The 72,089-nt window shown below is 38.2% G+C and overlaps 4 protein-coding genes across 6 annotated transcripts in view; 3 read left to right on the top strand and 1 right to left on the bottom strand.

Annotated features, from left to right (window-relative positions):
• Positions 1-5,412, bottom strand: part of pgam5 (PGAM family member 5, serine/threonine protein phosphatase, mitochondrial) — a 5,701-nt gene extending 289 nt beyond the window's left edge. The window contains exons 1-6 of one of the 2 annotated variants that reach the window (XM_079607036.1): positions 4,861-5,412; positions 3,387-3,559; positions 3,158-3,283; positions 2,427-2,515; positions 1,940-2,073; positions 1-504 (exon numbers count right to left, since the gene is read on the bottom strand). The exon at positions 1-504 is cut by the window's left edge and continues 289 nt beyond it. In XM_079607036.1, coding sequence (XP_079463162.1) covers positions 354-504; positions 1,940-2,073; positions 2,427-2,515; positions 3,158-3,283; positions 3,387-3,559; positions 4,861-5,057 — 870 coding nt within the window. In that variant the 5' untranslated portion in view covers positions 5,058-5,412 and the 3' untranslated portion in view covers positions 1-353. The remainder of the gene's footprint in view (positions 505-1,939; positions 2,074-2,426; positions 2,516-3,157; positions 3,284-3,386; positions 3,560-4,860) is intronic. The other variant, XM_079607037.1, reaches the window with a different exon arrangement.
• Positions 5,413-7,341: 1,929 nt separating this feature from the next.
• Positions 7,342-13,811, top strand: poli (polymerase (DNA directed) iota). 2 transcript variants are annotated; one of them, XM_079606001.1, is made up of 10 exons: positions 7,342-7,577; positions 7,788-7,910; positions 8,176-8,340; positions 9,424-9,567; positions 9,780-10,013; positions 10,089-10,267; positions 11,077-11,168; positions 11,266-11,399; positions 11,502-11,704; positions 12,570-13,811. In XM_079606001.1, exons 1-10 carry the CDS (start codon positions 7,508-7,510, stop codon positions 13,377-13,379), a joined length of 2,154 nt encoding a protein of 717 aa, XP_079462127.1. In that variant the 5' UTR covers positions 7,342-7,507; the 3' UTR covers positions 13,380-13,811. The 2 variants fall into 2 exon arrangements, with proteins under 2 accessions (XP_079462127.1, XP_079462128.1); XM_079606002.1 differs by having other exon boundaries at positions 7,463-7,577; positions 7,791-7,910.
• A 619-nt stretch (positions 13,812-14,430) lies between these two features.
• bri3bp (bri3 binding protein) lies at positions 14,431-17,541 on the top strand. The gene is given in 5 exon segments (XM_079607851.1): positions 14,431-14,764; positions 16,073-16,175; positions 16,488-16,633; positions 16,635-16,956; positions 17,401-17,541. Coding segments are annotated over 4 exon segments (705 nt in total). The 5' UTR covers positions 14,431-14,584; the 3' UTR covers positions 16,911-16,956; positions 17,401-17,541.
• Positions 17,542-22,466: 4,925 nt separating this feature from the next.
• On the top strand, positions 22,467-65,194 carry aacs (acetoacetyl-CoA synthetase). Its single transcript, XM_079607074.1, has 18 exons — positions 22,467-22,804; positions 23,985-24,088; positions 26,149-26,269; positions 36,052-36,165; positions 40,194-40,291; positions 43,548-43,662; positions 43,784-43,865; positions 44,786-44,936; positions 47,204-47,284; positions 48,503-48,627; positions 54,562-54,626; positions 56,172-56,294; positions 59,396-59,509; positions 60,350-60,475; positions 61,004-61,073; positions 61,212-61,270; positions 62,158-62,360; positions 62,466-65,194. Exons 1-18 carry the CDS (start codon positions 22,672-22,674, stop codon positions 62,601-62,603), a joined length of 2,022 nt encoding a protein of 673 aa, XP_079463200.1. The 5' UTR covers positions 22,467-22,671; the 3' UTR covers positions 62,604-65,194.
• Positions 65,195-72,089: the final 6,895 nt, after the last annotated feature.

Below are 72,089 nucleotides of genomic sequence, written 5' to 3'. Positions count from 1 at the left end.
AATAATCCTTAACATGTCTGTTTTAAAAAATACAAAATGAGTACACTCAAGACACTTAAAGAGAACAGATCACCACAGCAACAGATTGTAGAGTTGCAAAGGACATTTTTCACAGCAATGTTCTACTAAACCGCAGCCATGTATGATAATTATTAAACTCCCTATATGAGCTTGTGAATTTGAAATCATCGCATTCCGTATTCTGGAATTTTTGGAATCGAAACTGGCATATTCATATTTCAGACGGCGTTCAGCAGAACATTTATGGAAATGTTTTGACCCTTTGAAACTCTAACATCTGTCCACCTCAGTTCTCGGCTGTAATGAGGCCATGCTGGTCTAGCTTGAGAACGTCAAGTCCGGCTGAGTTTATCTGGAGGCATGAAGCCGGAGTCTCCCAGCGATCGGAGACCCACTCGGCCACTGGGACGAATCGTCAGCCAGGTGATGCTGCCGTTGTTCAGCCCCATCCTCAGCCAGCCCTCGGGAGGAAACTGCAGAGCCCTGGAACAAACACATGCTTTTAACAGACACTTTATTTGAAAGAGTGTAAACCATGACCACAGCATGTAACTGACAACACAAGTCATATGAACGATCAGATTATATGTGAAAATTATTTCAATGGTGATTCAATTATATACAGAAAGTGATCAAAGAATGCTCTCTTTATAATTTCTGGAGCTGTCAATCACAGCGTGAGTTTATTAGTGATTGCCAAAACTCCCGTTACATTACTCCCGTAATGCCGCTATAATCTTATTTACATTGTGTTTGCATTGTTAGTTATGATGAAAGGATTCATGAGAGTGCAGATATTGAGTTGAAATCGTTATTTCATATGCAAAGGTCAATTATAGCAGTGGGCGTTTGCATTGAAGTCTCACAGCAGACACAAAGAGTTCAAATCAGGGTAGAAAATGACTTTTATTTACTAAATTATGACCATTTATGATTTAAAAATCGTACTAACATGCAGTTGCTAGGGTCTGAGCGGTTTCTTACTGTCCCAAGTCTCTGAGATATTATGGTCTCTAGATATGGCTTAAGTTCATTCAATGTAAGTCTATGGGCTTTTTTCATATGCTAAACTTTAACACTGTTCACAACATTTAAAAACATTCTCTAACACTGTTAAAGTTTAAGTGTTAGAGGGATGAACAACAGCAATCGCGATGTTTGACTAAGCAAGAATCAATGATAAAAGGTTGCAAACTTTTTTTTATGAATTCCCACATATTCAATATGAAAACACATTTCTGGCACATAAGACAGAAAAAAATAATGCTTTGGTAAATCATGATTATGACATAAAAAGAAGAATTTATGATGTACTAGTCATAATTATGAGATAAAATGTAAAAATACACACACATATACACATGTATATGCGTCTACACAGCCATATACGGTATGTATGTATGCATATATATATATATAATATATATATATATATATACAGACAGACACGCACACACACACATTTATTTATTTATATATATAATAACATATATACAAACATATTATATAAACAAAAACTTTTGTTAGATGTAATTAGTCATGATTAATCAATTTGACAGCACTATAATTATCACATAAAAAGTATGTTATATTAAAAATTCACAATTATGAATTATTTTTAACTCTTCATTTTTTCTTTGTCTTGATCTCAAATTGATCTCATATATTCAACTTTTTGTCTCATAATGACAAGTATCTCATGAATCTGATGTTTATGATTTACCAAAGCATACATTTTTTTTCTTATGTAGCAGAAATGGGCTTCCACAAAACTTTGCAACCACACGCACAGCAATACAAAGTGACCAGAGCATACTTACGATTGCACTTTTTTAATGGACAGACTATTTATGGTTTTCATAAAAGCTGACAAAGAGAAGGATAAAGAGACTGGACTGAGTAGCAAGCGAACACAAACCTGCACACAAAATAGCGGATGACATTAGCATGACAGACGATGATCTCGTAGCTGTCCTCCTTCTGCTTGGCGTCGGCTCGGTGGATGTACCGGCGGAACGCTGCCTCGATCCGCGCGCCGTCCTCGTGGTACTGCTGAAACCAGCACAAGAGTTTCACAACCATCCACGTGAGGACAGGAAGGACTCCACGGCGCACCCACGACAAAACCAAACTCAACATTCCTCATCAAACAACAACATCAGGCTTGACATCAGACCAGCAGAAAAATACTAAAGAAACAAAATGTGCGTTTGATGTTTGGTGAAGGGATTTGAGGTGCTTTCATTGTGGGTTTTGTACGTCAGCAGTAACATTAGCGGTGTGTTCTGTTATGAGCCGACTCATCAACAGAAACTCAACACAAAGACATAGACTTAAAACTTAGACTTCAAATGAGTGATAATGCCTTCAGATGGGCTGAGTAAGACTTTGTGTTTTGCACTGACCGCTGCCTCTGGTTTCCAGTGAGTGACCGGTGGGACGGGCTCTATGGGCGCACCCTCTCGCAGTAAATCACAGCTTTCAAGCTCCACACCTAAAACACAAGTGAAACAAATAACCATTCGGGATCACTACAATAGCAGCACTTTACAACATGAAATATCAATAGCAACAGTTAGCACACATTACATGAATGGTTCAAGCTAAAATGTACAGACCGAAATTGGTAGGTCAGTTCTAGGGAATGGCGATGTTAAACTGGTATAATTTTGGATTATCGTCTCTATCGCGGTTATGTTCATGTGACATTGCAGTGTTGCATTGTCATGAAAGTTTATTATTTTAATGCACTTTTTAAGCCTTACCCATTTAAATTTTAAACCATTTAGGCACAATAAGACATAATTAATTCGCTAATCGCACGCTTTTCTGACAGACGTCACATTTACACCTAAGGAGACTGAAGAGATCAGTGTGTCACAGCACATTACTATTGTAAATTTTCATATTTTTTTTTAGCCTAAACAGACAAATACATACAAAGTTATGTTGAAATGCCAGTCTTGGCGAGTATTCATATAATATAGAAAATATATGAATTTCATCTGAAACCATGGCATTGTAACAACCTTATTTATCGTTAAAAGGTTAATTGTCTGCATAAGTATGAATACATCCCGGCCATTTTGCCTTGCATGATTCATCCCATCATAATTTGATCAGAATATGACTGTACCTGGCAGGTATTTGCTGATGATGTTGGCTGTCTCTGTTGCTCTGGTCATGGAGGAGTGGATGAGCACGTCGTACTTCAATCCGAGCGCTGCTAATCTCTGTCCTGTAAACTCAGCCTGTTCACGTCCTGCAGCCAAAGACAGGAAGCAACAATGTTTTGGCTTAATGTAACATCTAATGGATTAGGCTCAGCATCTCTATCATTTTAATAAATGCTGAGGGATCCGTACCTAAAGGCGTCAAGACCCTCTCTTTATCTCCGTCCCCCTTGAGGTTGTACTGAGAGTGTCGGATGAGGCAGATGTAGCGTGTGGCCTTGGGTTTGTTGTTCTCTCCATCTGGATTTCCGCTGTCACCAGCACTCTCCTTTCTCTTCCCGTTGACCATAGAGGACGGCTCACGTCTGAAAGCGGCACAACACAAATTAGGCCCACTGAACTCAACTTAGTAAGCAATGACATTGGTGGTTACTGCAGTAAATACAAACACTACACTACAGCAATGTAATTAGACACTCATTAGACTGTGCACTTGGTTTAAAGACATTTAAACACTCAATATTTCAAACTGAGCCATTTTTTTATTAGTGAGTGAGTTCTGAGAAATACGATTTAATCCGTTTTTTTCCTCATGAACATTTTCATAGAATGTGTGCACTGTGCACATGATATCTATTATGATTATGAAGCTTTAGGGTCAATTTGACCTGCATATTTCACAAAGGCACAGACCCAAAATAAAAGCATCTTCTTTTTTTATTACAGTTTCTCAACTATCCTCTAAAGACTAATTCACACAGCACCGACATACATCGACCAATGCCAACAGACATGTTCGTTTTGTAGGATCAATCAGTGTGTGTGTTGTCATTGGTCAGACCTTGTTTTCTCCGATTGAACATGTTCCATTGGCTTTTGTCGGGTTGTGGAATCATGTCTGAGAAGTGACGTCCTGTAATCTGGTGATTGTCTGTTTTGATGCAGTGTATATTAGCCTTAAGTGTATTTTAATTTACATTTATGCATTTGGCAGAAGCTTTTATTTGAAGTAACATACACTGTATTGAAGGTGTAATTTTTAAATGAATAATTTACATTTAATTTAATTAATAAATCAGTTAAAAATAACTACAGTACTGTTTGTAATATTCACAGTTTAACTCAAAGTGTGAGTAGTGTTTGAGGGTGCCCTCCCCACCATTAAAACTCATCCCCAGATTTTGAACATAATACAGGGGGTATATCTGAGATTGAAAACATCAGTTGGCAGACACTTTCTAACAAATTAAATAATAAGAAAACACATTAGGCAAGTAGAACCTATTAGTGACAATTAACCAGGGGTGCGTTTCCCAAAGCCAACTATGGTCTCAGAGCATAGAGTTCAATGGAACTTGCAACCATAGTTGGCTAACAATAACGCACAAGCAACTTCCTGAGCCGACGGTGACACCATTTCAATCAGTGCCAAATGCAGTTAAAGACCTGGAATCAAAGCCAAAGGATTTAAGATCAAACTTTAAACTGTAATCCATTAATTATCACCATTGATCAAGGTATTTTACCAAAGGCTGCCCCATAACGCTAAGTTAATGGTTTTATGAACATGCACCATGGTTGTGCCATGGTGTTCCTCCAGAATCCTGGAAATAGAATGCAAATACAATAGTAATCAATCGGAAATAAATAACCCTTTATTTCTTACTTGTCCCAATTATAATCCCATCCGTTCGCAGTGGGCCATGCTGAAGGCTGCGCTGCGTGCACGGCAGCCAGAGTCTTTCTGAATCGGCATCGCTCTCCGAAGTACCCGTGGTTATCTGCCGCGACCGCCGCGCACACCAGCACCGCGGATCCACCGGCGAACCCGCACGCGAGACTCACCACTTTCCGAAACGACATGGCTCGAAAGACAGGACAGGATTCAATGCAGAGCAACTAGAGGCTGGCGCTGCTCTTCTGCGGGATGACGCACCAGTCAGTCGCTATGATTCACTCCGCTGAGGAAGTGTCACTGTTTTCTCCTTTCTCACAACGTAAAGCAAAATAATTGACAGTCACTTAGACCCTGCCATCACATATATGTTTGTTCCCCCCTAAACCATGAGTAAGAGTGCATTTGGACTCCACAAATAAATTGTTTAGTGATATAAACAAAACTTCCAAAAGCAGTCACGACTTTATTTTTGGAAACAGTGACTAAACGTCACATCCGTTTTCAAAATAAAAGCCTCCAAAATACAAAGTAATAGTCAGTAACAGTTTACGTTATGTCAGTTTTTATAGTTCCATAAATTTGAGATTATTTGAAAAACAAAAGTTTTAAATACCAATGGTATTTTATTCAATTCATTCTACGTTTTAAAATATATTGCACTGATTACATGTTTATTTAATGATTTTCTTTCTGTATCACTTTATATAATTCCTTTTAAGAAAAAAAAGCTCTCTAATAAAAGGCAATGCCTACATTAACACTGTCTAATAAAAAATAATGATTATTTATATTTTGTGTGATATTATATATATTTTTATAATGCGTATGTATAGAATTATTATTAGTATATTATTATTATTATGGTTATTTATTGGATAATTATCATAACAGTTGAAACAGTTCCAAATATGTTTACATATTAATTTATATAATTAATGGTGCTTGCCTATAGGCAAAGCAACATTAGTGTTCTCCTCCATACTTATAATAATTATTATTCTTCCACACAAAAGTTTGGCGCGAAACTCGCCCCGCACCGTTTGTCACAGACCCCTGAGTGAGGTGTCAAAACGACCGGCTCATTGAGGAGAGGTGTGCTATATCTTTTCTAAGCGATCGGGTGTACGATGTTCGCACAGCGGACGAAAAAGCGGCCAAAAAAGTCCCATTGACTTAACATTGCGGAATTTTCAGAAATTCAAATCCCAACTGTCATTTTTCACACACACAGACACAAAGGGCCTGACACCCCTGCATGTCTCCCCCTCTCTCTCCCTCAGAGGATTTATATTATCCAGCAGCCAATAAGTAATGGCCTAAAATCTTCATAGCCACACCATAGCAACCAGTTACAGCACCCTAGCAACCATAGGCTATAGGCACGAGGCCGTAGGCCTCGTGCACTCATTATAATGCACTCGTTTAATAGAGATTTTAAATACTCTGCGGCCGAGTGCCTAACCTTAGCCCTAACCCCATAGTAACCATCTGTGAAAACTACCAACCACCTAGTAACACCATGGCAACCAGTTACAGCACCCTAGCAACCATAGGCTATAGGCACGAGGCCGCAGGCCTCGTGCACTCATTATAATGCACTCGTTTAATAACACAACCACTCAAAATACCTTAGAACTCCCTAGCAACACCCCTAGCAACCACCAAAAATACCTTAGAACTCCCTAGCAACACCATAGCAACCACCCAAAACACCCTAGGAACCACCCATAACACCCTAGCAACCACCCAAAATACCTTAGAACTCCCTAGCAACACCATAGCAACCACCCAAAATACCTCATAACACCCTAGTAACACCATAGCAACCACCCAAAATACCTCATAACTCCCTAGCAACTGCCTAGCAACCACCCAGAACACCCTAGCAACCACCTAGCAACCACCCAGAACACCCTAGCAACTGCCTAGCAACCACCCAGAAGACCCTAGCAACCACCCAGAACACCCTAGCAACATCCTAGCAACCGCCTAGCAACCACCCAGAACACCCTAGCAACTGCCTAGCAACCACCCAGAAGACCCTAGCAACCGCCTAGCAACCACCCAGAACACCCTAGCAACACCCTAGCAACCACCCGAACAACATGAATAAGCCATATCTCAGCAGCAGAACATCGTACAGACATGGTTGTTTGCTCGTATGCAATTATGTACCACACTCTAGCAACCGGGTGGTGTTTTTTGCCACTGCAAGCACCATTCACATTTTCTTCTGGAAATGTACGTTCTAGTTAATATATAATATTCAAATATTCAATTAATACTACGTTTTCAAAACACATTGAATTAATTACATATTTATATTATGATTTATTTGATTTCTGTTTTGCACTCAATAGATAGCAATACACAGGCTACATTAATACCACTGGTTTACTGTCCAATTAAACGAAATTATTATTTATATTTTGTATAATGTAATATTATTGTGTAACGTTATTTTGCTCCAGACCTATAGGTGGCAGTAAAATGGCAGCAAATGTTGCCCATGAGCAGTTGGTTTATGTTTTGATATCGGTGGCGACATGTTTTGCTGTTGTTGATTAAAAGTGTTGTTTTACTTTGTTTGTGCGTATCATATACCCGCATATCTGTCTCTTTCGTTATAGTGAAGATGGACATGGATGAGGAGGAAGACAATAATGACTGGGATCGCAGCTTAGAGTCAGACATGCTGGAGACAGGTGGGTTCATAGCTGGACAACTATTGAACTTCAGTATATAAGTATGTTATTTAAGTATTGCATGAATATGGACATTATTTACGCAGGCATACATGTTTGCTTAGTCTAAATGCACAGCATTCTGTTATGACTCATGACAGCTTTAGTTTGCTATAAAGACTTTAATTTGAATAGACTGCGTCTAACTGTCCTTATGTGATTTAATTTCAGAAGGAAGTATCAATAACAGTGTTACTTCCATATCTCAAAAAGTGATTCTGCATTTTGACCTGGACTGCTTCTATGCACAAGTTGAGATGATCCGAAATCCAGCCCTCCGAAACAAACCTCTTGGTAAAACACCAGAGTAACAGTTATACATTATTTCACTAAATATACAACAAATATGTCTTGGTGCAGTTAACGTTACTGAGATAATACAGACAAAAACACATGGTTCTGTAAAACAAATGCATTCATAAATATACAAATGTGCACAGTCAAGTAATAAAGAAATAAGTAACCTGACTACAAATTCATAAAAATGCTCAAACATCATTCCTATCCTTCTGACATATGTAATCCAGACGTGCCTCTGTCTACATCTTTGGTCTCTTAGGCATACAGCAGAAATACATTATTGTGACATGTAACTATGTGGCGAGAGAACAAGGCGTAGGCAAGCTGATGTCAGTGACTGATGCAGTGGAGAAATGCCCACAGCTGGTGCTAGTGAAAGGAGAAGATCTCACCAATTACAGAGAGATATCCTACAAAGTCACTGGTCAGATCATACTTTTTTTTCCTTTTACATATTTTATTATGCGTTTGTAAAGTGTATATATTTGTATATTAAATATATGTATATATAATTATAATAACAGTGAATATGCTAATTAGATAGTTTTTTATATTTGCATATTTTATATACTACAATTCAAAAGTTTGGGGTCAGTAAGAAATAAATACTTTTATTCAGTAAGGACGCACTAAATTGTTCAAAAATTACAGCAAAGACATAGCCTGGGAAAACCCAGACCACTTCCGGCAAATTTAGATTTGCTCTGCAAGTGGGTCTGGCAAAGAGCCCATTGAAACCCATTTCCAATCCGTCGAAATCGCGGCACCAATCAGAAACGTTGGGGCGGGCTTTACACGATGACGACAGAGCAGAGACGGTGAAGCAGATTTTGTACATTACAAAGATGGATGCCGCCGTGGAACATCACAACATCACTCATTCGAATCAGCTATCGCGTCTGTTTCAAGCGATTTAAAATGGTCATTTTCGTTAACACAAACAGAGAATTGCTGAGAGTCTCGAGATGTTTCTCCGTCGCTCTGCATACGTCATGTCATTCATCGCTCTGATTGGTTTTAGATCTATCCGACGTCCGTTGGTGACGCCCCTGTGGAAATGAATTGTCTATGGAGCTTTGCCAGACCCTAACTCAGTTACAACTGAGAGTGGTCTGGGTTTTCCCAGGCTAACAAAGACATTTATAATGTTACAAAATATTTCTATTTTATTTATAATACGAAAGGTTTCTTACCACCAAATCAGCATATTAAAGTTATTTCTGAAGGATCATGTGACACTGAAGACTGGAGTATGCTAAAATTCTGCTTTTCCATCAAATTTACAAATTATATTTTAAAATATGTATTAAAAATCAGCTCTTTAAAATCGTAATAATATTTCACAATATTACTGTTTTTACTGTAGTTTTGATTAAATACTGTAAATGCTACCTTGGTGAGCAAAAGAGATTTCTGTCAAAAGCACAAAAAATAATAATTTTGAACTGACGTGTATATTTGCATAATGCTAAGTTAAATATCTTTTCAATGACTTTATCTGCCCAAGACTTGCTGATGTCATACTGCCCCCTAGTGGAGAGGCTGGGCTTTGATGAAAACTACATGGACGTTACAGAAATGGTGGAGAGAAGACTGAAGGAGACCCGTATTTCAGATCTTTCTTTCAGTGGACACATATATAAACATGAATGTGAGTCGGAGCGCCACTTCAAGCAAGTGCTGACACTTTTAAAACCAGTTGTTGTAGGGCATTGGTTACAAATCTAGACTAGAAATTCAAAGTTTGCTGTTTCAGACCCCATAAGTGGCAGTTAATGGATTTGAAGAATTGTTGTTTTTCATGTTCAATGGGAGAATTGCTAGAGATTTCCGGTCATTATAAATCATCATGCTCATCTTCAGGTGTGGCAGTTGATGAGGAGAACGCCCGACTGGCTGTAGGCTCTGTGATAGCAGCTGAGATGAGACAAGCCATCTTCAGCATTCTGGGACTAACAGGCTGTGCTGGCATCGCTAGCAACAAACTCTTGGCCAAGCTGGTGTCCGGCACCTTTAAACCCAACCAGCAAACCACCCTCCTGCCGTACAGCACCGCTGAGCTCATGAGCAGCCTTACAGGACTTATCAGAGTGCCTGGTAAGATGACACATAAGCTCACCCATCTCATGCCATACACTGTTTATATTCTGTAAACATTGGCTGTGTTTACAGGGATTGGTTACAAGACACGTGAGAAGCTAAAGGCTCTTGGTCTGGTCAGTGTGAGAGATCTACAGTTATTTCCTCTGCCTGACCTGGTGAAGGAGTTCGGTGAAGTGACCGCTAAAAGAATTCAAAACCTCGCCTGTGGCATTGATGAGTCTCCGGTCACGTCTGCGGGTCCTCCTCAGGTATTCTCCATTATTATTAGAGACCCTTCAGGCGTAGTCTTGATCTTCTGAGGGTGTTATAGGTGCTTTGTTTATAAATCACATTACATTTTACATGTAGTAATTTAGGCAGAAACTTTTATCCTCAATTTATTATACAAGAGCCAACAATAATTGCAATAACATAATGCCAGTGTCAAGAGTAAGCTAGAAGCTTCTTTATAACTCTAGCTTACTCAACAAATATTGTACATTTATTTTGAAGAAACATCATTGTTTTTGAAAAAAGTCTCTAATGCTCCATTTATTTGATTAAAAATACAGTAGAAACAATCTTATAGTGAAATATTACGATTCAAAATAACTGTTTTCTATTTTAATATATTTTAAAATGTTAATTTATTCCTTTGATGTCAAAGCTGCATTTTCAGCATCATTACTCCAGGCTTCAGTGTCACATGATCCTTCAGAAATCATTCTAATATGATAGTTTACTGATCAATAACTTTTTTTATATTATTATACATTTTGAAAACAGTTGTGCTGCTTAATTTTTTTGTGAAACCGTGATACATTTCGTTCAGGATTCTTTAATAATTCAAAATAACAGCATATTTTTGAAATATTTTTTTTGGTAACATTATGAATGTAAATGTCCTTACTGTGTCTTTTGATTAATTTAATGCATCTTACCTATGAACAATAGTGTATACAGTATATCCGAATATTTGTGAAGCAAAACAATTTTCACATGCTCTGATTCCCAAACAATGCAAGAATGATGCAGCACGAAAGATAAAATCATCTGTAAAATAAATGATATATTTCAGTCTCTCAGTGACGAGGACTCGTTCAAGAAAATTTCAACACTAGAGGAAGTTGTGAAAAAAACTGAGGAACTACTCACCAGCCTGATTGAGAGGTAAAAACTATATTTTACAATATCAGAGTAAAGTAATACACAATCGACTTTTGTTTGGCATGCCTGTAGTTTGTTTCTCTGTTTAAATGATCTGTAGGATGCACAAAGACGGCAGGCAGCCACACACATTCAGACTGACGATTCGCCGATACACGGTCACTAATCGCTGGTTCAGTCGAGAGAGCCGACAGTGTCCGATACCCAACCACACCGGGCTCAAGATCACATGTGGTACAGTTCTGCTCTTTTGCATGCTTTAACTTTACTGTATGTACACAAATGATTGAGATATGAATGTGCTGTGCTATTCACATTAACCTTTCTTTATCTTAGGAAGCAGTGAGGCTGTGCCCCAGTTACTGTCATTGTCAGTGAAGCTCTTTCATAAAATGGTGGACACACGTGAAGCGTTCCATCTGACCCTGCTGAATGTGTGTTTTAGTAACCTGCAGGCTAAAAGCTCCAGCAAGAGCTCCATCGCCTCTTTCTTCACACACAAATCTCCTACAACAACACAAATGACATCTCAACGGCAGGTCAGTACATGTGATTTTCCTCATTTTAGAGTTATTAGTTCTGATAAAACATAATAAATATCTGCATTTTTAACTATAAAATACAACAAAAACTCAGCCTGTCTTCATTTTTCAACCAAACTTATGCTAAGGCTTTCTTTTTTTCCAAAACCATCTCTGAACTTTTAGAGATCTTAATAACTTTGATAAAAGTAATAATAATTAATAATTTTAATAATTCTGTTCACCTTTTATTTTATATGTATATATAATATAAGATTTCATATAAGATTGTTTTAATGTTTTTGAAAGTTTTTATGCTCACCAAGGCTGCATTTATTTGATTTAAAAAATACTGTAAAAAAAACATAATATTGTGAAATAATATAACAATTTAAAATAACTTTTTAATATTTAAAAATATTATTTATTTCTGTGGTGCAAAGCTGAATGTTCAGCAGCCATTCCAGTCCTCAGTCACATGATCCTTCGAAAATCATTCTAATATTCTGATTTGGTGCTTATTATTATCAATATTAAAGTTATTGTACTGCTAAATCATTTTATTTTTTGTGAAAGAACAGCATTTATTTGAAATTAAATAGTTTTCTTACATTTTAAATCTTTACTGTCACTTTATATTCATTTAACAGCTTACCTAAAACTTATGAACAGTAGTGTATTTATATATATATATATATATATATACACATCTATATATATATATAGATATAATTTTTTTTTTTTAAAGCACACACACGCGCACACACACACTAGGTCTTGCTAACTGACAGTTATGTATTAAACTTTTGATATGCTGATTTATGTCAACAATAACTTGAAACCAGCAAAAGTTAACAGAATCTGTCTTTTGAATTGTCACTAGGTGGAACCTGATCTCTGTGAGTCTGTAGCAAATTCCCAGTTTACTCAGGCAGATGTTTTACATAAAGAAGATAAAACATGGAACAGCATTAAACCAATAGAACACACGTTGATATCTCCAGCCCAAGAATCACAAACTCAGCCAACTTTAATCAACCTCAAATCTCCCATGCAGCCTGTTTTTGAGCACTCACGTGTTACAAACGTGAACATTAGAGAGTCTTGTATGAGCAACGAGGAGACATTGTGTTCCAATCTGCCTCCAGGTGTCGACCCCGAAGTATTCAAACTCCTTCCTGAGCAAATTCAGAGGGAGCTGATTACCAGTTTTCAAAATAAAGACTCTGCAGAGCTCATTTACGGATCTGGTGACACATCTTTTGAAGACGACCCTGCAGATCATTCCACGTTGACTTTTAACCAACCAAGAACACCTGAACGCTGTGAGTCAGCACTGGATTACCGCAGAAATTCTGCTTCTCATAACCATGAACTCGACAAGACCTTGTCATCTCCTCAGTCCACCATGGGTACGATACATTCTGGGCTCATCAAAGACACGGAAAGTCATGATATCCCACCCACCACTCAGGCACCTCAATCAGATATCCCTGCAAATGTGGACCCTTATGTATTCTCACAACTTCCTGCTGATGTGCAAAGGGAGTTACTGACAGAGTGGAAACAGCAGAAACCGGTCCTCAAAATCCCATCCAAACACTCGCATAAAACCTCCAATACCAAAGACAAGAAGAACGCTGCTAAAGGCAGCCAGTGTAACAACATACTGAAATACTTTAAACCCAACTGAGGACAGAAACACTAAAGTGTCTGTTTATAAAATCAGATATTTTTTTATGAATGTTTAAAATAACTATGTAAACCATATCTTTGTAATCAATAGTACAGAAATATGTAATTTCTGTCATGATTTACTCGTCCTCACGTCAAACATGTATGACACTCCCAGGGGAAGCTGGTAAACAAGGTCATCCTTGTTTGGAACAATTAGGGTGAGTAAATCATTACATACATTTTTTCTGTGAAATATTACTTTAAGGATGTCAGAAATATGTTTCATTTTGTTAATAAACCATATATGTCTTTAAATAACCATTTTGATGAAGTCATTGTATAACCAAGAGCTGAACACCTTGTTTACTTAGAGTATACTTATAATAATGGTGTAATATTTGTAATATTATTTATTTATAAGTTGTAATATTAAAATACTGTACTGTTCAAAAGTTTGGGGTTGGTAATGTAGGTAAATTCGTTTTTTAAAGAAGATGCTCACAAAAGCTGCATTTATTTGATTACAAATACAAAAACAATATTTTTAAGTATTATTACAATTTAAAATAGTTAAAATAGCCTGGTTTCACAGAAAGTGCTTAGATCAAGTTTAATCAGGACATTTAAGTAGCTTTTATAAATGTGCCTTAGAAAAAAACATTACCGGTGTGTGCATCTTTTGAGACAAAACAATGGCACTGACATGTCGGTGCAAGCTGCTTTCAGTTAAAACAGCTCAAACATGCATTTTAGTCTGGGACTATGCCTAAGGATTGTCTGTAAAACCGGGGTTAAATTTGGACCATTGAAAAATGAAAACGAGAACATAAGGTTTTTTTAGAACCTTATGTTACTTATCTAATGTAAACATTATTTTGAAAAACCATATCCTTTTTTGCATTCATGGTTTTTATGAAGCTTTTCATTTTATTCTGTATATTTTATTCTGGGTAGAAGCCTTACCCCAAAAAACAGTGGTTTACATTTTAAACCATCATTGCAAAAAATAAATAAAAAATTGCATTAATGTGTACTTAAAAAAAAAAAAAAAAAAATATGCCGTTGCTTCCGGTTGCAGTTCTTCACTATTCAGCTTGCGCCGCATCTTCTTCCGGCACACCACACCACTATATATTCAATCTACTATAAGCTCTATCCGACCGCTGCATTTTCCAGCATTTTATCCATTGCACATCACCGGTTGTCAGGTCGTCTTTGAGAATGAAAGGAGCCAAATTAGCCGTGGTTTTGGGCATGTTTTTGGCCCTCGTCCTGCTGACTGAGACGGCGCGGAGCAGGAAAGACTCTAGTAGCCAGAACAGCTTCAGGAGGGCGGCAAGCGGCTTCTACCAAACCCTCAGCAATATCTGCGGAGAGGAGAACATTAGGGCGCTGTACAAGGTATATAAGATCACGCGATATTGTCATGCTAGTGCATAGTTGTTGTTGTTTTTTTTTTGCATGTGCAGGTGCATTAGATTATTACCGAGATCACCTAACGTACTGTCAGTGGCCGTGTCTCAAAACCTTGTGACCTGCCTAACGTTACCTAGAGCGAGAGCATTCTGTATAAGTGCATCGCTCACTAGCTTGTAACGCTTCATAATAATAATAACTGAATGAATACGTTTAGCGGTGTCCAATTTGATCTAGTACTTAATAATTATAATTTATTATATTTGCCTTTTAAAATTAGTATTAAGTAAGATGTCTGATATTAACGTACATTTCATTCCATTTAATTTACATTTTAATTCTATATTGATTGAAAATTAAATATATGATCGTTTATGCAATTTTAATTAGTGTTATGTTTGTAGTATATCATAGGCAAATGTGGCATGAAGGACTGTCCTATTAATAGATTTATAGTCCAACTTGTAAAGTTTTGTTCATATTTGCAGATACAGGGTTTAGTAGTTGTGCATTACTAAATGGCCAATAAATTAGAAATGCAATGATAGATAATGGGTAGTTAACTAAAAGTTTCAACTTTTATTTATTCTTTCAAAAAAATCGAGAGAAAATAAGAAAACAAAGCCTATATGTAGGACCATTAGAATTTGCAATTTTGCATTGTCACATTATCTTCATGACAATTAAACACATTTCATCCCTTATTTTATTTACTAAAATGGAAAAGACGTCATTCTTAGCAAATTAATATAATACATAGGCTATGTAATGTATTTTTATAAATTAATATAAAACATGTGAAGTAGTTATGCATCATGGTAGTATTTGTTGCTGTTAATTTTAGTTGTTATTAACGTTTTATTAGAGTAATATTTTAAATGTAATAAGCAATCATGTGATCATTAATTAGGATTTTTTTTGTGTGTGATTATATTGTGATGTGATATTATTCTTATCTTCTTTTCTCTGGATTGTAATGGAGTGCTGTACTTTTATGTAACAATCTTATATGCCCAGGGACTAGAGATAACTTTAAATGAATCATTACTGATAATAATAATTACAAAAAAACTAAAATGTCACACATTATGGTAATGAGACAAAGAAAGTGGGGTTAAATTTAATTTGAATAAAACAAAAATGTATGATGGATAGATTTTTTTTTTCCAATCGTGTGATTTTCTTCTGTGACCCGTACTTGTGTTAATGATATTAAATGAATATCATAATTAATAGATCATTGCATCTTTTGCATTCTTTATTTATTTAAATAAATCTCTCTTTTTTTTGCAGTTCTTCTCAAAAACTACAGAGAGGTTTGTTCATGGAGTCGATTCATTTTTGGACACTTTGTGGAAACTCTGGGTGGATCTGCTTGATGTTATGGGCATTGACTGTAAGTCTGGATCACACTTATGTCATATTATGAATATGTCTGCAACGTCATATCGTTACTGTTTGTGTATAATGCAAAAATCATGTCCTTAATTTCTCTCTCTTTGCTTCTATTTCCATCTGTCTGTTTTCTTCTCTCTCTCTCTCTCTCTCTCTCTCTCTCTCTCTCTCTCTCTCTCTCTCTCTCTCTCTCTCTCTCTCTCTCTCTCTCTCTCTCTCTCTCTCTCTCTCTCTCTCTCTCTCTCTCTCTCTCTCTCTCTCTCTCTCTCTCTCTCTCTCTCTCTCTCTCTCTCTCTCTCTCTCTCTCTCTCAGCCTCTAACCTGACGCACTACTTCAGCCTATCGTCCGTGTCCAGTTCTCCTGCTCGCGCGCTCCTCCTGGTGGCGGCCTTGCTGGTGGCTTACTGGTTCCTGTCCTTGTTCCTGAGTGGCTTCTTTTACATCCTTCACGCGGTGTATCGGCCGTTTCTTCTGGCTGGCCCGCGTTGCACTTTTCGCCCTCTCGTGCCTGTACATTCTGCAGAAATTTGAGGGCGACCCAGAGAAGGCGGTGCTGCCGCTGTGCTTCATCATGGCCGTGTACTTCATGACGGGACCGGTGGGTGCGTACTGGCGGAAAGGGGGCGGATCTGGAACTCTGGAGGAGAAGATCGACCAGCTCGATACCCAGATCCGCCTCCTCAACATCCGCTTGAGCAGAGTGATTGAAAACCTGGAGCGCTCCAGTGACCAATGAAGTTTTCCGCCCCTGGCTAAGGGTTAGAGCTGGGGTTTGTGGGATGGTATGAGAAGAAAAAAGTTTTTTTTTTTGTCCCCTTTTTCTCAGGATGTCCCAACGTAGTAAGGCAAGAATTGTATGGAAATGTGATAAATTCTCCAGTTGATAAACCGAAATTAGTCCAATTACGTTCGCCCTGTTGTCGTAGAATGTATTATTAGTGTCCATTTCTACTGTAGCCGTCCATTTTTTTAGTAAATATCAGGACTTTTTTTGTATACTGTGTGTCTGTGTGTGTGTTCAAGCCTTGAGTTGAGTGTGTTATTCCATTGCGCAGTGTTACGCCTTTTACATAAGCTTTGTTTGGGCACTTTCTCTAAGTGTGTGTGTGTTATTTATAAATCAGGAAGGCAATGCAATTTAGAGTTGATTTAGAAACACTCAAAGTGTGAAGAATAGTCAGTATGTATCACTGCATTTTTTCATCTCTCCTTTGTCTCTTCTTGAGGTCACCAGAGGTTACTCTGAGTTCAGGACCGATCGGCACTATCAGGGATCGAGATGTATGTGGAAATCGCTTTCAGAAAGCAGCTAGTCATCAGATTCATGAGAATATCTGACCAGTGTTCCTGGCAGCAAAATAACGGTGCTGCAATCTACACCAGTATCTCTGTCCAACTTCAGCTAAGAGAGAGAGATGTTCTCCTGTGCTTAAGATGAGTACAGGGAGAAACCTGGTCATACACTTTGTTCTCAGCATGAGATCATTTTATCACTTGTATGTACCGTTTTAATACACTTCTAGAAAGGGATTGATTGAATAGTGTGTTAATCCCACTACATATTAGTGCTGCTTAGTAAATAATTTTTGAGAAAGTGGCCTCTATGGTTTCATCCACAGTGGCATTGAAAATGAAATGCCTGGCAACTAATTGAACCCTGTCCCATCTTCTCTGTTGCCTCTCATTCACGCTCATTCCTTCCTGCTCTTGCAGTAAATCTTTGTAGCTAAAACTAATTTGCATGTTTTTTTTTTATATAATTTGAACATTTAATCACTGTTTCATAGATAAAAATTACTGTAATTTTACTTTTTTTTATACGGTTTTACATTTTAAGAGAAATTGTATTAATGGTCAGTGTTTATTAATGGTCATTCCATAATATGCCATGAATTGATTTATTTATTTATTGTTAATACACGATTGCTATATTAGAAGTAAATGCACTCCGGTTCAAAAGTTTGGAGGGTTTGTAAGATTAATACTTTTATTCAGCACTCAATAGAATAAAATCGTTCTTTTGAACTTTGTTCATCAGAAAATGCTGAAAACATGTATCGCAGTTTCCACAAAAATGTTAAGCAGCACGACTGTTTTCAACGTTAATAATAATATCAAATATTTCTTGAGCACCAACTTAGCTTATTAGACTGATTTCTAAATGATCATGTGACACTGAAGACTGGAGAAAAGTTGGCTTTGCCATCACAGGACTAAATTACATTTAAAAATGTTAAAATTGAAAACTGTTTATTTGAACTATTTTAATGAAATATTTCACAACATTATTGTTTTTACTCTATTTTTAGTCAAATAAATCTTAACAACCCCAAACTTTTGAACAGTACTGTAGTGTGTTTTTAAAAGTTGGGAACATTTTATGTTCTTGTTTTGCATCATCGTAAAAGTGTTTATTTTCAAATCAATGTTATCATTATTTTCTATCTTTTTTTATATTATTATATTTGTCTCCAGTCTGTTATTTTAAAGTCGTCATGAACTCAAAGCGAGAGTTTTGTGGCTTTTAGTACCTGCCATCTCAACTCTTTTTAAACATTGACAAAATTCACTTTTAACAGAAACAGAAAGTCTTTCTCTTCAAGGAAAATAGGCCAAAAATACAGATTTAAGACCTGCCAATGACTACTGTAGTGAAACTCAAGCCTACTGTAAATCAATGCATGCACCATCATCGGGCCCTTTTTACTGTAATGTGAAGGATGTTACCCGGTTTATAAATCATACAAAATAAGCACCAGCTTTTAAGGAATCTGCAAATAGCAAACATGCGTGTAATTGCTATGCACCAGCATTATTGTAAAAGTACTGGGGACAACTAAGAATAATTACACAATATACATGTTTCAGCAAACACTCCTGTATTTTAAAATCGTCTTGTGTACCTTGCATATCTGTGAATGAGAAGCTACAGTAATATACTATGGAAAATACGTTTTATTGTTCGCTATGATTTCAGTGTGAAATGTGATAGATATTTTTCTTCCCAAACTGTTTCATAATTCAGTTGAAAGTTCCAGCACCATGTCATGTCCTAAATTTATTTGTGGAATGTAATGTTTTTAATTTGTTACATCAAACATAAGGGAGATGTACTGACTCAATAACTGCAAAGACCCAGTTCTCTCTCACATTGTCTCTCCAGTTGAATGCGCCAGTGCCAATTATTGTGTGTTGAGGATATTGCGTCATTAACAGATTTGTATTAGAAAGCACTGAATCTTTGTGAAGTCTAGACAAAACTGGTATCTTTGCATATATGCCTAGATTTCTATATCAGGTTTGCTTTCGTACTGTATGATTTTTTTTATCAGGGTTGTTCACCTGCGATGTTGCTTGCTGTGGTATTGTTTGCGCTGTATGTGTCATATTTTTGTGTTTATGAAACTTAAATAATTTTCTCTTAAACGGCGGTCCAAAAATGATTTAATAAATGTAATATACAATTTGACCAACAAGTCTTGGGAACTCTTTTTTTATAAATATATATATATATAAAGATATTAAAAATGTGAGGGCTCAACCTGACCGACAGTAATAGTGTAATTTATATGATATTTGCTCACACTGCAGTTTGAGCTTTTTTAACATTTATGAAAAAGTTGCTTCACCTAATTTAGATTTAGGAGGTTATGCGTGACACAAGAGTCACTTGTTTGAACATTGCTTCATTTGTCTGTTCAAATGGCCTCATGTGAACTCTCTAAAGCTGTAATAAATGGAGAGGGTTAAATCATGCCTGGTCTGACACACAGCCAACCCAAAGGATGAGTTTAAGCAGGCATCCTAAAGGTGCATGTGCAGTTCGGATGTTGAGTTCTGTTTGTTTTGCCAAAACAGTTTATGAGACAATCGGTGGTGCTGAAGTCCGTCCACTAGATCAAATGCACAAATGAAAAAACCTTATGTAATGCTGGGCATTGCAACTCATTGATAACCCAGAGGTGAAAGCTTGTGACGTTAGCTGTACTTGCCATTTGATTGTGCCATCCTGATACAATTTAACATACTGTACATTAAAAATGTCACTCGGGTGAAGGTTTCAAAAAAACAACATATTTTTTTGCAGTTTACATTGTCAAAGACACAAAATTTTCTTGCAAATTGTATTTCGCCAAATGCATCTCTTGTATTCCTGTGAGAGCGGATCCAAATGCTGCCTAAAAGGCTTATGCAACATGTGACGATCAAAAGGAGCACTGTGCCTTTAAGATAGCCATATTTGGCTTGTATTTAATGTTGAGCATTGTTGCTTTTTTATTGGTTGTGCCCAGAGGGTGCAGACATGACCCCATTCCCACTGCTTTTATGAAAGCACATTTTTAACGCTTTATGGACTCCACTTCAGTCTTACATAGATAGATAGATAGATAGATAGATAGATAGATAGATAGATAGATAGATAGATAGATAGATAGATAGATAGATAGATATTTCAAGGCAGTGGACATTGTCATTTCAGGCCAAGTATAAAATAAAGATTGATATGCAGTTATGTAATATGCATCTAGGCAAATAACAATGGCCAAGAAGTTAACTGAAAACCAAAGTTCATGGGTTGCACATCCAGCAGTATATTTTGAAATCATTCAAATAATGATCAATTCATATGATCAAATGATCAAATCATTCAAATTCATATAAAAATTAGTTTTATAGTATCAAGAAATGTACACTTTTATGAATTTAGCAGACGCTTTTGTCTAAAGCGATTTACAATTGAGGAACAAAAGCATTTTCAATGAAATTAAGCACATTTCATGATTTCTTTAAGTTTCATCACAAACAAACAAGTTTACATTGTCAATCTGTGGAGCAACTTCCCAAATGTTATACAAATATTCATGAAATTGGCCTTGACAATCACTGACTCTGCAAAAGTATTCAGCAGCTCTTTATATACTATAATACATTCCTTTGGTGCTAAAATGTTTCAAATAAATAAATTGACTGCATAAAATTCAAAGAAAATGTATGGAAAATATAGTACAGACACACCTTTCACATTTTTTCCTTCCCCATCAGATCATGTTGCAGGCAGGCTGCAGGCTCTGGATTGGGCACACCTCTGTATGATCCCTTCTTCTATTGGCTAGGCGCTTCAGTGGGCCGAATTGGCGGAACGGCTGTGTGACTTCTGATAGGTTCGCTTCTCCGTCTGTCCATGTTGCTTTCTCTCGTGCTGCGGTCTCGGCTGATGTGAGGCCAGCTTTAGGAGCCAATGGAATAAAAGAAATGCTAATTGCGGAGCAGTCCGATATTCCTCCGCCAAAACCTAACAGTAAAGCTTTATTCACGACCCTTTAGATGTCAGTGGTCAAGTGCAAGTATTTTATACTTTAACCAGATATAACGTATTGAAACACGTTAGAGGCAGTCAGATTTCTAAAATTGAAACTATATCTTTAATGCTGTATGTATTGTTAAATATAGTTTAATCACGGTAAAGTCTGAAGTTTAAATAACTGACTGAAGACGTATGTGCTCCATTGTTGTTTATGACCCTTATCAGTTGACAGCACTCCATCGTCTTTATAAAGTTCAATAAAGAAAAGCCCGATGTATGCCTCTTCCGTGAACAAATGTATTATTATTATTTTTTGCAGTGGACTCTTTTCAATCAAACAGATGAATCGGTTCACAAGCACCGCTATAAACGATTCATTCGCAAAAGGGTTCTGAATAAATCTTTTGATCAAAGTATCTTTTTATTATAAATGTATATTTACGTTTTTATTTATATCCACATTACGTTTAAATTACATTGTGTTTTAAATGAGCGAGATCATGACTGCGACAAAGTGAACTATCTAGCCGCCGCTGGGACAAATTAAATGACAACACTCGTATTGCCCTTTGAAGTGATAGAAAAGAAATGCTACTAATTTAATTTAATTTAAAACGCTATTTAGACATTATGTGCTCATAATGGTTTATTTAAACGTTTAACATAATTTATCACAACGGAATGTCAGGGACGAAGACATGACGTATTATGTCATGACGTCGAATAATGAACCGGTTCTCAGAAATGAACTGTTCCAAAGAACCGATTAGCAGATATCAGTCGGACTTCCTTCTCTTCACTATCTGAGATGATGAGAAGGATAGCTGATATATATAAAACAGATACCCCTTACAAATCAAATGCTTGGTTTGATAAAATATGCAATCGTAATAACATATTTATTAATAAATAAACACTCAATTGTTCCTGAGTTATATATTTGTGTAAAAACCTAAGTACTACATGAGCAGCGGAAGAACATGCGGAGATTGGCAAGGGTGGTGTGCGGTTTGCGCGGTAGGCGGGGCTTCCGCTGCTGCTGGTTGATTATGTGCGGCTGACGCTCGGAAATGACCCATGTGTCTGACCTGCACCAATACACGATCACCGGATCGGCTCGTCCAACTCCCGTAGTGCATTTCTTTCAGTCTTTATAGGTTATTCACGACATACCGGCGCGTGTCACCCGATCATGTCTAAAGACACGGAGGCCAACAGCGAGGAGATTATGGAGTCAAAGGTGCTCTGGTACCCGGACTCTAAACGAAACACACAGATGGACCGATTCCGGACTCTAGTGAACCGGGACTTCGGGTTGAATCTGGGTGAGTAGAGCCAGGCTGGGCTAGAATGAAGGCATGACTAGTATTTCAGCTAACAACACACCCCTATTCTACAGGAAAACAAAACATAGTACTATGGAGTTAATCTCATTAATAGCTCATCCTGGGATTGTCATGGTTTATATATCATGGCCACATTTATGCAAAAACAGGTAGTTTAACCATGCTTTCAGATGCATTTTTTGGCCCTCTAAATTTTCTCCAGGATCCATTTTGTGTGTTTAACTCTTTCAATTGCTTAACAAGGGATGTCTGGACACATATAACTGGTCTTTCATGCATGCCATACTGCTGTTGCGTCTCAATGCATTGAATGCAAAGACGTAAGAGTTGTAAAACCAGTATTTCAGATCAGACATGGAATAGCTCTATCTGGCTGTCACACTATGTTTTTATAGTATCATTATGTACATGCATCTCAGCACGTAGGACATCATTTTCACAAACTGCTTTAACATTTATTCTTTAAAACTAACTACTACTATATCTATTTGTATATTACTATTACTCATGTATATGTTTTTCATAAGGTACAGTTCATATTCAGATTGTCCTGACATACCTTATTTGCTACTATGGGATGGACATCTGTGGTTTAGATGGCAACAATACACTTCGATTAGTATGTATTTATATGCAAATGAAAAATCTTACTAGTAAGATTAAAAAATTTTCAGTAACAAATGTACCTCACTGATAAAGTAGGTGCCGTACTTGTGTCTATTCCACTGATACCAGTTATACTGGAATCGATAGTAGTAAATATTTTAAAAATGTAGGCTAATCATTTAAGAATTCACAATGACTAATCTAAATATTGCATGGACATGTCACTTTTAAAGACTGTAGAGGAAACATGCCCATGCGATATTCAGATTTCAATAGTTTTCAATAGTTAATTCTTAAATTATTATATATTGACCCCTGTTTTTTAATTATTTTTGACTATTCAGATAATACTTGAAAAAAATGGAATTGATAGTAGTAAAAAAAAAAAAAAATAGGGGACCAAATGTAATGATTTAGGAATTACCCATTAAAAAACCCTAATCTGCATATTGCAAGGACCAAGTCCTGATTTATATCATCGCTAAACTAAATTAAATAATGGCATGTATTATGTCTAATGGTCTCTTCAATAAATGTCTCTTTTATCTTGAAGCTAACTATAATGACCTGTATCAGTGGTCCGTGGACAGTTATCCGGAGTTCTGGGCGCAGGTTTGGACATTCTGTGGCATCGCCTGCTCAAAGATGTATGAGGAGGTTGGTTTATTTTGTCAACCTTTTGACCTTCTTTATATGTATACTGTATTAATCAACTTCAGATTTAAATATACAGGCATTTAAAAGTTTTTTTTTGTTTGTCATTTTTTGTTGTGTAATGAGTGTTATTTAGGATGACAAATATTGTGAACCTTTATTATCTTATTTATGTGGAGGTATACGTGCAATAAATGACATAGATGATGGACAAATTCATTAGTCACATATGAATCATATAGATTAATCCTGACTAGTAAGCATTTATGAATTTATTACCATTTAGTACTACTGTCTGAACTACTGCTGAGAATATTTAAAGCTCATACCATATCTCTGGCTAAGAAGGTGTGTTAGGGCTTTTCCGTCTAAGAGAGCTGTAATTTTACTTAAGGAGTGTCATAATAAAATAACACACACAGTCTATATAAGGCTTTCTATCTACAACCTTCTCAACCATTTTATTTTTACTGCAGGCTCTCTGTTGATTATTTGCTGACTCAAAGTTTGTTTTATTATTCGATTGTATGACAACATGGATTGGGGCAGTTTTGTGTAGTAAAAGGAATGGTTAATTAAAAAAATGATCCCATAATTTACTCGCCTTCAAGCCATCCTATGTGCATATGATTTTTTTTCTTTCAGCCGAACACAATCAGAGTTGTATTAAATAATATCCTGGGTCTTCCCAGCTTTGTAATGGCATTGAATAGTGCCAGAGTTTTTGAAGCTCCAAAAAGCGCATCCATCATAAAAGTAATCCATACGGCTCCAGTAGGTTAATAAATGCCTTCTGAAGGGAAGCAATGTGTTTTTGTAAGAAAAATATCCATGTTAAAACTTTATAAACTATAATCACTGGTTTACAGCAACGGCCGTATGTTGTATTATGAGTAAATTGTGAGCTCATTTTTGGGTGAACTATTCCTTTAAACTACCGTAACTAAATTTTTTACATTTTCTGAAATTGGGAAGGGTGTGTGCCTACATCACGATACTAGCCAAGATGTTGCAACAAGTTTGCTAAGGTACCGGTAGTTAACCTTTTGTCTTCTCTCAAACCAGTGTTAATAAAACCATTTTTTGTTAATTGAAATAAGGCTAAAATAAAATATAAATAAGTAAAAATAAAGCTGAATAGAAATATAAAAAACTAGTTAAAATGCCAAAAGCACGTAATAAAATTACTAAAACGAACTTTAAAATGAAAACTGATATTTCAAAATATTAAAGTGCCCCTATTATGCCATTTTTAAAGGTTTCTAATTTTGTTTTGGAGGTCTTGTACAACAGGTTTACATGCATCCAAGGTCAAAAACACTTCCATTCTCTCATAATATGCATTGCACATCACCTTATTTCTTAAAGAGTCTGAAAATAATTTGTTGAAGAATCAGTCTCTCTAAACCTCTTCTTTCTGAGTGCTACTCTGCTCTGATTGGTCAGAATGCCCAGGCTGTTATGATTGGTCTACCGCTTAGCTATGTCGTAAACCAAAAGCTTATTACCATATCTGAATTTCAGCTCCGGAGGCTTCCTCAGCACTTGACATGCAGTGATACGAACAGTGACAATGCTGTCGTTAGCGCAAGTCCTCTTCAAAAGATTTGCAGCGTCTTCTTCTCAACATGTTAGCAACACAAACCAAATTCTCAAATCCTCTATCAGGCCTCAGTTATAACTACAGTGTTTTAGGGCGGTTCAAAGTAGACCATAGACTGGCATTATGCAAATTTGTTACATAGGTACCGGTATGTTCAGGAAGTGAGGCTGGAATTGCTGATGACTCATTTTGACGGTTCAGAATCAATTCTTTCTGTTAGGAGACAATAACTTTATTTGTTGTGCACTTTAATCTTTAAAACTTTTCAGACATTTTACTTTCACAAACAGCTATAATACACACTGTGTGAAAGGTAGTATTTGAAAAAGCATAATAGGGGGAACTTTAATAATAAAAATATAAAAATATTACTGTCTCAAAATGACGAATAGTTGCTTGCAAGAAGAAAAATGTGCTGTATTAAACAGGATGACGTGTGACTGCTCACTCTCTGTTTCAGGTGGTTGATGTTTCTAAAAGGATATCAGATGCACCTGAGTGGTTTAAAGGCAGCAGACTGAATTATGCAGAGAACCTTCTCAAACACAAAGACCAGGACAAAGTGGCTCTCTACGCTGCAAGTATGAAAACGTACTCGGTTACTAACGTAACCTCGGTTCTCTCTAGGAGAGGGAACGAGTACTGCGTCGAAGAACGCTACGGGAAAGATATTTCTTTGTCGAGATTGAAGCCTAAAATTAATCCTTAATTTTGTAATAATGTAAAACGCTTTTCTGAAGCATACAACCTAGGCGGAGCAATACAGCTCACCCATTGGCTGCTCTGCCAGAAAAGCACAGCCTATGCGAGGCCAGGACGCTGACCAATGAGGGCGCTCCGCGCCCTTCTGCGTCACCTCCCGCCCAAACAGGCGTGGCCTAGGCCTATAAATACGAGCATAGCTGTCTAACACGCCGATTTTCGTCAATGAAGCGACGCAGCGTGGACACGCACGGCATGAGACGCAGTACTCGTTCCCTCTCCTAGAGAGAACCGAGGTTACGTTAGTAACCGAGTACGTTCTCTTACGTAGAGTTCTCTCGTACTGCGTCGAAGAACGCTACGGGAACCCCATGTAAAACGCCGTGCGTGCTCTTGGACCGACACAGACACCTAAGGGCGCGCGCGCCCTGGTATACAAGTGCCTACCCCAAGAAGTATAGGGAGAGCGGCTAAAATAGCATCATCCCTTATAGTAGTGCCTCTTAAGGCATAATAGCATATATATGTAAATATAGATATATATGAGGGGTAATAGCATGCTCATGGGACACATTGTCAGTGAGTGATGCTTAAACATTGAAGTGACCTGGGCCGCAGCGCGGGGCAGGAACACTTATACATATTAGACATTGAAGTGACCTGGGCCGCAGCGCGGGGCAGGAGCACTTGTACATATTACCATTGAAGTGACCTGGGCCGCAGTGCGGGGCAGGAACACTTGTACATAGTCTTCTAGACCGAGAGCAGTTTAGCCTGCAACGCAGGAACCTCTAGGTTATAGAACCTAATAAATGTAGACGGGGAGGCCCAGCCTGCCGCCATACAGATATCATGTAACGAGATTCCGCTATACCAAGCCCATGAAGAGGCCATGCCTCTCGTGGAATGTGCTCTGATGCCCAAAGGGCATTCCAAGCCTCTAGATGCGTAGGCTAGCGCAATGGCGTCCACTACCCATCGAGACAGACTCTGTTTCGTTGCGGCTCGTCCCTTGGAGCGCCCGCTGAACGAAACGAAGAGCTGCTCCGTCTGTCGAAAAACAGCGGAGCGGGACACGTAAGCTCTTAATGCCCTGACCGGGCAAAGGGAGCTATTTCCGTCCTCTGAGGCCGGCAGGGCCGACAGGGAGATGACCTGAGCCCTGAACGGTGTGTTGAGGGACTTAGGCACGTACCCATGCTTCGGTTTCAATACGACTATAGAGTCGTTTGGCCCGAACTCCATACAAGAAGCTCTCCATGAGAGCGCTTGCAAGTCTCCCACACGCTTCACTGAAGCGAGAGCCAAAAGAAACACGGTCTTGAGAGACAGGTGTTTCATGTCAACTGAGTGAATAGGCTCGAAAGGGGCCCCTTTCATAGCGTTCAACACTGTAGAAAGGTCCCAAACGGGGACTGAAGGAGGCCTTGGAGGGTTTAACCTCCTGGCGCCTCTCAGGAAGCGGACCACCAGGTCGTTCCTGCCCAGTGAACGGCCAAGCGTTGGATTAACGAACGCTGATATGGCAGCCACATAGACTTTGAGCGTGGATGGGGTTCTTCCCTTATCCAATAGCTCTTGCAAGAAGGAGAGAATCTCCGGTTCTCCACACTGAAGTGGTGACAGACCTTGATCTGAACACCATCCAGAGAACACCAACCATTTGGAAGCGTAGAGCCGTCTAGTAGACGGAGCCCTAGCTTGTTCGATCGTGTCTAACACTCCTCTTGGGAGGTTAGCGGGTACCCGTTTATGGCCCATACGTGTAGGGACCAAAGCTCGGGGTGAGGATGCAGAATCGAGCCCTTGGCCTGTGAGAGGAGGTCTCTCCTCACTGGAATCGGCCACGGGGCAGTACTTTTCAGTCGCATCAAAGCTGGGAACCAGGTCTGATTCGTCCAGAATGGAGCAACTAGCAGTACTGAGCATCCGCTCTCCTTGATACGCTCCAGCACTTGAGGCAGGAGTGAGACAGGAGGAAGAGCATAGAGCGGGCGGCGGGGCCAGACTCTGGCCAGCGCGTTCGCGCTCTTCGAAAAGAATTCTGGGCAATGAGCGTTTTCCTGGTTTGCAAACAGGTCTATTTCCGCTCTGCCGAACGTTTTCCACAGCAGACGCACTGTCTGTGTGTGTAGGGACCACTCTCCCGTGGGAACGTTGTTCCGTGAGAGTCTGTCCGGGCCTACGTTCAAGTGGCCTGGCACGTGCATTGCTCTTAACGAGCGCAGGTTGTGCTGGGCCCACACCAGTATGCGTTCCGCTAACCTGAATAGGTTCCGGGATCTCACGCCACCCTGGCGGTTTATGTAGGCTACTACCGACATGTTGTCCGAGCGGACCAGGACGTGGTGTCCTTTTATCCGGGGACAGAAGCGCCTCAGCGCAAAGTCCACTGCCATCATTTCCAGGCAGTTTATGTGCGGTAGTTCGGCTCGCTCTGACCACTGGCCAAAGAGCTGACTGCCGACGAGCAGTGCTCCCCAGCCTGAGGTGGACGCGTCCGTGGACACCACCTTCAGGCTCGAGGAAGTCCCCAGGCTTACACCTGACCGGTACCAGTCTGACGCTCTCCATGGTGTCAGGGCTGAAATGCATTCCTGAGTGACCTTGAGGCGATAGCGACCGTGTAACCATGCTCGGCGCGGTACGCGCGCTCTCAACCAGAACTGTAGTGGGCGCATGCGCAGCAGGCCCAACTGCAGCACTGTCGAGGCTGAGGCCATGAGGCCCAGCATTTTCTGAAATCTCCTGAGTGGCACTATGTGGCCGCTGAGGAAGGATTTCGCCATTTGCAGGGTATTTCGCCTGCGCTGTGATGACAGCTGTGCTGTCATAGACAGTGAGTTCAGATCCAGTCCTAAAAAGGAGATCCTTTGACTGGGAAACAGTGAACTTTTCTCCCAATTGACTCTCAGACCTAAGCACTCGAGGTGATCGAGTATTAGTGTCTTGTGGTGAGCGAGTTCTGACGGCGATTGAGCCAGAATTAGCCAATCGTCCAAATAGTTCAGAATTCGAACGCCCCGGAGTCTCAGGGGTGCCAGCGCCGCGTCCATGCACACTGTAAATGTACGAGGTGCTAGGGATAGGCCGAATGGCAGGACTGTGTACTGATATGCCCGGCCCTCGAAGGCGAATCTCAAAAATCGCCTGTGACGTGACGCAATTTGTATGTGAAAATACGCGTCTTTCAGATCTATTGCCATAAACCAGTCTCCTCGGCGAATTTGCGCGAGGATACTTCTGGTCGTGAGCATTCTGAACTTCCGCTTTGTTAGCGTTTTGTTCAGACGCCTTAGATCTAAAATGGGTCTGAGACCCCCGTCTTTCTTCGGTACCAGGAAATATCTGCTGTACAGACCCCCTTCGCTCTGAGCTTGAGATAAAGGCTCTATGGCCCCTTTGCTCAATAGCTTCGCTATTTCGGCTCGAAGTAGATGTGCTACTTCTGTTTTTACCGTGGTTTCGACTTTTCCCGTGAAACGGGGAGGGCGTCGATGAAACTGTAGCGAATAGCCTCTTTTTATAGTCTCTAGCACCCATTCTGAGACCCCGGGAAGTCCTTCCCATGCATCTGCACGTGTGACTAGGGGTTGAATGTAATCTGGGCCCTGGTCGCGAAATGGCGGCGACACGAGAGCAACCGTGTGCTGTAACATGGACGCCGTGGCGTGTGAGGCGGGGGGGCATGTTTAACACAGTATGCATCCCGCGCGCGCTCGGCTCTCTGTGTCGAGAGAGAGCGCGCGGGACGAGTCCCGTAGGGCTCGTTATGCTTGTGAATAAACGTGGACGCTTGGTGGCGGGCACATTTATAACACCGGGGACACTGTGTTTGTGTACTGACTGACCGTTCGTTAGTTTCGTTTATACAGAAACCGCGGAACGTGCAGTGTGTAGTGGTTGTGGGCACTTGGCAGTGGACACGCTTACTACATGTAAAGCACAATCGATCTGAGTCGATTTTAAGTGTGCAAACCCTGTGTTGAACGGGGCTGCCCGTAGGGCTCGTATATTTGTGAATAAATGTGGGCGCGTGGTAGCGGGCACATTTATAACACCGGGAATACTGTGTTTGTGAACTGACTGATCGTCCGTTGGTTTCGTTTTTACAGAAAAACCGCGGAACGTGCAGTGTGTAGTGGTTGTGGGCACTGGACAGTGGGCACGCTCACTACATGTAAAGTACAAACGACCTGAGTCGTTTTTATGTGTGCAGACCCTGTGTTGTACGGGGCTGTGCTTGCACGGGTTGAAAAACCGGGCTCTGGTCGCGAAATGGCGGCGACACGAGAGCAGTCGTGTGCTGTAACATGGCGTGATGCGGGGGCGCGCTTATAGAGCGGGCAGCCCGCGCGCGCGCTCCGCTCTCTCAGCTGAGAGAGAGAGAGAGAGAGAGCACGCGGTGCGCTCCGTAGAAACCATGTTGACATGTAGCTTGTAGTGATTGTGGGCACTTGAAAGCGGGCACGCTCACTACATATAGTGCACAATGTATTGTGTGGGGCTGTGCTTGTGTGTATGAATGGGCACTGGGTCGTGGGCATTGCAGTTACACACATTACATCATCGGCTGTGGCCGGGACACCGTGTAGCACAGAGAGTACTGTCTATCAGAACCGACTGACCGTGCATTCGTTTCGTTTTTACAGAAACCACGGGACATGCAGTGTGTAGTGATTGTGGGCACTGAAAAGCGGGCACGTTCACTAACTTACATGAATTGCACAACCGACACGAGTCGATTTTATGTGTGCAAGCCCTGTATTGTGCAGGGCTGTGCTTGTGTGTATGAATGGGCACTGAGTCGTGGGCATTACGGATACACACATTACACCATCGGCCGTGGCCGGGACACCAGAAAATACATTTTCAGATTTACCTGGGGCGTCGTGAAAACGGCGTTTGTGTGCAGGCAAACGAGCATTGATGCTGATTTGGTGACTGCAAAATACACTGGCACGGTCGCGTATGTTGGGACTGTGCGAGCGAGACATTTTAGTGAAATCCGGCCGCGGCGGGATTTTAACACTGTAGCTTCCCTCGAAGCAGAAGTGCGCATCCTGGCTAAAGACGGGGCTTTCCGGGACTCCGCGCTTTCTTCGTGAATTCAGGAAGAAAAGGGCGCGGGTCGTGAGGACGGTAACGTACGTTCCTCTGCAGAAAAACAGCCATCCAGCCGGTAAGCGCATCGATGCTGGTCTTTCTCCGTCGACGCTCATGAGCGGCGGGGGAGGGGAGATCCTCGGAGCTCGCCCATCCGAAGCGGGAGAGAAAAGCAGTCGTCCTCCACAGACGCGGCTTCACCTTCCTCGTTCATGACGGACGCGGCGGCACACAGCGGCCCTTGTCCGTCGATCATAGAGTCCAGCGAAGCGGGCGGAGAAGCTGGCGGCAGCAGCGGCGAGCACCTCGTGGTGAAGGGAGGTTCCGGGCTCTGCTAAGCACGGCGCTTTCACGGCGCGGCACTACAGCAGGCGGAAAAGATGCAGCTTCAGTAAATGAACGTCAGGCGAGTCCGCAGAGTCACCGTAGGCATCAAATTACAGCGATGGCAGCCGCCATCGACGAGAGCTGAAGCTGCGTGATACTCACAGGCAGGAAACACAGCACGTGGTCCCTGTCGCTGAGCGGGGCTCTACACGAGCCACAGGAGGTGCGAGGCATCTTGAAAAAGACGCTCGGCTCTTTTAGTGGTGGAAAAACTGTGTGTCGCGACGGCGAACACACACACAAAACACACACACATAATGTAAAGGATATTCCACGCCGGAGAAGCGCAGCAGGGAACGGCGGCTGAAGGCGGCGAAGACCAGCGGCTTCAGGTAAGAGGCGCGTCCTGCTGAGGTGCTTGTTCCAAACGGCTGTGGCGGCTCGAATCCAATCCAGCGATGCGTGCAGCTTCGTTGAATTTTAGAAAATCGGCGTGTTAGACAGCTATGCTCGTATTTATAGGCCTAGGCCACGCCTGTTTGGGCGGGAGGTGACGCAGAAGGGCGCGGAGCGCCCTCATTGGTCAGCGTCCTGGCCTCGCATAGGCTGTGCTTTTCTGGCAGAGCAGCCAATGGGTGAGCTGTATTGCTCCGCCTAGGTTGTATGCTTCAGAAAAGCGTTTTACATTATTACAAAATTAAGGATTAATTTTAGGCTTCAATCTCGACAAAGAAATATCTTTCCCGTAGCGTTCTTCGACGCAGTACGAGAGAACTCTACGTAAGAGAACTAATTTCTAAAACAATTTACATGAATTACATAATCAGCATTCTGTGGCCAAACTGTTTTTTTTTTTAACAAACTGTATAATTGACTATGTCCCTGGTAAGCGCACTTTCTGCACTTTGCAAGTTTCATGTCTCCCGTATAACACTTGTCGCATCTCAAATGAATATTTAATATCCAGTTATAAACTGAAACTACTGGTCAATGTTCAAAAGTTTGAGTTAGTAATATTTTTTTAATGAATGCTTTCCCCCCCAGCAAGGATACAGTAAAACATAAGTGACAGTAAAGACATTTATAATGTAATATTTCTATCAGGGTCCTTAATGAGTCTTAAAAAGTCTTTTCAGGTTTTTAGTGATCAAATGCCATAAAAAGTCTTAAATAATTAACTTGGTATAAGAAGTCTTAATTCAAGAGGTCTTACATTTTGGGGAAGGAAAAATAGGAATCGCAATATGTCTGTGATTAATAATGTGATTTATTAAACTTCAAATGGCAATGATTTCTTTAAATAAATGTGAGCACTGCACGTTTCAAAGTAAGTACATGATGCTTTTGTGCATTCTTCAGGCTCATGGTTTCAGAGCAGTTCACAATCAATGAATACTGCTGATTTATGCCAAGCGAATGGTGATTGCTAATGATGTACTGTTAATAAACTATGAGTTTGTTGTTTATATCACCTGCAAACTCGCCACTTTTTGAAAAATTTACCATTCTAAATATAATCACAACTGCTTTGTGGTTGCCAGAGTAATGGTTATATTTCTGCTGTTTCATAAGTGCCAGCTACTGTCAGAGAGTGAATTGTAATAATTAAAAATTCACTCATCCCTTTTCTTAAAAAGGTTTCTCATTTTATACAACTTTTTGTTTTTGTCAAAACCGGTTTTGGAACTGTAAATTTGTTCTTAGGTCTTAAAAAAATCCTTAAATTTGATTTTTAAAACCCTGCAAGATACCCTGTTCTATTTTAAATAAATGCTGTTCTTTTGAACTTTCTTTTCATCAAAGGATCCTAAAAAAACAATATGTATAAAATATTCAAAATAATAATAATTAAGCAGCCTAACTTTTTTCAACATTGATGATAATAATAAGAATTGTTACTTGAGCACCAAATCAGCATATTAGAATGATTTCTGAAGGATCATGTGACACTAAAGACCGGAGTAATGATGCTGAAAATTCAGCTTTGCATTACATGAATAAATTGCGTTTTAAATGTATTAAAATAGAAAACCGTTATTTTAAGTTGTTTTAATATTTCACAATATTACTCTATTTTTACTGTATTTTGATCAAATAAATGCAGCCATTGCTGAGCAATGAAGAAAAAAAAAAGTTGAAATCCTGCCAACCCCAGCGCTTTTGAACAGTAGTGTGGTGTACTGTAATGCTGAGCTGGTGACTATTGCAAAATACACCTTTTTGGGTTGATCCCGATCCTTCTGTTTTGGTTTGTTTTGTGATAATAAACTGTACACTGTCCCTTAGTTGGTGAATACAGTGAGGAAAATCTGAAGCTTCATTATGCTGAGGGTTTTCTAGAGTAACTGAATATAGGTCTATCTATACTATTTATGTACTTTCAATAAAAATTTCAGTTCTGCATTATTTGCAGCTGTGAACCTTATATTGAGTAGTTTCATTGAATGACTTGGACACCTGGACATCACCACTGAAGTCATAATGACATAATGAGGTTCAGTAGACCTGAATGCGGTGGCAGTAATTCAGGTGATATAAAAACTGATGACCGTGACTCACTCCACGCTCTCAAACTGCACCCTCAAGCAATACTATTTATCTAAGACCTACAACAACTTGTGACATTGACCGTAAACCCTGGTTGACAATGCAGCTTTTTTTTGTTAAACAGTTCATTACACATTTTATTAGCTACATCTCCATGACCAGATGCCACACAAATATCTCCTGATTCAAAACACGACTCTGTATCTCTGCTGATCTCCTTGATCCATTGTCCATTTGACCTTATACACAAATGGGTGCTTTAAAATAGCCACAGCACTGTGTGCATGTTTGTTTTTGTGTGCGTTTTATCTTTATTGATAGAATCTGTCATTGCAGACCTCTGGCTAATGTAACACTAAATGAATTATGCCGTCTGTAATTTGATTTGTGGTTTTAGTGTCCATGTAGGGGCGCGGGGCGGGCTGCGCATAGTTGTGCCTTTATATTGTGATTGATGTCCTGATGCGGTCCAGGGTTGAGCGGATGTAATTACCGAAGTGGCATCTATCAGAAGTGTACCTGCGTCATTGGTTTGTCTTTGGGATCATTTATCTGAAAGGATTCTGATTAAATGTAACCCTTTGGCTCCGTCCAAAATCGCCTACTCTTTTAAGTAGGTACTTATTTTGAATAAGTAATAACTTCATGACCGCAAAAAAAGTATGTTATATGTAGTATGAATGAAATTTGGACAAACTACATTTGCCATGTTCTCATTATCTTGTGGCTGCATGGGATAGTAAAGTGTCCATCGTATGCACACTGCAGAAGTAGTCAGTCATCCAGGTACTTTTTGCCTACTATTTTATGAGTACTGTAAATTCGAACATACTTCTCTTGTCAGATAATGTTTTTCGCCTACTGTATAGTAAAGTATACAATTTTGGATCCAGCCATTATTTCAATTGATTTACTGATTACACACAGTAATGGAAAAAATTACCAGAGTTGACTGCGATATATCAGTTGCACCACAGGCACAGATGGCAAAGAATTCTTTTATTGCTCATTAAAGTTTGTGTGTTGATATTTACTGATAATGTAAGCCTAAGGTTGATTTTATTAATGATAATAATAAACAACAATAATTTTACATACAGTACCGGTCAAGGTTTGAGGTGTCAGTAAGATATTTGTTGTTGTTGTTGAAAGAAAATAGTACTTTTATTCATCAACATTCATTCAATTGATCAACAGTGTCAGTAACACTTAAAATGGTATAAAATATTTATAATTCAAATAAAAACTGTTCTTTTGACCTTTATATTCATCATAGAATCCAGAAAAATATGTATCATGTTTTTTTAACAAACATATTAAGCAACACAATGGTTTGCAACATTGATAATAATAATAAAGCACCAAATCAGCTTATTAGATTTCTGAAGGATCATGTGACACTGAAAGGTAATGGTTGTAAATTCAGCTTTGTCATCACAAGAATAAATTAAAGTTTAAAATGTATTAAAATAGAAAACATTTATTTTAAATTGTTCACAATATTACTGTATTTTTTATCAATAAATGCAGCCTTTGTGAGCAAAGTAGACATTTTTAAAAAATCGTACTGACCCTAAAATTTTAAATGATTGCGTTTATTATTATTAACACTTTTTTTGCTATCATGTCTTTTTGGCATGATTGAGATGTGTTTCTGAAAATGATTTCTGTGTGTATGTAGCTGAGGCGAATGAGGAGATCGTCAAGGTGACTTTCGGGGAGCTGAGGCGTGATGTCGCTCTCTTCGCTGCCGCCATGAGGAAGATGGGCATCAAGACTGGAGACAGGGTCGTAGGTGAGTGCTTTCTTAGTCACCCATTTGATACATACTTGGTCAAATACAAGAAAATCTAACTCACTGTTTTATATTGCATCAGGCTTGGGCGCTCTAACCTGTTTTTCCTGCCCTCTTTCTTTGCTTATTCTTTCTGTCCTCGTTTGTCTTTATAAGCGTTCCAACTTTGGGAGCCAGACAGTCGCTCCTAAAATCACAAACTCCCCTTTTTTGTCTCCGATTTGGGGTTCAGCCAGGGCCATTCATGGCTATTGATTGGAGAATAAGTGTAGTGCAGTTATACCATGGCGGGGGTAATTAGTCTTTTCAGATTTAAAACTTAAGTGCATTCAGACATTTCCAAGCTGAAGCTGGAGGTTGGTTAGAATCTCAGATGCCCGATTCGTGTCCGCCCTCTGCTGTGACCGCGTGTGTGAGTAATGGTGTCTTTATGTGGGTGATGTGAGAGGAGAAAAAAGAGACTCTGTAATCTCTGATGTCATTCTGGGTTCATTATCTGCAGTGCTGATCATCTCTGACTTGTATTGGCTGTAAATGGGAGGAGGCCATTTCAGTGATATACACGCATAGATTTATTCATACAAGTCCCTATAGAGTAATAGAGGGGAATGAGCAAGATGGTACAGCATTTTTTACAGTTGTACTCCAAAGAGACATTTAAGGTTGTTTTATGAATGGGTCACATGACTGCATGACATACAGATACAGTATGCTGTTCTTTGGAGATGATTTGTCCACAGAAGGCTAAATCTGATCAAATAATCTATTGAGGACATTCTGAAGAGTAAAAGTATCATAAACTATAAACTAGATTTTAACTACACATTAAAAAGTGTATAAATTACTTGTTTTTCTGAAGTAACTGTCCAACAGCGACACCCTCAGGTAAAGTTGCAGTGGGACGCCGCATCTCTCTCGCCTCCCCTGAGCCCATTGACTTTTAACAGACCCCCTAAAGCGTGTGCTGGGTTTGATGATTGGTTTGTTCAATAAATCCCACCTTTTGTTTTCGTGTGCGTGCACAAATCGGTATGAATGAATAACATTATGACGTTAATGGGAAGACTTATTAAAAGGTAAACAAAAGATGTAGACACTTGGATATCACCGTTTTGTCACGTAAAAAATCTAACTTGAAATGGCCTGAAAACATGACTGTGGGGGTTTTCAGTGAGCAATCAGCGTGGTGAAATTAAAAGTATATCTTTGTGCCTGTGGCCAGTGTTTACCACGGTTGATGACTGATGATCCAAAAATCAACAACTTTTTGATATATATATTTATAAAACGGTTTGTTCCAATCCTTGATTCTGATTGGTCAATAGCTGTGTTTTATTCACGATAAAACATGGCTATGACCGCTTCACCCAACGGTTCAATGTATCACTACACAACACCCCTAGCAACCACTCCTAGCAACTTAAACGCATGTTTGATCTCATCGATATTGTTCATTGAAGCTATAGTAGAGTATTGTGAGAGATCGAGTAAGCGAGTGTACCTGCATTTACAGTAGATATAGCATTTTCCTTCAGGTCAGTCCTATATATTCATAATAATAAAAAATCCGTTTTGAATGTCCGGTGCAATATCTTGTCCTTTTAACAGTTAAGGGGTTTTCCCCAGCCCATAGTCATCTGTCAGTTGCTCTTCCTTCTCCGTGATCACAAGTTTGAGTCCTTTCAATGTAAAAGTCTTCTCTACTGATTGACTCACTCATAAAGACAGTCTTTGCCGTCATCTATTGGCGAAGTAATGTATGTAACTTCTGTTGCTGTTTACGGTAAGGGACTATTTGTTCCTGCGGAAGGAAGGCTTTTAGTGATTTTACTTCATGAAAGTTGCATAGATTCATATTTTTCGGCCTTAATAGTTGTATTGTGTGGTAACCGTTTTATAAAAGCAACTAGGTACTCGAGGAAAGTGCTGTATCGTGAATAAGTCACGGCTGAAGGGGTAACAACGTCCTTCAGCCGCGACTTATTCACGATACAGCACAGCCTCTCGTACCTTATTGCTTACATATATAAGCTATACACGTACATGGGTTGGACAGTGAAATTGAAACACTGTGGCCAATATAGTGTTAGAGGTTTCATACCTATTATGTTTTGGCCTGGTGGCCAATCTTCACTGAATCTTCATTTCAATCAGTAAGAGTAGAGTGTGAAGGTTGAATTAGCAGAGCAATAGCACTGCTGTACATAAAGCTTTAGCACGTCTCGCTGGCTCATCTGTGACCAGGACAGCAAGTCTTTGTGGTGTATCGAGAGTTATGGTATCCAGGGTAATGTCGGCATACCACCACGTAGGACAAACCACATTAAGCAGGAGTAACTGTCGAATCAAGAGGAAGCTGTCTGAGAGGGATGTCCAGGTACTAATTCTGATTGTATCCAAAAATCATAAAACCACAGCTGCCAGTGCCCAACTCCCTGCAGAGTTAAATGTGCACCTCCCTCCTGTTTCCATCAAAACTGTTTGTCGGGAGCTTCACAGAGTCAATATTCATGATCTGGCTGCTATAACCGAAACTTTGGTCACTCGTGCCAATGCCAAATGTCGGTTTCAATGGTGCCAACAGTGCAAATCTTGGGCTGTGAACAATGCGAAAAATATAATATTCTCTGATGAGTCCTCCTTCACTCTTTCCCACATCACATCAACATCAGTGATGTTTGCGCTGCAATATCATGCCATTCCCTACTGTGCTTGATGGGCGCAATTTCACTGCCAAGGACTACCGAACCATTCTGGGGGACCATGTGCACCCACTGGACCATGGTTCAAACATTGTACCCTGAAGTTTATGCCGCGTATCAGCATGATAATGCACCAATACACACAGCAAGACTTCTGGCAGAATGGTTTGATGTCAGGAAAGTAAGTTGAACATCTCCCATGGCCTGCACAGTCACCAGATCTAAATATTTATTACACAGACTTCTCTTAGGAGGACAATAAAGTACATTCAATTCAATACAGTTTGTCTATAATAAAGATGATGATGATTATTATTAGCTATATTTAAAAACAGAAGTGGTAATGACAGTTTAGGAAAGGGTATGTGTGCGTGTTTACTTAAGTACGTCTACGTGGATGCAAACATTACTGTGTGTGTTCATAGAGGTGTGTCTTTTCTGAGCAAGTGTGTGTTGTATTAAGTAAAAGCGTAGAAGTTTACAAAAGGCTGAGTATATTGATCCTATTAGGGTGTGCGGTTCTGTGTGCTCATGTGTAAAGTGTGGTTCTCTCAACTAAAATGTCCTTGTCTTTTCCTTGATTTACAGTGTGTGTGTGTGTGCGCGCGCGCGCGCGTGTGTGTGAGTGAATATATGGCCACTTTGCTGATGAGGCCAGGCCTTATACATGGCCTTATTGCCGCAGTATCATTTAGCTAATGGACAATGTTTCTATTCTGTATCTTTCTATCTTTACTCTCTCTATTGTGTTCAATACACAATATCATCTACATTTAAACCAAGTATTTTGGGAAGGTGATTTCTTATCAAAGTAAAAAATGTATATATACTTAATTTAATGGTAACATTTATGTGTCTTTGCTAAGCTTGAATTATACATTTAAAATAAAGCTGATTTCCTTATCTTTTTTTTTTCTTTCTTTTTTTTCAGTAAATCTTGATTATAAGGCACAACTGTTTCTGCTTAACTTGACTCCTTCCGGCTCACAAATTGGATGCTCAACTGAAATATTATTGCCTCCACGAGTCACTTTGGTCAAGTTTATTAAAATATATTTCCTTTTTAAGTAAAACTGCGACTGTATTTAAGCGTCACCTTTTAGGTGCTGAATTTGTCATTCTCCCCCTAGTGTAATATCTTCAGTTTTCGTCTCTCTTTTGCCAGTAAAAGCACAGTATTTCTGAAGATCACTTAATATATTATGCCTGCTGAGTGCTCACTAAAACAACTTGAATCTCTTAAGAGTTATTCTTGCACAGTTCAGGTGATGCATTGCTGTTTGTAATGTAATTTTGTCTGATATATTCTCACTCTCTTTACCTCAGGATATCTGCCCAATGGGATTCATGCTGTTGAGGCCATGCTCGCTGCAGCAAGTATAGGTGCCATCTGGAGTTCAACCTCTCCAGATTTTGGTGTCAATGTAAGAGCTTTACATGCATAGTATACTACTACTACTACTACTGCTACTACTACTACTACTACTACTAACGTATACTACTACTTTAATTGTATGAAGTATGCAGTTAGTGTGTAGAAACAACTTAATTTTTTTCTGTGATCTCTGGATTATCTGAACATTTAAAATCCTATACAGGCTAGATCAGGTCAGAAAGGTATTTCACTTTCACTGTGATCCAGGGAAGTTCAGAAAGTATGAAATTATAATGCTGACAGATTTCAAACATGCATGCATGGCCACTTTTATTTTATTTTACCTTTTATTTTATACTACCTAATGTTCTAAAGTTTGGGGTTGGTAAGATTTATATATATATATAAAAAAAGTATCTTATGCTCACTAAGGCTGCATTTATTTGATTAAAATAGTTAAAAGTAATATTGTGAAATATTATTATGATCTAAAATACCCGTTTTTTATTTTAATATGTATTGATGGCAAAGCTGAATTTTCAGTGTCGCATGATCCTTCAGAAATTATTCTAATATGCTGATTTGCTACTCAAGAAACATTTGTTAAACCTCTAATGCATGAATTATGTTTTTGCATAAAAAAAAATTTTTAATCTTATTTTCTTGAAGATTTAAGATAACAGATTAACAAAAAAAAAAAAAAAATTTTTTAAACCCACCCCCTTTGCAGATTTTATTTTGTTGCCTCAGGGCAACGCTATGCAGTATAGGTAGTAAATCACAGAGAAAAATTTAATATTGTCTCAACGTTTATTAGGAAAATCAAGAGATTTGAAAATGCCTTTTATTTAGAATTTACTAAATATAAGAAAAGGGCTTTAAACATGTATTTTTCTGCCTCTCAAACCTCTTTCTGGGGTCCATTCTTCATCACTGTCACTTTCCTCAAGCTCACTGTACTCACTAATAAATCCATTGTTGGGTATGATTCTGACTGATCGCTCCTTTCTACCATAAAATGTCCCTGCATCCATTTTTCTGTAAAACATCAGTGCAGAAAAAGCAAAAACACTGATTTTGGCCTTCAAGAAAGACACATCTACCATCTTGGCATTGCTATTGCACTGACACTAGCCTGTAAAAGTACAATTTAATTATTATTATTATTATTTTACCATATTGTGCACAAATAACATGTAATGATGTGTGATAACATCCAAACACATTGTCAGCAAAGACCTCATAAAAAGTACCCCTTATCGCATAACGTTGCCCTGAGGCAACAAGAAGAAAAACTGAATTTCTAAACATGCTAAATTAAAAAAAAGTTAATAAAACTTGACAAACGGCTTCTCTACACCTTCATGCACATACATATATTTTTTATTTACAGTTCATGTCATTGTAAATAAGATTACTGAAGCAAATAATCTTACATTCTTCTCACACCATGTGCTCCTGTGACCACATGTCAGAAAAGGAAGTCCCGCCTTCAAATGATGCTTGATAGTGACTCCCACACCTTATTGGACCATTCTATAGCAATCATTTGACCATTTTGATTGGTTGCAATTATTTAAAGAAACATGTACTGGAAATTAAACTTAAAAACACTTTCCGTTGCCTGAGAGCAACGCTATGCAGTAGAGGGTTTAGTCAATTTTGAATTATCAATGTTGAAACCAATTGTGCTACTTAATATTTTTGTGGAAACCGTTATACTTTTTTCAGGATCTTTTGATGAATAGAAATTTCAAAAGAAAAGCATTTTATTTGAAATTGATCTATTTTTTTGTAACCTTATAAATTACTTTACTGTCAATTTATTGCATCCTTGCTGAATACGAGTTAATTTATTTATTTTATTTGAAAAATAAATCATACTGGCCCTAAACTTTTGAACCGTAGTAAAGTATTTCATACATTTGATCTTCTTCAGCTTCAGTCACTGAAACTTACAATTTATTTAAAATTTATTGATAATTTTAATAAATAATAAAGAAATGAAATGCTCTCAAGGAACACTTATGTATCCAGTCAGTGGCAAGGAGAAATCCTTTTCGTCTGTCAGCGGTTACCTAAAGTAGGAACCTCAGATTTGGATTTTGGCAGAAAGAATGCCTCCATTTTCCCTCGGCTGCCAGGCATTGCTGCACCACGCTGACCCGGCATTCAAATGCCCACATGCCTTCATACTTGCACTGGTGCAGTTGTTGTCATGAGCTTCCACTGTCTTGTAGTCTCATCTGTTAAATCCACTCTATTTATCCCACAAACAAAAGTGATCAAATATAAATAATTATATTGAGTTGGCCATATTATTGCAACATGTCGGCTCCCACATACAAAAAAAGTAGGCCATCTAGCCATCAATTCTCAAATGTGTGTGTGACCTGTTAGCTATGTCAAACACTCTGTCAGACATGCACACACTTTTCCTCTCGCTCCTGCCACTCTGTGTCTCTCTCACATACACTCTCCTACGAGGAGATTAAAGTAAGTCTAAAGCCCCCCTGGGCTGTAGTTATTCCATTAATAGGACTGCCTTTAGCAGCTAAAGCAAGACAGATTCACCATGGCTTATTGACTAAAATGAACTCTGTAACTACACTGCTGCCCCCTGTGGTTAAGATGGGCTACTACATCACATTGCTGCATTGGTTTTACACTACTGTTCAAATGTTTGGGGTCAGTAAGATTTAAAAACATTTTTTGAAAGAAGTCTCTAATGCTCACAAAGGCTGCATTTATTTGATAAAAAATAAAAATTTGATCACAAGTTAAAATGTTTTCTATTTTAATATGTTAAAATGTAGTTTATTCCTGTGATGGTAAAGCTGAATTTTCAGCAGTGTCACATGATCCTTCAGAAATCATTTTAATATGCTGATTTGGTGCTCAGGAAACGTTTCTTATTATTATCTGTGTGATTCTTTTGTAAATAGAAAGTTTAAAAGAACAGCATTTATTTGAACATCTTTTGTAACAATGCAAAAGTCTTTACTGTCACTTTTGAACAATTGAATGCATCCTTGATAAATAAACATACTATTTTGTTTAGAAAAAAATCTTACTGACCCCAAAAGTTTTTGAACAGTAGTGACTATATAGTGTATAGCATAATTTTTTTTTTGTTTTATATATATATATATATATATATATATATATATATATACACATACATATACATTTTTTTTTTTGTATATTAATATGTAAAGTAAAAAAAAAAACACAGCCTATTGTGTGTGTGTGCATCATTACTCCTGTGTTTTACCTGTCTTTCATGTCTCTCTTTTCCTCTTCAGGGAGTGCTAGACAGAATTTCTCAGATCCAGCCCAAGTTGATATTCTCAGTAGCAGCTGTTGTGTATAACGGCAAGCAGCACGACCATATGGAGAAACTCCAGAACGTTGTTAAAGGTATAAAGCACACATTTTAGCTCACGCACCGCTAGATTTTTCCCATCATGTCGTCTTGTTGATATGTTTGCATTTCATTGAGCCTCATATAATTGTCCCCCCCCCCCATCATCTCTCTCAGGTCTCCCTGACCTCAAGAAGGTTGTGATCATTCCATACGTTCGCTCTCGACAAGAAACCGACCTCTCCAAGATTCCCAACAGGTCTGTGCATCTATGTGTGTGCTAACAATCATATTTTACGTACAAGTTTTAATTTTAATCGGCAAGAATGCATTTCATTGATCAAAAGTTACGACATAATGGTACAAAATAAAACTTTCTATTCATCAAAAAATCCTGAAAAGATGTATAATTTAATATTAATATCATAAATATTAAGGAGCATAACTGTTTTTAATATTGATAATAATAAGATATGTTATTACATAGCACCAAATCAGCATATTAGAATGATTTCTGAAGAATCATGTGACACTGAAGACAAGGGCAAGGGATGATGCTGAAAATTCAGATTTGCCATCATAAGAATAAAAAAATATTAAAATATATTAAAACAGAAGCTGGTCACTTTAAATTATAATAATCAAACAAATGCAACCCCAAACATTTGAACAGTAGTGTGCATTTGTATATAATACATTGGTGTATTATAAAATGAATTATTAAATGTGTATATAATATGGCAAGCCTAATATTTGTTGATAAATATATGTTGTGTTATTTAATATTAAAAAATAAATGTGATTTGGGTATATTCTATGGAACTTCTTCTTTACTGTTATGTAACCCGTGGCTATGATAAACTGCTACTTCAAATTCACACATTAATATGGAATCTTACTTAAGATGGACCCTGCTGTGAAGTCAGTTTTTCAGGTAACTTTTGGGTGTTTGGAACATAGCTCTAGTGTCTGAATCACTTGCGTTGTGGAATTCCTCACTTATAAATCACTTTGTCTAAATCAATGAATTTTAAATGTTTGTTAGCCATTGTTAAACTGAAGACTAGATCAATTCCAAATTTCTCCATGGAGTTCCATATGGTATATGGGTTTTATATTGTCTGGTTACGGTAGAGTCAGTACTGAATCTCTGTCTTCTGTACTGTTTTTTTTTTTCAGTGTGTTCCTGGAGGAGTTTTTGGCCACGGGTAAAGAAGGGGATCAGGACCCTCAGCTGGAGTTTGAGCAGCTGCCCTTCTCTCATCCTCTCTTCATCATGTACTCTTCTGGCACTACGGGAGCTCCCAAGTGCATGGTGCACTCTGCTGGGGTGAGTGTGTGTTGTGTAGAGTCCAAATGATATATTGTGCACTGTGCAATTCCCACTTGAGGCATCCATTTTCAGATTAATTTTGAAGCATCCTGTTGTTCCGAACATGACGTATAAAGAAAGAACATACAGATGGTAGCATATGTTTTCCGCTGAATTATCAATTTACAATGTAAAAACTTAGCTTGGGGCAGTATTTTTATTGTTAACTAAAATTATTAAAGCTCAGTAGTTGAAAAAAAAAAAAACTAAAATAAAATATAAATATCAGTTAGTTGCCATGGTAGCATTTCTCATTATTGTTTAAGTTGAAGTACTGAAATAGCTAAAACTGAAATAAAAATAAATGAAAGCTAAATATAAATGTTTAAATATATATATAGATATAAAAATGTAAAAAAAATTAATAAAATAAAACTATAAAAATGTCAAGCATACAACAAAATTAATAAAACTTGCATTTAAAAACAAAAAAATACAAATAAAAGCAAATTATTAATAAATACTATGATATTAGATAAACTAAAATAACACTGATTTGAGGGGACCAAATATGTTGCATCAATAGCCACTTTTCCACTGTCAGGCCAGTGCGAGCCAGGGCTAACAACATCCCGGGCGGGGCCAATAGCCTTGGACCTCAAGCACCGGGAAAAAATTCAAGTTGCGTTTCCACTGTTGGACCAGAAGTGCCGCACCGCTACCCTAAAACATGCCTCCATAGGACGGTGTCACACAAACTCATCATTTCACCAGCTGACTGAAATCTTGCTAGATCGCAAAATGAGCATGACTGAAACTAACTTGAGATTCCAGTATCGCTATTTGACCAATGTTTACAATAAAAAATTTTTACAGTGACAGCAATTTGTGTCAGGAGTGCACATCAATCATGCTGAATCAAATTCAAACAACTCCATTAAGGCTTTTATGAGTCCAAAGGCTTAGAAAAATACTGATAAAATAGGTTTACGTCACATTTCTTTGGAAAGAGTTAGCATTCCTATTCATTTTCCACAGAATTATGTGATCTAAGGAGGTTTAAGCGATCTCTCCCATCTCACCATGCCTTCGGTCAGAGCAACAGAGGGAGCTCACCGACAGAATACTCAAAGTTATGAGTTATACGAGTTAACCGGAGTTCATGTTTTTTAATGACGTACTGTATATGCGTATGCTTTAGTCCGGTATCAACAAAGGCACAGGGAAGAGACGGATGAAACATGAAACCAAATAAATACACGATTATAATCATGTATGATATGAGGGAACGCAAAGCTTTTCTTGGCAGTTCTTCTCACTTCCTTCCTAATGCATGTTGGTCATCACGAGCAAAATCTGTTGAATCAGCAACATAGACCACTAGATGGCAATAAGAGACCATTTTAAAACCTTTACGACACTATAAGCCAGATGGGATGAGCAATTATGTGCACCAATCCAATACGTTCTGAATGCATTTCCTGGTTTATCCCAACATTAGGGACTCAGCAGCCCACATGGATGTAAATCAACCTGGGTTCCTGTACACATTCCCACAAATACACAGGTTCCACAGAAACTTCATCTGAGTGCTTGATCTCTCTTTTTGTCATATGTGCTTGGTTGGTGTGTGTGTGTATAGCACTGTGCTTTTTTTTATTTCACGTTTTCACAGCTTTTCCCTTCAGCCTTTGCGGCGTTTGTGTCTGACGCCTCTCTTGCGTGTTATAAAATTAGACCGCGGTGTGTATGAAAACACACAATCATACATGTGTACACATGCAGCTGTATCTTTTGCTCTTTTCGCTCTATGGATGATCAATATTCAGTTACTTTTATGAAAACACTACTTGTGTTGGGTTATGGCAGTTAGAGAATGAATGAACGCTCATAATTAATGCTTTCACTGGGATACAGGTTATGCGCATATTACAGGGTTTGTGATGGTTTTTCCCAGCTCTTTTTTGAGTCCATGCAGTGTCGCTGATCCTTTAGTTTGGTAATAAGGTCGTTCCCTGCCAGCCAGAAGGCATCTGAACGTATGACACCAGCACAAGAGAAAGAGCTTGAGGAGAACGTCACATCCAGAAAAACAAACACATTCCTCAACTAATGTTTTTGTTACACCTCCTCTAATATTACAGATTTTTCTTAGCCATTTTTCCACCAACCTGTCTCGATGTGATTTTTAGTGAATGTATAAAGTACTTTCCCCTCAGATTCACACAGATGTCCTAGCAGAGTAACCAGTTACCACTCTGACCCTTTTGTTCTCCATTCCCCAGGGCACTCTCATCCAACATCTTAAAGAACACGTTCTCCATGGCAACATGACCTACAACGATGTCATCATATATTACACTACGGTATGTATCTGCGACCTTAGATGCCGTAACTACACCGTCACGGGGGGAAACGGTATCTTTCTCTAATGACGTCCATTCAACAATATATTATGTAACAATATATTCCGTCACAATATGTCGCAATACAAGAATGCAACAATATGTATGGAGGATAGTTCACCCAAAATAAAAATCACTGTGTGAGAAAGTTTTTAAAGTTTTAGTGTCAGTACGACATTAAACTACTATATAATGTTGAAAATAATGTATAATAATGCAATGGGGGAATATTTGTGGGTCCTGCTAATGCCAAATGTCTTTGTATCAGTAAAAAGTGGCCTACATTATTTTAAATCTATCTAGTCAGTGAAAGAGTGCAAACATATTCTTCTAAAATAATTCTGTATTTTCAGCTTCAGAATCATGAATATTTTTATTCTGGTGTCTCTATTGTCCTGTGCATTGGATGTACAGCACCAAGTCCAAGCCTATTAATTTACACCCACAATATAATACCAAATTTAGCATTTTAATCAACAGTTCATTTTTTGTTAACCTTTTATCATATGTCTTGGTGTATCGCAATAATTTCGTATCGAATCAAATCATGACTTGAGGGTATCTTTACACCCCTAATATATATAAAATAAATAAATAAAAGTTACAATTTCTATCTTTCTTACTGACCCCAAAATGTTGAATAGTAGTGGCATTTCCAGCTCAGGTGATTAGCAGCACGCAGGTTGTGTACTTCTACAGGTATTCTAGATCTCTTTGTATTAGTCTATGATTAATATTATTTTGTGCCACCCCCACAGCCTTGGTTATTACAATGAAAAAAGTAATCTCAGAGGCAGAGAACATTATTACATTTTGATGAAAGATTATGAACCAACTTTTTTCTTAAGAATAACGTACACTTATGAACCGTACACTGGAACAACAGAGACATTTATTAATAAATCAGGTTAACATCATACTCCATGATGTCTGTGTTAGGAAAATGTATTTTCTTTCCTCTGTGTCTTTTGTTTGCTAAATGAAGGTACACTGAATATTGAATATTTAGTTAGTCCAGTGTGATATTCAGAGTCATATTTGAATTAAAATGGACCATTTTGAACACTGTTTGTTAAACCTTGTGGATTAGTTATGTTTATCTACAGAAACCTGGTCAAATACGAGACAGAAATGATCTGACCCAATCTAAAAGCAGGTCTCTCTTTTTTTTATGTGCAGACGGGCTGGATGATGTGGAACTGGCTTATGTCCTCTTTAGCCGTTGGGGCTTCTGTGGTCCTGTACGACGGCTCTCCTCTTATTCCCACTGCCAATGTGCTCTGGGACCTCGTAGACCGTTTGGGGTAAGTTTGTGTGTGTGTGAGAGAGACACTCTCTAATGAAGGTGTCACAGTCAGGAGCGTCAGTCTGTCTTTTTCCTCATGCCCTTGCTGTAATTGGCCGAGGTGTGGCAGCGCTTATCACTAGCATCTGCTGTGCCCTTTGTGTAAATGACACCACATCACCACGGCAACCTGATTTAAAGAGACCGGTCTAATTGGCCACCTCTAATGTGGCATCGAGTTCCTTTCAGAGTTTACCTGTTATGTGTGTGTGTGTGTGTGTGTGTGTGTGTGTGTGTGTGTGTGTGTGTGTGTGTGTGTGTGTGTGTGTGTGTGTGTGTGTGTGTGTGTGTGTGTGTGTGTGTGTGTGTGTGTGTGTGTGTGTGTGTGTGTGTGTGTGTGTGTGTGTGTGTGTGTGTGTGTGTGTGTGTGTGTGTGTGTGTGTGTGTGTGTGTGTGTGTGTGTGTGTGTGTGTGTGTGTGTGTGTGTGTGTGTGTGTGTGTGTGTGTGTGTTCGTTTTCAGTCTCTCTTGGCTGCTGGTGAAAGCTTCTATTCTTAACTTTCATTGTCTCGCCTTTTCCCAAGAGCAAGAAAATAGAGACATTTTTTTTGCAGCAGCTTTTGGGAAAACCAAAACATGCACACATTTTCATTACTCACCAGACCCATGTGTGCTGCTTGAATTACTTCAGAGACATTGATTTTAAAATATTTTAATTAGGCTTGTCAATTGATTAAAAATAAAAATGTAAATTTAACGCACTACCATTCAAACGTTTGGGGTTTAAGATTACATTTTTTTTTTTTTTTTAATGATATTAAAACAGCAAGGAAGGACAACGTTTATATTTTAAAAAGTGCATTTATTATGTTGCAATTCAGTTATTTTTATTTTTAAATAAATGCTGCTCTTTTATATTTCTCAAAGAATCCTGAAAAAATGTCTATCATGGTTTTCACAAAAATATTAATATAAATGTTTTCAACATTTGAGAATAAGAAATGTTTCTTGAGCACCAAATCAGCATATTAGAAACATTTCTGAAGGATCATGTGACACTAAAGAGTGGAGTAATGATGCTGAAAATTCATCTTTGCCATCACAGGAAAAAAAAAAATGTTATATTAAAACAGAAAACTGGTATTTACAATTGTAATTATATTTCACAATATTTCCATTTACTGTATTTTTAAACAATAAATGAAGAAATAATAATAATAAAAAAATCAGCCTTAAATAAATGCAGCCTTAGTGATCAGAAGAAACTCCTTACAGATTTTTAAACGCAAGTGTACATTTTAATATTTAATTAAATTAAATTAATTGCAAAAAGACCCTTAATAAAGAGAAAATTTAAAGACAACATTGTGGTAAACAAGTAAAGTATTGAAGAGACATTACAAAAAGTTCCTTTTGAAGTTTTTTTTTTACAAAATAGTTCAATAATTACAAAATGTTAAGCCTATCACAGTCCTGGTCCACAGCAATTTATTTCGCAGCTGAGTCGGTTAGTAAAGTCAGTCTGAATGTTCATGCATGACGCATTATCACATTCACTCTGTACTATTTTTTTTAAATGTTGGTCTGTGTACACGTTTGTCTTTGCCATTTCTCACCTTTAAAAGCATGTCCCCCGCGTTCAGTTCCATGCAGTTACAGTGTCTTACTGTTCTGAATGCAACAATGCGTCCTGCGTGGTCTGATTCTGTGCAGTCTGTTTTTGGTAAATGTGATTTGGCGAGGCGTGTTGCCTGTAGTAGCAGCTGAGCTTCAAGCTTGAATTGCTTTAATCATAGGAATATTTCTTAATGTGGAATTTACTTATGGGTCAGGTGGCATGCTTAAATAGTGTGTTTTTTTTATCACATTATTTTTAATTCATATTATTATTTAAATGAATGTGTTAAATGAACTGTCCTAATTTTGAAAGGCAGCTCCGGTTTGTGTCTGAGAGTCTGTTATGCAATTTATTCCTCTGGGCTGTATGGGGTTTATTTAGAGTTCATTGTGATGATAAAAAGAAGATTAGAGGATATGCTGTTGTTCAGTATAGATCAAACCCACAAACTTTTACCTGTTAATCCTGGTCATTTAAAGTCAGCATGAAACATCATCCATGAACCATCATCTATTTTGTAAATGCAGGTTGTTGATCTTAGCATACTTTGGCTCTCCGCATTCTACGGCTGTAATTTTCGTAATTCACCATCTGTGTGCTTCAGCCCAATTTTTGTGTCTTTTTTTTTATTACACTATGAGATTGTTTACGTGATAACCTGTTTTATTTCAAAAGAGCAAGGACAATCTTGTTTTACATTCCTTTAAACTTAAAATTGAAGTACTTTACGAGCAGAATAAAGTGTTTTATAGACCGGCCATTTTTAGGTAGGAATATGGCCGGTCTATAAAACACTTTATTCCGTTTGTAAAGTGCTTATTTCAAAACTAGTAACACAGCAAAAGTTTGGTACACCTAAAAATGGTAATTACAAGACTCAAGCTTAATACTTTTGATCTTTTAGTCTTTTTCAAATAATTTGCAGATCATAGTTAATACCCATTCATACCCTTGTAGTGTGCAGACTTCTGAGACGCGTACTGACACGCCGTACTATAGGTGGCACGACAGATTTCAACTTCGTTTTAAGACTTTGGTCATCTAGTCTTTAATTGTGTTCACTATCCAGATGAGAGAGCAGTAATGAGCAACAGCGAATCAAGTTGTGAGAGAGCAAGGCATTGAGAATCTGGAGCAAAACATAAATAAATAGAAAAACATAAAAATACCTCCCCACTCTCACCATGCACTGTTTCATCTTTATTTTTTTAACTCTGTTTCTTATTTTTCCTGTTCTCTGCAATTCGGTATAAAAACAATCGCATGGTCTTTTTATATTGACAAGAAACACTTCTCCTGTTGCTTTAAGTAAGTTTGTGAAGGAATGTATTCTGGGATCATCACTTCAGTTCAGGTCTGGGATCAGTTGTGTAGTGTACTCTACGCAGTCTGAATTTGTAGACCTTTGCCTTTGTGATACAAATAAATGAACAGACTGAATCAACCCATCTACCCCTCTTCTGCAGACAAGCTTGAACTCTCCCTGATGTCCACCACATGATGAATAAAACATGTTCTCTCTTTTGTCCCTCTATGTTTAGTTGTTCAAATATACTGATCCTGGATTAGCTTTTATCTTCTGCTGGTCCCCCTTCAGATTAATTATGTTTAATGTTTACAAATGATCAATATTCAATCAGAGGGAAGATGTGGTGTCCATGTAGATGAAGATTAATGTGTTAGGGGAACCTGTTCTGGACAAAGGGCCATTGTTAAACTTGGTCATGCTAGACACCTCTTTCTTTGTCCCATATTTTCACTGTTGGTAAGTAAATAGCTCCTGTTTTTGGTCTTTCATAAGACAGAACATGCTAAATATTTATTGTATTGAAGTCAATTGAAGACAATACAAGCAATGCTTTCCCCATAGTTTGATGTGAACCCAGAAACAGTTCTTTAATTCAGTTTTATATTCTATCCAGAGAGTTACATTCATTGAGTCTAAAGTTACCTAGCTATGCTTGCACAAGTTAAATAATGTCGATATAATGTAAATATCTCATTCTCTTAATTTATTGTATTTATTATTTTTGTTTCCTTAACTGCGCTGGTGTAACCCCTTTTATGTTGCTGTCAAAATCAACATCAGGGGTGCCAAATCCTGATCCTGGAGGATCCTTCACCGATTAGCATTAAGCTTTGTATCAGTAGAAAACATGTAGTAGTCCGGTTATATAGTTATTTACCCTTTACTTATACTTATAGTCCGGAAAATACGGTAACTGTAATTTGCAAGTAATTCTGTACACCGTGATAAGTTTGTACACCTTGATAAGTGTTTGTTTATGGTTGGAACTAAAGGCTGCTGGACACGGCCCTGCAGGACTTGAGTTGTAGAGGTCTGCACCGTTAAGCTGGGGCCGGGCCATTACACAATTGGGGGCTCGTCCGGGACCCGAATTGAGCTGGTTTTAAAGACTGAGCTTATTACAATCCAGATAACAAATTGTATGCATCACTACTAATTTCGGGCCAGTGGAATTTGTTTCCATAACTTTCACAGAACATGGCCATGTTACGTTAAAGCAGAGGTGTTTAATCCAGCTCATGGAGGTCCATTGTCATGCAGAGTTCAGCTCCAACCTCAATTAAACACACCTGAACCAGCTAACCAAACTCTTACTAGAACCTTCCAGGTAGGTTTGTTGAGGCAAGTTGGAGCTAAACTCTGCAGGACAGTGGCCCATCAGGACAGTTTGGACACCCCGGAGTGCCTTTTCTGAAGGCTTCATTGGTGATAGCTGATGGATCTCCCCTTAGAACCTCCCACCTGTTGGTTAAAAGCCCAGATCTTTCACCAATAAGCAAAACATCTAGTCAGTACCAGGCTAAGATTTGGTCTACACACATATATTGTGATGGAAGTCTAAATTATATTTGCTTATATTAAGGTTTTTCTTCTTGATGCCAAAACTCCAACAAAGCCAGTTTGCATGCTGGACTCATTTACCAGTTAGAAATTTCCATGCGCAGATGGGGCCAAAATTATGTTCAAGTAGCCATGGCTTGTAAGAAATGAACTGTCTGAATAATTAGCCGAGCTTGACTACTCGAATGTTAGAAAAATTAACAATCCCGTCATAAATTTTGTTTATGGACTATGTAGTAAATCAGAGCTTCATGATATCATAAACGGAAGGAACACATCAGTGGTTGGTCATATCATTAGATTGACACTGTCAAGTTTTCCCTTTTTTTTCCCCTGCCTGACTGATATCTTGCTTGTGAAATCACGTTCGATTTCATTTTGTATTGAATGCTCTTCCTACATCCTAAATGACCCATTACTAACCAGGCCTTGCCAGCTGCCACCAATCACACGCAAGCAGGACGTTGTCATGACACCTATCTACACAGGGGATGTCTCTTTTTGGAAACTATAGAGAGAAGAAAAACAGAATTACAAATGAGTTTAGATGGATACTTAATTACATTTATGTGCTGCTTTTGATATTTTGCACATTATTTGTACAGGTTTTGTCCTTAAGTCTGCTTATAATGTTTTTTAAGACAAACAAAGGTTAGTTTTACCTGACCATATTCCACACGTTCTTAGACCCTTAAATTAAGTCCCTCTGTTTTGAATGGATAACCTCTTTGAATGTAAAAGGAGTAGTTGCTGTATACTTAAAGGAATAGTTCACCCCAAAATTAAAATTAAGTCAATGTTTACTCACCCTTTTGTTTTAATGTCGTATCATATGCCCTTCTTTCTTTCATGGACCACTAAAGGAGAATTAAATTTTTTTATAATTGAACAAAACAAATGTCCAATTTGCGCTTGTCCATATAATACAGTGGATTTGCAGATGTATTTCATGTATTATACAACCTGTATAGTAGTAAGTTTGTTTTACTGTAATTCTGCTGTAAACACAGTGAATCTCTGTGCTAGACAAATGGAGATTACACTAACACAACCATGTTGACAGCATTTAAGCTTGTCTGTGCTCTTTAGATATTACGCTGCCATGACCTCCACCTCTGATTTCTGACCGTGAGTGATTCCATCAAGAGATGGCTGACCGAGGCCTCTGCAGGTCAACGGGCCATTTAGATCAATCCCACCTCATTGACACTGAAAGTGTTCTGCTCTTTGTTTGTTCCATTTCGGGGAGATCTAGATTGCTGTGGTTTTCATGTTTGAGATGTGGCCTAGTGCAGTGATTTCTCAACCAGCGGTACACATATCTCACGTTCCTTAAGGACGTTGTTCCTTATTGTACCTCCTAAATTGCAGTTGTTGTTTTTTTGCAAACTGTAAGAGAGCCCTTTTTGTCTTCAGTTTATACATTCAAAATATACACCCTATTGTTAACATCCATTTTTTTCACAGAATCACGATTTTTGGGACTGGAGCAAAATGGCTGTCTGTTTTGGAGGAGAGAAATCTAAAACCAGGTGAGCAGCAGAATGATTGTGATCTCTTAAAAAAAAAAAAAAAAAGTTTAATATAAATATAAAATATATTAATATAAAAATTACCTAAATTTAAAAAAAGTACACGTAGCAGTCAAATATTTATCAATTAAACCACTTCAAGGTTTTTGGACAATACTTTGGTTTGATACATTTTAATGATATAATAAACAATGGCAGGTCTATTAGGCTTATGTTTTTATGACACATCCGTTTTTCTTGTCTTGCCTTTTTACATTTACAAACCTATTTTTAAGTGTGCACAGAATTAAGGCGGTTTCTTACTTTCCCAGCAGTCTCTAGATGCTACCGGTTCATTCACTAAATAGTGTGTGTACTTGTGAATATTCAATAATAATGAGACAAACTGAAAGTGAATTAAAATGCAAATTACAGTGGAAGACTGGGTTTATCTGTGCCATGAGAGCAGAAAAATGAAGCTCGAAAACTTGAAATAAAAAAATCGACCATATTTTGTCAGGATACGCGGCTACTTATGAATGTCTATCAGTGGAAAAAGATTGTTACGCCCATGCTAACCAGCCAAACCTTTACCCCTGCTGTGCAAGTTAAATCAAATTTAATGTTCAATCATATTAATAGAAATGTAAATGAATATTACACTAATTCCATACTCTAAATATGACATTAAATCAATATTAAACTAATTAAATAACTTGTGCTGTGAAAAATAAATAAATTGAAGTAATATTAAATGAAATTAGATTTATATCAAATCAAAACAAATTAATATTACAAATCAATTCATTACATTATTTTAACAGTCCAATTAAATATCAAAAAACAAATCATGCCTTACAATGTTTCCTGCTAAATATTGTGGTTTGCTACATTACAGAAGTTAAATGCCAATTTATGTCGTCTTTAAAGATGAAGCTCTTGGTGTGTTTGAGGAGTTGGGGGATTTATTTGTTTTGCATGCGTGTGGTTCAGAGGACTGTGTGTGTTGGAGGTCAGAGACGTGCTTCCTGGCCCTCTGCTGCTCCCTTTGGCTGCTTGACATTTCAGAGCGACACCTGTTAGCCTGTGGGGTGTGGCACTGGCTCTGATAACCGGGGCGAGAGACCCTCTCTACACAGGACCCCAGACGGGTGGCCTGGCATGTCGCCTGCATACATTTCAGCACAGTTTAATGTGGTTCATAATTCTGATCACTGTGAGCCATACCCATCTGTCTCCAGACTAAAATCCGTCTAAATAAATTATACTTCAGGACTTTATGATTGCAGAAATCGGAGCCTATTAAAAACTTTACTTTTTAACTTTTTATGTAATTAAAAATGTTCATGAGGTTGCATAAATATATGTATGGTTATTCTATGTATCTACTGTTAGTAGTTATGGAATGAAAATGTAGGGAACTCAATCTGAATTTAAATATTAGTGCTTGATATTGTTGATCTTCTTTTGCAATGTATAGTATTTCAGTAAATGCAAAATGTAGTTAACATTGTAATTGTTTAATCTTTTCACTAATACATTTTGTTGTACTTTGTCCATTTGCAGCAAACACACACAACCTGCAGACGCTTCACACACTCCTGTCTACAGGATCTCCACTGAAGCCTCAGAGCTACGAGTATGTGTACAGCTGTATTAAGAACAATGTGCTGCTGGGATCCATATCAGGTGGGCTCTCGTTTCTTTCACTCTTTTATTTTGTTTCATTTGCATTTGATTTGCATTTTCCCCTTCATTCCTTCAATTACCTGGCTTTTTTCCTTCCTTCCTTCCTTCCTTCCTTCCTTCCTTCCTTCCTTCCCTTCCATTTCCTGTTTATTTTCCTTCCTTCCTTGCTTCCTTCCTTCCTTCCGTCCTCCTTCCCTTCCATTTCCTGTGTATTTTCCTTCCTTCCTTCCTCCTTCCCTTCCATTTCCTGTTTATTTTCCTTCCTTCCGTCCTCCTTCCCTTCCATTTCCTGTTTCTTTTCCTTCCGTCCTTCCTTTCTTTCTTCCTTCCTTCCTTCCTTCCTTCCTTCCTTCCTTCCTTCCTTCCTTCCTTCCTTCCTTCCTTCCTTCCTTTTTTTCTTTCTTTCTTTCTTTTTTCTTTCTTTCTTTCTTTCTTTTTTCTTTCTTTCTTTCTTTCTTTCTTTCTTTCTTTCTTTCTTTCTTCCTTCCATCCTCCTTCCCTTCCAATTCCTGTTTCTTTTCCTTCATTCCTTCCTTTCTTTCTTCCTCCTTCCCTTCCAATTCCTGTTTCTTCCTTCCTTCCTTCCTCCTCTTCCATTTCCTGTTTCTTTTCCTTCCTTCCTTTCTGGCTTTTTTCTTCCTTCCTTCCTTCCTTCCTTCCTTCCTCCTTCCCTTCCATTTCCTGTTTATTTATAATCTTAACCCAAAGTTCTGTCTGTGTGACAGAACTATACATGAAGACAAAAGGGCTACATACAATAGAAAACTGTAACAACCTCCCACAGGAGATTGATCTACACTGCAATCTAGTCTGAGCAATGTTGTTTCTTTGTCATTCACACCCATCAGTATGGCCCATTTGGTTCACACCGTCCTTTACAAACACCGATAGAGTTGTTTGCATCTGAGGCACAGTCACAAATGTAAACGCATCTGACTAAAGATGACTGAAAATACACATAATCTTTCACTATCCTATCCTGATCAACCCATTCTTCACTTACCTTCCAATCATCAGCACTCCAGCTCTTCTTGATAGTATAGTGTGTGTGTGTGTTTCACAGTGTGATCTCATGCCTGCAGGGCCCTGTGGAAACAAATTAGCATCAGCGTTAACAGCTGTGGTGGACTGCTGATTTTGTGTGCATGAGTGTGTGTTTGTGACTGGGGTCTCGCAGCATGTTTCTCTCACACACCACCTGTGCCCAGTTTTTCCCTGCGGTTTCAGCAGATGAGCTTTGCTCTCATGGCAGGTCAGCGGCAGCCTGCTACAGTCATGTTATTCTGATTGAACCTTTCAGAGCTTTTTGTTATTTAACTTCTGGTGTGCAGTGCTTGTTCCTGCACGAATCATTAGATATGAAGTTCCAGCTATGATATTTGTAGTCTTTGCTTTCCAGTCCTTGATGCTGATTGGCCATTAGCCGCTCGGCTTTTCATTTACGATAAAACATGATTGTACATCACTGAACAGCAGTTGAAGCGTTAATGGTTTCCATGGTAAATGTTTGTAAGATTTTAGCCAAACTTTAAAAAATTGTGTTAAAAGATGACCAATATGTGAATCTGAAATTATAGACAATGTAATCTTATTATTTTAAACATATCTTATCTTAAAGTGACAGGGAGATTTTGATGCATTCAGAAGACATTTTTGCGCATGTCTGCCATGAAGGCTTTTTGATTTGCCATTTGGCTAATATTTGATACCATGACAGCAATCTCATTGAATTCTGACATGTTTACAGAGCACATGAGCCTCATAATATCCCAGAAAAAGCCTTTGACTGACGTTTCTTGACTCCTGAGGTTTTTGAAATGTCAGGCTACATAAGATGCCTGCTGGAAAACAGCAGCTCAGATACACAATGCTCGTCTTCAGTCCTGATCTCAGATAGCCTCTGAAATATTGAGACGATATTCGCTTTGTCCAGGTTCAGGGCTTCTCCTTCCTCCCCTTAGATATGTGACTTCTGCCAACCCGAGGCAGATTTGACCTTGACCCCAATGTCAGGCCGAGCATATGTGACAGGGCTTGTTTCCTGCTGCTCCTGTCACAGTGCCAGCCAGACTCCTGAGTGCAGAGGGGCAGCTGGCAGGAAACTTTAGCACTTTCAGCCACCCAGAATCACCTGAATCCAATAGACCCCCCAATATCACCCACCATCTGTCACATACACACATAAACACACGTACATGTATTGTCCCAGCAACCTTTCTCTTTCTGTCTCTTTTATAATCTGACTTTACAATCGTTACATTTGTCTATTACTGAGACCTATTTTTATCTACAGAGGTGTCTGGTTGACATCTCCTCTCTATTTTCCTTCATTATTTTGAAATATTGATTGTCTCGCTTTTTCTTTTGGCTTGCAATATCAATTTGCAAATATCTCTCTCTCTCTCTCTCTCTCTCTCTCTCTCTCTCTCTCTCTCCACTTTTCTCTGTGCTGGCATTATAATGACTGAGCATCTGAGCGGCTCACACATGTTGGTTTTATGTTGGGTGACTCATTAAATACAGAAATACAAGAATGCCAATGCTTCTAGCTACACAAGCATACGTCTGTGTGTCTTTTCAAAATGTGTCCGTGCAATTCATAACAGAAGTACCCGTTGCACTTCTCATCATTGCCACAAGGTGTACTATATTGTGCATCAGTCTCTTTTTTTTTTTTTTTTGGCTACCAAAACAAGCTTTTTTTAGTATCATGTGGACCAGTTTCATTCTTAAAGAAAGAGCTGAGGTTGTTGGACCAAACAGATATTTGAGCACCTTTGTTTAGCTTGTTCCTTTTGTTCATGTCTGATAAACAAATCAATAAGGAAGGTCTGCAGTATAGGAACTGCGATCTATATATAAATGAAGGCAAAACAAACAAGCTTTGAAGAACAAAGCTACCAGAAAACTATGCCAACAAGTTTGCATTAATGAAAACATCCCATCAGTTCCCTTTGCTCAAGAGCCTTTCCTATATTATGGAACAATGGAAGAACTCTCTGTCTTTGCAAGAATTTCTCCCCAAACCTACAAGATTTTCTTGCCTTGAACATGTTGACCACCTTTAAAATGGTATATTAACATCTTTAGTGTTTTCTCAGGTGGCACAGACATCATTTCATGCTTCATGGGTCAGAACATGACGGTGCCTGTTTACAGAGGAGAAATTCAGGGCCGAAATCTGGGCATGGCTGTGGAGTCCTGGAGCTGTGAAGGTGAGATAAAGCTTCTGTTTATCTCTGATTTTATGCAAAATAAACCTAAAATTCTCGGGACAGGAGCATGTGTCCAAATTTTAATCTTAACCGTTCTATTTCATCAGATACGATATGTAAACAGGGCTTTAAGTGTAAAATACCGAACTTGTCCTTTAATCAAACTTTCTCTCCCTCATGCAATGAAATCTCTTCTCTGATGACGTGCGTTTACTGTATGAGGGCAGAACAACCTGCCACTCACATGAAAACACACCAATAGCAAATCACGACGGTCCAACTATCCACTCAATTCCTGATGGGTCAAATCAAGTCCCGTCCTACATTTTTTTTCTTGTGCGAGAAAGCTTGGATAACACTTGGATATTTACATCATGATAAGGAAGAAAAGACTGTTGCAACTTCAGTTTCATGCTGACTTAAGTAGTTTTGAATCTGAAAGCTGGTTTGATTGAAATCACTTATGAAGTGGTTATGCATGTACTGTATATCACGGGACCAAATCAGCATACTAGAAGGATTTCTGAAGGATCATGTGGCACTGAAGACTTGAGTAATGGCAGCTGAAAGATATATTATATAAATATATATTGTATAAAAATATTATATAAAGCAAATATATATTTACAATGTCACCTACAATAATGCCAATGAACTACATCAACTGGGAGAATAATTGTGATTAATCTCGGTTGTCTCAGATCAACAAACTTTTTAAGAAAAAAGAAAAAACGTTTAGGAGGTTTACCTACCGTACTTTGTGTTTTGCCTAACGTTACCACATGGTAAAAACACTGCCTTTGTAGCTTCAATAACCCTTTTATTTTTTGTGTTTTTCAGGAAAGCCTGTTTGGGGAGAGAGTGGCGAACTGGTGTGTTTGAAGCCCATCCCGTGCCAGCCCACTCATTTCTGGAACGACGAGAATGGCAGCAAATACCACAAAGCCTACTTTTCCACCTTCCCAGGTAACCCTTCACGTGACACCACTCTATATCTGTTTCAAAACCTAGTGAGCAGCCTCCATAGACAGCAATTTTAGGCATCAGTCCAGAATGCATTGCTTTGTCATTGCCTACAGAGGCTCACAGAAACACTTCCTTCAAGCTCTTGAGTTGAGAAGTGGTCACAGGGACGTGCGTTTTCTGACTGATTTAGAAAACAAACAAGTCGTCCCTTTGATTTAGGAAACAAACGTGCCACTTCAGCTTGTTCAGAAGAGGCTGCAGCTTTTCCGCTGTATTGATTAAATGATTTCTGAGGGCGAAAGGGAGAAAAAAGAACCTGACAGCTTTTGTTAGCACAAGAAAAATCTACTTGAAGCCTTATTGCTGTCAGTTTGGAGAAGTAGGAAAAGGCCAATCAGGGCCAGTTCAGCTTAATTAGCGTTCTCAGGCCGCCAGCGGTCAGACATCTCTGCTTAGATGCTTCTTTCTCTAGCTATTTGTTCATCCTTCTCCATACGTTTATTTGTGTCTCTGTACCTCCTCATTCAGGATTCTGGGCCCATGGCGATTACTGTAAGATAAATCCAAAAACGGGAGGAGTCGTAATGCTTGGGAGAAGGTAAGTTTTGCAGATTTTGATAATCTTCTCTAGTTTCTGCTTAGATTCTTATAATATTGCTGTGCGGTGATACTCTGAGATTGGTTATGCTCCTAAATTATATACTAAAAAGCATTATTGTTTTGTTTGTATTTTCAGTGATGGAACTTTAAATCCTAATGGTGTTCGGTTTGGGAGCTCAGAAATTTATAACATTGGTGAGAAATAAACGTCACACTTTTTCCTGAAATGAGTAGACTAATTTGTCAGGATGTACTTTTATGTTTTTGAAAGATGTCTTCTTATCAAGGTTGCATTTATTTGATAAAAAATACAGTAAAAATGTAATATTATGAAGTATTATAAAAAAAATTATATTATGAAGTATTATTACAAATTACCTGTTTTGTACTTTGATATATTTTGAAATGTCATTTATATCTTTGATGGCAAAGCTGATTTTTCAGCAGCCATCACTCCAGTCTACAGTGTCACATGATCCTTCAATAATTATAATATGCTGATTAGGCACTCAAGAAACATTTATTCTTATTTTGAAAACGGTTATGCTGCTTAATTTTTGTGGTAATTTTTTATTTCTTTGATTGAAAAGAACAGTATTTATTTGAAATGGAAATAATTTGATCTCATTTAAACACTTTTGATTAATTTAATGCATTCTTGCTGAATAAAAGTGTCAATTTCTTTCAAAAATTAACTTGTAAACAGTAGTGTATATTAATATTTTTGTAATGTATTGGTCAATGTAAGATGATATTGGTCGATATTAAATATTTAATTTTGTATGCTTATTTAAAACAATTTTTACATTACCTTTGCTGTCATCTAATGCTCACTTAAAGTTAATATTTAAAAAACACAAGAGTTTTAATAAAACCGTAATCCTTAGCAAATCTCAAAATAAGTATTGGACATTATATTGTTGTAATGCCAAATTCACAACTCAGAATTAAAAAATCTGCCTTTTATCGATTATCAGCAGCCATAACATGAAAATAATTATCGCATATATAATTATTTAGAATGTGCTAACATCAAAGTTAGACAGTGTTTAAGACCCTTGTTATGCCCTCTCTTCTTCCAGTGGAAGCCTTCGATGAAGTGTCCGACAGTCTTTGTGTCCCTCAGTACAACAGTGACGGAGAAGAGAGGGTGATTCTGTTCTTAAAGATGGGACCCAGTAAGACCTTCAGTAAAGAGCTTGTGGGGAAGATCCGCAGCGCTATCAGAGTAGCTCTCTCTGCCCGACATGTCCCAGCATTGATCCTGGAAACCAAAGACATCCCGGTAAGCACTTTTCTTCTTTTTGTAGCCATCCTCTCGCTTGTCCTTTCTCTGCTTTATTTTCTGACCTTTTCTGTCTGATTGCCTTTACATTTCCTTCGCCTGTAGTACACTATTAGCGGAAAGAAGGTTGAAGTTGCTGTAAAGCAGGTGGTCGCGGGTAAGGACGTCACTCAGCGAGGGGCCTTCTCAAACCCAGACTCCTTGGACCTCTACAAGAACCTGCCTGAACTCCAAAATTTCTGAACAACAACAACTCCTGAAGGTCCAGTGCTTCTGTCTTTGAAAGGTTCAGATTCTCTAGACACTGTTGGAAAATCTGAAGGAATTTATAGAGCTTTCAAACATCAAAGTTTTTCTTGCACGTTGTGGCTCCTACTCAAACTCAGCGACCCACTGGTGCAGATGGAGTGAGTCTGTACACACCATACTTCCTCAAAAGTGTAACTGGGTTCCTCTTGGGTAGAAAGTTGAGAGTGCCATTTTATGAAATTCCAACTTGGATCTTAAAGGGACATTTTATCTGCTTCTGTCATTGCGTCCACCAAGCGTTATTCCCAAGAGATGTACCAAACTCACAAACAATTCCCAAATCTGTTATCTTGATTCAGTCCCATATTTTACCTCTCGTATTTTGATACAATGTCACTTTAACCTAAATGAAGTTGTAGGAAATTCTGGCCATGTATGTTTTGAGGCTTTAAAATGACACTGTTTATGCTTGTATGTCTATATGAGTCATATGCAAATGATATGTTACTGATTGTTATGGATTTAAGGTTAAGCCATTACTCCCGTAGGAATACCAACTTCTTGGGTCAAACCAACTGTTTGCTGGACCTTTATCAGGCAAAGTATTTCCCCCGCTGGTATCTGAATTACAAAATGTTGGCGTAATATAGTCCATTCAACTTTGTTATTTTTTTCCCCAAAAGCCTGACTTCCTGTCTGTAAACTAGATTAGTATTTTTGAATGATATCCTATCAGTAAACCGTAATTCATCACATCTGCTGTATTTGTATAGTATATTATACTGTCCAGAACTACACTCTGTCGTCCACTACTACACTCTGTTGTCCACTGAGTGTAGATTTGAATTCAAGCTTATGTAGCTCTCTGGCCAAAAAGAGTTCTGTATATTTTTTACTTATATACTGTATATATTTGATTCTGTATATGCAGCTGCATGTTGTGTGCTACACTAGATGCCGCCTTCACAATGACTCTATTTTGGTCTCTCTTGCCTTATATCAAGTTGTGAAAAGTTTTCATCAACAACTGAAGCTCATCTTCATTCTATGAGCCATTCTTCGGTACAGTATATAGCTTTATCTTTGTCATCCCCAAACACATCGAACAATCTATTTCTTCATATTTCCCATCAACACATCCAGGGACTGTCACTGTAGGCATTGCCCATGAGAGATTCCTCCATCACTTTCCAACCCAATAAATTTATCATCAGAATGCTGCGTACATATGAAAAAGCTGCGTTTGTTTGTTGTTTGAGGTTTTGAAAGTCAGCAAGACCATTTCAATGACATGATATCCGGATAACCTCATATTACGTTATTAGATCATGAGGTTCTATGATGTTTGCATTAATAGTAAAGGGAAGAATTCTGGGCAGACCATATGTGCGGGTTGTAAACAAGAAACGCAACGAACATTTTGATTTATCTTGGATAAGAATCAAGCTGTTAGACGTGTACTGATGATGCATTTATACTTGCTTTGCAGCATGTCACAGAGACATTTATCAACACATTTCACAGAAGCTGTGAACAAGCCACCATCCAGAAAATACTTTTATGGTGATATTGAGAGAGGATATGCTGCAAACGCTCACAACAAAAGCAGAAAATGTGCTGCATTTTAAATAATTTGAAAATAATTTTTTTTTATTTTTTTTATTTTTTTTAAACATGGGTCTATTTAGTTCAGGTAATCTAATCTGGGTTTGCTACATGTTTAACCTGTGAGTAAATCCATTTGACCTCAGTGAGGACCCCTTACTTGGTTTCCTAAAAGAAACTATGCACTACAGACTTAAACAATGCATTTTATACGAGATCGCTGTAGTGTGAGGCTAGACATAATAAAACTCAAAAGGGTGGACTGGCCCTTTAAAAGGCTCATTTTCTTTCAAATTGAAATCATTTGGTATGGTGGTGCAGATGGCAAGCAGTTGTGCAGATCGCTTGAATTAAATCGGTCCTTATTTCCGCTTCAGACAAGCAGGGACGGGTCTGTTTCACCTCATGCCCACCCTTGTGCCACCATATGCCCCGTATCTGCTCCGTTTTGCTGACAGAACTTTACTGATCCGGGACTGCGGACATAAGGAAAACTACCAAATCCTTATTTATTGCTAGTCAACTGTGGATTTAGCTGTACGTTATCACTCGTCATCACAAACATTCTTTGTCCCCTGAAATTTAATTTGTCCTTACTCTCAGCACGTTCATGAACATTCCATGGAAATGTATTCCATTGTATTACAGTGTTGTTTTATTTTCCTTTTTGATACATGGAAACAGAAATAATTTTTCTTGATATTGTATTACATAAATGTATTTGGTGTACTACTAGTAAATGAACGGTGCTTTCTTATCGGTGGCTAACAGAATATTCCTGCTTTGAAATAATATTACTGTACTTGCTGAATGTGAATAATGATTACTAATATAGTTGAGAATATATTTGTTATGAATATATTATGCCTATATACTGTATATCAATGGACCGATCGCTTCAGTTATGTCCACTGGCAGCATACATGCATTTCATGTATAAAGATGCTTACTGTAGTCCTAATTAAACAACTAAGAATTTATTGTGGCTTGCTGTGGTTTTATTCATCTCGCTTGATTTGCAGTATTATTTTTTATGCTTGATTTGATCAGTCAGATGATTAGATGGTGTGTTTGTGTACACACAACCATCTCGGGTTTACAGAGAATGGTCAGAAAAAGAGAAAAATCCAGTGAGTGGCAGTTCTGTGGGCATAAATGCTTTGTTGATGTAAGAGGAGAATGGCCGGACTGGATTGAGCATCTCTGAAAGCACCACACGTCGAACATTTAGGCATCTGGGCTACAGCAGCAGAAGACACCAGGTGTCACTCCTCGCAGCTAAGAACAGGAAACCGAGGCTGTAATTCGCATGGGCTCACCAAAATTGGACAATAAAAGATTGTAAAAATGTTGCCTGGTCTGATGAGTCTTGATTTTTTTGCTCCAACATTAGTTGGGTCAGAATGTGGTGAAAACCAAATGAAAGCATGGATCCATCCTCCTGCTGCTGGTGGTGTAATGGTGTGGGGAGGATTTTCTTGGCACTTTGGTTCCCTAAGTGCGAACTGAGCATCATTTAAACGCCACAGCCAACCTGAGAATTGTTGCTGACCGTGTCCATCCCTTCATGGCCAGTCTTCTGATGGCTACTTCCAGCAGGATAACACACCATGTCACAAAGCTCAAATAATCTCAAACTAGTTACTTGAGCATGACAATGTGTTCACTATACTCTATATAAATGGCCTTCACGGTCAACAGATCTCAACAGAGCACCTTTGGGATGTGAAGGAACGGGAGATTCGTATTGTGGATGTGCAGCCAACAAATCTACAGCAACTGCGCGATGCTATCATATATATATATATACATAATATACATACACTTTAGTTAAGGGTTCAATTCTCACTATTAACTTGCTTATTAGCATGCATATTTTAGGATATTGGCTCTTTATTTGTACTTATAAAGCACATATTAATGCAATCTGCATATATTCTGCAATCACATCTCTATACCCAATACCTTAACAACTACCTTACTAACTATTAATAAGCAGTAATTAGAAGTTTGAGGAAAAAGTCGTAGTTGATATTAATAGTGAGAATTAAACCCTAAACTAAAGTGTGACCATAATATTGATTAATATATTTGATGTAAATATGTCAGATTTATTTAAATCATTAAAATATAAATGTGTATTTGAGATGTATAGATGACAAATATTATACATAATTATTAACAATCTGAATAGTTAAATTTGAACTTTATGGCACAAACAAAAACAGAAGTTTAATTTACCAGGCTAACTTTTGGATCATGTGGAAGTTTGTTTAGATACACGGCCCGTGACATCAATAAAATAATTATAATTATATATAACAGCCTATTTGTATATTTGAACTTTTGCTTTTTATTATTAGCATTTAACATGTTTATTTTTCCCCTGTTGACCATGAACATATTAGATCAAACCTTATGAATCCATTTAAAAAACAAAACATTACAGTAAGGATATTGAATTATGAAACATGAATTTGATCAAATTTATATAGAATATGTGTTTAAATGTAATGGTAAATCTTTTTGGTACCCTTTTGGAAGCAGGTTGAAGGTTTATTGCTATTCTCGTAAACTTCAAGTAAAACGAAGAGTACATTTTGACGGCCTGTCACAGCATGATCCCAGAACACCTCTCAAAAATAAAAGGTGCAGTGGCCGCCTCATTTGAAACCAGATTCATCTCACTCTCCACCCTGATGTTTTCAATGTGATGATCAAAATGAAATCCTATCTGTGTGAGCGAGAGAGAGAGACAGCCTGAACTTAAATGAAAGGTTTCAAAGATCAGACAACACCATCCCCATATGAATGCCATCATTTGTAGTAAGAAAAGACGAGACAAATTTGTGCGGGTTCAATTTTGAGGCTCATTGAAGGAGGATGGGAAGAGAGGGCTGGAGGGTCAGGTGCGCGAGTGTGTGTGAAGTATTGTCACCCGTCTTCCTAGAGATGATTGAAATGTTCAGGCTTGTCTGTCAGCAAATTGCCTCTGCTCAACATGTAATCTGCCGACTGGCCACTCGCAGACAGCGTTTTACATCTAAGTGTGAGTGTGTTTAAATGGAAGGGTAGGGGGTATTCATTTTGGAGCGGATGGGGAAAAAGGAGACAGGGTCTGACAGAAACACAGAGGGGGAGCGGCGTGATGAAGGACGTTCCTGCTTCCCGTTAAGTCATCTTTTGATATCTCTGATCATGATAAATCACAGCATAGTGGAAAAACCTTGTGGTGTAGCCTCTGATTAAAACCACAATACAAAATATGTGCATACATATAAGCTTGCTTTCAAAACTTTGACCTTTAAATGGAGCATCTTAACTGTCATGGAACATCATACTGTAAGGGACTGATTTGAAATGCTCTATATAGAAATGCTCCATGCAAATAGCTCTCTCTGCATAAGAGATTCGACTGAGTTGAGTTTTTCTCTCTCACACACACACACACACACACACACACACACACACACACACACACACACACACACACACACACACACACACACACACACACACACACACACACACAATGAGTTTACATATCTTTGGTTTTGTATATAATATATAGATCTATTACGTTCATTTAAGCTTTTATACTCAAATAATAGGCTACTCAAAACAAATATCACAGATAAGTTAAGACAAATAAATATAATATATATATAGATAATGTTTATATAAATACTGTATTTACTATACTTAATTAGTAGGCTTATTTGAATTTCTATTTAGGCACAAACAAGACTATCTTTGTTTATGTAGTGGCTAAACTTGAAACTTGAAACTAAAATAACGAAGTTTACTGGCATCTTTTATTTAAAGATGTTACTTGGATGGGATTTTTATTTAAAATGCATCAAAATGTATTAATTAAAATTAATTAAATCACATCAGCATATTCTAAAAGATGTACACTATCATTCAAAATATTTTTTTCTTTTAAAGGAATTTATACTTTTACTCAGCAAAGATGCATTCAATTGCATTAAAGACATTAATATTACTAAAGGTTTCAAATAAATGCTGTTCTTCTGAACTTTCTATTCATCATAGAATCCTAAAAGAAACTGATTTCCACAAAAATATTAAGCATCACATGTTTTTAACAAAAACATTTTTTCCCTTGTGCACCAAATAAGCTTTGCCATCACATTAATGTTTGTAATAACATTTCACCATTTTTCTTGTATTTTTCATCAAATAAATGCCTTATGAGTCTTTCAAAAACCCTAAAAAAATCATACTGTAATTCCAAACGTTAGAACAGTAGTGTTCTATAATATGTTAAGGTTTACATTGAGCTGGTTAAGTGTGCTGGTGCAATGAGGCCAAAATGTCAGTGTACACTGATCATGGCCTGGTTCCTCGATAACGCGCGCGCTAAGAAGACTCGAAAGATATATCTTACCAAAGTAGTTTATGTTCCTAAGTGTGTTCCCCGAAGTGTCCCTTAGGGAGCTTCTTAACACGCTGCCTCTTACGTTCGACGTTACAAACGCGCTGTCCCAAGTGAAGGTGCTGAATTAGTTGGCATCGATTGCTCAGGAATCGATTTTCCACTTCACGCGAAGGTGCATTACGGCGTTAAGAAAGACAACACGTTCTATGCAAAGGAAACATTCCTCAAATTATTCCAGTAACATTTATTTTAACATAGTTTAAGTTATCAGTAAAATATAGACTATTAATTAAATGATCAAATTGTCAGTAATATGTTCACACGATATGTTGTGACGGGTAGACGAACCGGGTATCCCTCGCTAATCATCCACCCTCCTCATCCCGTTGTGCCACTTGTGCCGCTTCTTGACATGGGTTTAACGACTTCTAAAAATGATGTAATACACTTTTATATTAATGGTAATTACCATAAATATAAAAGTGTATTACATCATTTTTAGAACCCAGGGTTAGTTAGGGTAACCTTAGCACCCACGTGTGCCAGACTACCCTAACCCTAACTAATAGGTACTTTACAATCAGAATTGATTGGCAAGCAGCTGCAGTTTAATGCAGTATTGATTGCCATTGGTTAATGGTTTCAATAAAAAGCAACCTATCTATAATGAACAGAGAGAGAGAGTTAGATACAGAATATGGTGGGGAAGCAACGTAAAAAAAGAGCACCAAGCTTCTCGTCGGAACTTGAAGTTTTGCTGGACGAGGTGAGCTTGCACAAGGTGACACTGTTTTCCCGCTTTCTGAATAACTTGTGCAACAGCAACAAAAAAGAGCTACATAGCAAGGAAGATGGCTGCCTCCGGATCAGGCACACAAAGGTCCTGGCAGGATGTCAGGCAAAATGTCAAAAGGGCTTAAGTTTTGCAGAATAAAAAAATGTACATGGACTAATCGGCTCCGCGGCCCAACGGCCCAATTCGGCACAACACCGGCGCCGTCTTTGATTCAATACGAGGACACGTTGGATCGCTGCCATAGTTGGTCGCTTACTGGACACCACCATGCTTACCCATTTATAGATCTTAGCCATTTAGAGCAAAATTGTTTGCCAGATTTTAATTATCAAAAGTGATTGCCAATTTAAACGCTTTAATGACATTACGAAAAAGCCTAGGCTAATTACCACCATATTCGTTCTGACACCAAATAAAGTCACCTTCATAAATAGGCCTGTATCCATTGCGAACATATTTTATTATTAGTCTTAAAATGTCCATAACATAAAATCATTGTTTAGCCACAACATTGTCAATAATACCATGACTTGTACTGCGCTGCGCTGATTTCTAAAGACTGCTGCACAGTGGCGGCGACTAGCGTCTTGAGCTCAAACAACGCTAAGAGAGAGCTTACGAATGGTCCAGACCAACCTTACGAAAGTGTGACTTACAGAAGATATACTTAGCGTACGAATGTGTCGGGAATCGTGCCATGACGTTAAGAGAGAGGTTAAGGAATAGGTTAAGAACTACTTAGCGATAAGAACGTTTTGGGGAACCGGGCCCAGTATTCTTTGTGAGAGTTTGTTTATGTATCTTGATGCTTGATGATATGCATGTGCTGCAGACATATCAATGCATTGGTTGTCAGTTCATCTGTGGGCAGGTGGTGAAGTTCATGTGTGTATCAGAGAAACAGATGAAAGTGGAGAGTTCCCGCTGGTGATGTAGTTGTGTCGAATAAAGAGCAGCCGAGTGCATTTTCCACTCCATTACATTCCCTGTACAAAAGCCTGTAGCTGCTGCCGAGAGAACAGCCCTAAACCACCCTCAGTGTACACACACACACACACGCACACAGACACACACACACACGCTCAAAATCATACATGCAACATCTTTATCACATGCATGCACATAGTGATGGTGTTAAAACATATTGCTAATTTCAAATGGATTTCATTTTAAAAGTCAAACCACCACATAGGGCGCATGAGGGACCATTCAAAAGTATAATTTAAAGTGCTCACAAAATGCATAATAGTCTTTTCAAAAACCATCTGAGAGCTGCCGGACGTGCTTCATATTTCTCCCTCTCACCTGGTCTTTGGTCAGTAGTTTACTTAAGAGCACTCATGGAATGAGTCAAAAATGTAGGAAGTGAAAAGGGTTTGCACAAAAGTGAAGGGTCACAGTCACAGAACACTGCAGATGCTCTGCGTAGAGAAAATGTGATTAAAATGATGCTGTTGTATTTATACCTTTCCAAGTTCTTGTATTTTGCTTTGCACTGTCGAGCGCATTTTAGAATGCAGGTTAACAGCATATTAAACCATTTTATAATGATAATAATAACAACAACAAATTATGGAATTTATACATTTTAAATTAATTATAATAAAAGTAATGGTTTAAATCACCATGGTTCTATCTCACTTGGGTTGCAATGAAGATGAAAAAAGTATGTTAATATTTATTTATTAACAGAACTGAAAACACAATGAAACAAAACAACCTCTACTCACGCGACGGAGAACAGACAACTGAACAAAACAAACTGAGGACTTATGTTTACACGTCAACGATATGCTTATTGAACCCACAATACGCATGAGCTTGACGTCATCGGTTTCACAGATTCGCTTTTTTTTTTTTACACAGAGACTTTTCAAAAACTTTCATGCACCCAAAAAAGGTATTCCATTTTCAGTTGATAATGGTGTTGTGTAAACAGCCCCTTAAAATACACAGAGGTAAACGAGGGAACTAAATGAACAACAGGTGAACTTAATTAGTGATAGGAAACAGAAACCGAACAGAACCAAATCAAAGCACAAAGAAACTAAGCATAACTGTGACAGGTAACTACATGTATTGATTATTCAAGTTCACTAAAACCAGCAATATGCATTAAGAAAGTAAATAATGTCATTTTTGATTTCATGTTGTCTGTTAGTAACCATATACTTGGTTTCAACTGTTTTGCTTTTTTCAAAAATGAAGTCTTTTCCTTTCGGCATCTGATTAATGTTATCTATATATTCATTCGATTTGTTGGAAAAGCTCAAATAAATTAAGTCAGTGTGCTGGAAGAGTTAGGAAATCATTCCTAAATCCTCTTTGCATTGGTGATGTTGTTGGCAGCAGTGTAATCCTCTCTGACAGACCCTGATGCTTTCGAGTCAAAGCTGCTGAGGCCACAAACCTCTGGATATTAACATACACACACACACACACATACCTGTCTGAGAAGAGAAGGGAAACTGTAGTAGGCCTATATGAGCACATAGGGTACTACACACAACCACAAACCTCATCCCCCTGCTGACCTACACTTTCCCGTAGTTTAACTTGTATTACATTTGTGGATTTAAGCAACTTGTATTCATGTAACATTGTATCCATGGTGAGCTACACATTTTATCAGGTCATAAATCATAACAAATATCTGTCCGTGCTGAATGCAGCGCAG

This window comes from Phoxinus phoxinus, assembly GCF_949152265.1.
Source record: "Phoxinus phoxinus genome assembly, chromosome: 3".
Classification (NCBI taxonomy): Eukaryota; Metazoa; Chordata; class Actinopteri; order Cypriniformes; family Leuciscidae; genus Phoxinus; species Phoxinus phoxinus.
This window is presented reverse-complemented; position numbering and strand designations above follow the sequence as displayed.

What these genes read in the sequence shown, in the direction of transcription:
- poli (XM_079606001.1), top strand. Translation starts at nt 7,508, where the DNA reads ATGGACATGGATGAGGAGGAAGACAATAATGACTGGGATCGCAGCTTA. An exon ending in ACACATATATAAACATGAAT is followed by an intron (nt 9,568 to 9,779) that starts GTGAGTCGGAGC and finishes GCTCATCTTCAG; the next exon opens with GTGTGGCAGTTGATGAGGAG. An exon ending in AAATGACATCTCAACGGCAG is followed by an intron (nt 11,705 to 12,569) that starts GTCAGTACATGT and finishes AATTGTCACTAG; the next exon opens with GTGGAACCTGATCTCTGTGA.
- aacs (XM_079607074.1), top strand. Translation starts at nt 22,672, where the DNA reads ATGTCTAAAGACACGGAGGCCAACAGCGAGGAGATTATGGAGTCAAAG. An exon ending in GACCTCGTAGACCGTTTGGG is followed by an intron (nt 48,628 to 54,561) that starts GTAAGTTTGTGT and finishes TTTTTTTCACAG; the next exon opens with AATCACGATTTTTGGGACTG. An exon ending in GGAGTCCTGGAGCTGTGAAG is followed by an intron (nt 59,510 to 60,349) that starts GTGAGATAAAGC and finishes TGTGTTTTTCAG; the next exon opens with GAAAGCCTGTTTGGGGAGAG.